The sequence below is a fragment of the Saccostrea cucullata genome, unplaced genomic scaffold (genome assembly GCF_032062105.1).
Source record: "Saccostrea cucullata isolate Sc308-1 unplaced genomic scaffold, CSIRO_AGI_Scuc_v1 ctg2235, whole genome shotgun sequence".
Taxonomy (NCBI): Eukaryota; Metazoa; Mollusca; class Bivalvia; order Ostreida; family Ostreidae; genus Saccostrea; species Saccostrea cuccullata.
The window spans coordinates 106063-175863 of NW_026920819.1; the positions used below are offsets into that span (position 1 = coordinate 106063).

The 69801-nt window shown below is 33.1% G+C and overlaps 1 protein-coding gene across 1 annotated transcript; it reads right to left on the bottom strand.

Moving 5' to 3' along the window:
* Positions 1-22065: 22065 nt before the first annotated feature.
* On the bottom strand, positions 22066-60361 carry LOC134258333 (uncharacterized). The gene is made up of 6 exons (XM_062740856.1): positions 60345-60361; positions 53549-53634; positions 52894-53098; positions 32527-32634; positions 22762-22834; positions 22066-22457 (listed from the first exon to the last, which is right to left on the bottom strand). The coding sequence occupies exons 2-6, from the start codon at positions 53615-53617 to the stop codon at positions 22217-22219; spliced, it is 696 nt and encodes a 231-aa protein (XP_062596840.1). The 5' UTR covers positions 53618-53634; positions 60345-60361; the 3' UTR covers positions 22066-22216.
* Between the last annotated feature and the right edge of the window lie 9440 nt (positions 60362-69801).

Genomic DNA, 69801 nt, shown 5'->3' on the forward strand with positions numbered 1-69801 from the left:
GGTTTTCAACCAAACGGGATGGGATTTAGAACATAGATATATATAATGAACTTATACAAGAAGGTATGATCACCATGCTCATGTATGCACGTGCGTGCACGTGAAATGGGTAAAATCAAAAATACACTTGAATGAGCGAATTTTTTAATACTCTTGGATTAAATATTTAAATATTTAGTATATTAAAATATATAGATTGTGTAGACAAGATGATATGGTCATTACGTACATGCATTCACATGCAATGCTAAAATTTGAATGAGCATGGTAAATTTCTGGGTAAACATTGTTAAAATCTCAAATGCATAGAGTTTGTGTTATTAAATGAAGCTTACAGGGAATATGGCACCAAAAGGGAGTTGGGGAGCGTTTGGGGAACATCTGTAACGGTCCCCGTTACAATTAGCACTAGTTATTCTTATTATTTTTCTTCTTCCTGGGAAAATTTTGTCCACGAGTGATCTTGTAAACTACACATCTGACTTAGGTGAAACCTCTTTAGGGTCAGTAGGCATGTTATGTAGAGTTGCCGAACGATGGTCATTTTGCGCGCACGTGCTTGCAAGAGCGCGCACGTGCAACACGTGAAATGACCAATATAATGGATATTGCCGTAACTTTTCTATTTTCTGATGAAATTTTTTGAAACTCATAATATAAGGATACATTAGTAGTATAGACAAGATAGCATGGTCAAAATAGCAAGATCTCACGCGCATGCACGTGCGCTTCTCTCTGATTGGCTGAAACTAATGTCTCAATATCTTTCTTGTTTCTTGTTATAATCTTTTGAAATTTTGAACATAGTCCTAAATTATGAAGATCTACCGCATGATATATAAGAATTTTCATGAAAGCATGCGCATGTGCGCGTGCTGCAAGCTGATTGGCTGAAACTTTAAATGGCAATATCTCCTTTGTTTTTTGACGAAATTCTTTGAAATTTAAAATATAGTCATGCATTAGGATATCCTACAAAATGATATAGAAAAAAAATCGTGAAATCACGAGCATGCACGTGTGCTGCAATCTGATTGGCTGAAACCTTAAATGGCTATTTCTCCTTTGTTTTTTGACGAAATTCTTTGAAATTTAAAATATAGTCATGCATTAGGATATCCTACAAAATGATATTAAAAAAATCATGAAATCACGCGCATGCACGTGTGCTGCAATCTGATTGGCTGAAACTTTAAATGGCTATAACTCCCTTGTTTTTCAACCAAACAGGATGGGATTTGGAACATAGATAGATGTAAGGGACTCCTACAAAAAGGTATGATCATCATGCACGTGCACGCACGTGCGTGCATTTGAAACGAGAATATTTAAAAATACACTTGAATGAGTTATTTTTATTACTTTTGGACTGAATGCTTTAATATATAGTATATTAAAATATATAAATAGTGTAGACAAGATGGTATGGTCATAACGCACATGCATTCAGATGCGCTTGGGTGCAATGCTTAAAATTGAATATAATTCGTATTCTTCTGGAAAAACCTTGTTAAAGTCAAAAATGCACAGAGTTTGTCTTATTTAATGAAGCTTACAGGGAATATGGCACCGAAAGGGAGTTGGGGAGCGTTTGGGGAACATCTGTAACGGTTCCCGTTACAATTAGCACTAGTATTGTAGTGAAAACTGAAACGCAACATAACTTATTTTGTTTACGATGTCTCTACGTACTAGTCACTTCACAGCTACATTCCGTGAATAATTTTCCCTATCTCGCCGTAGTCTCGCAAACTCTCGCCAGAGCCACCGCTAGAGCTACTCTTAGTTCATCAGGTTTTATAATTTGCAGAACACCGAAAAATAAAAGGTCCGAACACATTTGAAGGTTGTGAAAAATGTATTGTGGACATTAAATAGTAGGTAGAGGTAGGAGGGGCCCTTGCATTAATTTTATGAGTTTGTTATTTCCAAATGTAATAATTGTTATTCTTTTAACTTCTCATTGTGCAATATGTTAGTGTATTGTCTCTGAAATTCTAATCTTTGTGTCTAGGTTATTTATCCGTGGATATGATAAAACATGGCATTATTGTATGCAAATTATATAGTCCTAAATGAAATCCAATGTAGTACAGTTAATGATACGTGTATCCGAAATCAAAGTGATCAAATTCCATATTTGGAATATTTACAATTAAAATTCTTCGCAGCTAAATACTTCCAAGAATACCTTTATCGAGTAACACATAGTGAGTTATTCTTGTCCTCCGAGAAAGTGTGCTATACTTAAATTTGTTCCACGTAACTGACAACTGCATGTACATTGAATTGTCACGATTTGATTTCTCTTAAGTGTCTCTTGTATCAAGAATGAACATGCATAAAGGATAGATAATTGAAGGAAAATGCACGTCTATAAAAAGAAAATAGTCTCTGAAAAAAAGAAAATTTAAAAGTGTGGTACAATTAAGGTGGACCCGAGCCCCAAACTTTAAAAAGAAAGTTTCCACAATGTAAAATTCTGCGCATATATCAACTGAGCTAGTCTGACTATAAATATAGATATAATTTTGAAGCAGGTTATCAAAATCAGGTTCCGCATTTCCCTATTTTTTAATTTTTTTTTGGTGACTTCGACCTAGGACAGGGGTGCCAAACAAATCCTCTCATAAATTATTCCTTACATCCCAATCTATCAGTCTGGGGATCTGTTGGTCATCAAATAATAAGGTATGGTTTGACACCTTTACAATTCAACCCAATAAAGGAAATAAAAAACCTTAGATAATCACAGCAATAACAATACAGTTTCTGAATACTTTAAATGTGCATGGACACATATTTGAATAGCATTAATAATGTGAAATGGTATTAAAATATACAAGTCGTAATATTATATAGAAAATATTTACTTTAAATCTGTGTCCATGCACCTTTAATTCTAACGCAATGGACTTTCAAGAAGATTCGCTCATAAAGAATTATGTACATATAATGATTTATAATATTGAAGGACTTCTCCACATATTTACCGTGAACAAACTACATTTTAATCTCAATAAAGATAACAGAATTTAGTAATCATACATGTACAAATGTAACAATGTAACAAAATGAATCTTTTGCGGAGGAATCGTGAAATTATTATCATGTATAGCGACAGCACGAAAAAGTCCCCTCTTTGGTTAATATTTTTTAGGACTAGTTGTCATTGATAACGTGAACTTGTCATGCCTATTGATCTTCAGCAAAGATGTGTTCAGCGTAAAGATTAGTTTTAAAATATCATGGGTTTTACAAGTGCGGGCTTAACCCTTATACCATGTAATATATCGATGTACAATTTGAACGAGAATAAGGAAATGAGCAAGATTGGGGAAAAGGTAAGAAAAATGGGTGCTTTTGATCATCACAACTCGCGGTTCATTCCAAAAACTTGATTAATTCGTAATTCAATTTCAGGTGTTACAGATTTTCCCCTTACCCAAAACAACACACGAGATTGGATCACCCAATTTGTGCCCTGAATATAAAATGTATATGTCGTCATTTTATTTGTAGATATCATGGGAATATCACCAATCATCATATGTTATTATTGTATGCTTTATAATTCATCGTATATGTTTATTAGACGAATAGTGTTTGGTTGTATAGTACAAACCCGAATTTCCTCCATTGATTAATCCTATCGTAATAACAAATGGCCGTCTGGTATTGTTATTCGACTCATGTAACTCAAAATATGCTTGGCATCATCTCAAAAGTAATTCCCAACCAATAAATCATCCTTTTTCAGCGTTTGTAATACTTTTTAGAGCCTTGTTTACTTGGTGCAAAGTTGTTGACAAATGTTGCACGAATAATGGCGGCACTGCACGTAATTCGCGCGTAGAGTATTTCGCACCTACCAACCAAAAGGTACATAATAAACGCTCCAAGAGAAAATCGCCCGTAGTGCTTACACAGCTCAACTAGGCATGGTGCTTTCAGTGCCCATCAGACTATTAGTTTGGGAAGGCCTGATGCCTTTACAAACCCAGTGTTTTTGGGTCCCAATGCTGTTCCTGGGTAAACTCACCATTTTACGGGTAAAACACCCATTTTATGGGTAAAATACCCATTTTGTGAGTAAAACACCCATTTTCCCCAGTTTTTGCTACTTTTTGTTAATTTTGGCCATATTTTAGTAAATTCCAGACTTTTTAGCTGTTTTTAGCTGATTTTCTTTATTTTTTAATAAATGTATAGAAAATTGACCATCTTTTCTTATTATTTGGTAAATTTCATAATTTCTGTAACGGGGTAAACCATAGACTGGTAAAAGGATACAAAGAATTAAAAAAACACCACTACACCCACAAACATTACACAGGAAACAATATTTTCATATCCCAGCTAGTACCAAATACCCATTAAAACTGAGTTATTTCTTTCATATATTTTTTACCCAAGTTAACCATTTGGGATTGCTGTCTTATCGTGACAGATATTAATACCATTAAAAATTTATTCTGAGCCTTTCAAGTCGTGTTTGTTCAGGGTAGAATTGAAAGTTGTTTTATTTCTAAATACTGTCAGCAGGGATCGACCATACTAACCTTAAAACCATTCTTGCCAGCAGGGCTAGCAATTTCTTATTTCTGCTAGCCCTGTTCATGTATTAGTTGTCACTAAGCGACGCAACTAGGGGGTTAGGTTCAGAAGGGGATTCCCTCTCCTATTGGTCGGGTACATGTATGTGGGGACTTTTCCCAGACAATTTTGAAATAGAGATCACAAATCCTGCATTTTGGTTGTATTTTGGGTAATATTATTTGTCTATCACTTTACCTAGGAATTTTTTTCTATTTGAAAAATTCAACAGTTACAGTCATTTAGGAAATTTCGAATCACTTTTTTACATTATGACTAACAACATATATTAATTATGATGACAAAACGAATGAAAATCGATCATCAATAAATTTAATTTGGGGCCGCTCAAGGAAAACCAAGGCAAGCTTTGGGGAATAGTCCCTGTCACATGTTTGAAAAAAGAATAACCCCACTCACAACCGGTGGATAAGTGTATACTATTAAGTATTAATTATTATACCATTGAATTACCACATTTTACAAATCATACCGTGTAAATAAGAAAAATCATAAGACAGATATGAAGTCAGATGGAATAGAGACATGCTCTATTCCGTCTGGCAAGTCAGATCGTTTTATCCAATCATTGACAAGGTCAGAGAGGTTAATATATATAAATCTAAGTACTCAGAAGTACAGAGAGCCGGGGTCATTTACAGAGTAGAATGGATTTCTTACATGAATCACGTTTATATAATGATGAAAAAATTATTTTAAAACTATCAATATAAATGATAAGACACTGACAGTGAGTTTTTCAATCCTAATACCACGGTCCGATTTTGTCAGAATCAGAATTAATCTGGTACCGCAGATGAATGTAAACAAACAGGTCAGTCTGGTTTCCTTTCCTGCTTTACCTCGTATGTGTAGAGAACTACGGTAACACTGATTATCAAAAATCCTTACGCTAATGTTCTATGTCCTTTGACTTATGAAGTTTTCAAAGTCATTACTACTAATGTTTATTTTATATAGAGAAAACTTCGTTTTATTGTTGTTGCTTTATTTAGCTTTTGTATTATTTCAAAAGCGGTTGAAAGTAAGAACTATATTTTTGCACGTAACTTTGAAATGGCGACTATGGGGTTAACATCCTGCCTTGAACAGGATCACATAAGCCGGCAATTGCTCTTTGAGCAAAAAGCCCGGCTAAAAAGAACTAATATGTGAATTTTTATCCGCACTTCTTCTCCAGAGATAATTCAATATACATTAATCTTATTTATTGCAATTAAAATGTGAGGAAAATCCTGGGAGGAAATTTTCTATTGGCTGGACAGAAAAGAGAACTGAAATTAAGTACAGAACAGATTGAAAGATTAGTAGAACTTTAACAAGCAGAAGTAGATTTATTAAAACACAAAAGCTATAAAAATATCATCATCCTCCATTGTGAAATGTAAAACAAAAGAATTTGGCGGGAAATATTAGTAAACTTCATGTCTGACAAATCATACTGTGTAAATGAAACACTGAAATCAGATGTGAAATCACATCTTACCAGTCAAGGTTGATTGTCAGACGTATGGATGTGTCGTGTGAGGTAAAGCAGTAAGGTAAATTACTGGGAAATGCTGGCTGACCCTAAACGACTTGAACCAAATCGGAAGTTGTGAGTGAGTGTTTCGTAAAAAAAATATATAGTAGCCCTGCAGGGTAAGCTTCAAGACATGTTTAGTAGCCCAACCTCAATTTCAACTGCTCTAAAAATATCTTATGAAAAAATAGCTTAAAACAACTTAACGAATTTCAGTTATTTCTCATGGATTATCTAAATGTCCATATCTGATTGGTCAGAAGCATGGACACTTTGTTTATTCTGAGTATTTATATTAGGAAATTACGGTCATAGTTCTTGACTTCCATATTTTGAAATCGAACAGACCTGTAAGTCTCTTTTATAACATATCGATAAAGTATAATCTATCTTTATCACTGTATAATTCGGCATTGGACAAGAAATACATCAAAACATTAACATAAATATTCTCTCACCCTTGAGAGATGCTCACCTGATATATCTGTCCTCCATTTGTCGTAATCACCTATTTCATTGTTGAAAAATTCTACAAAAGAGAAAAAAAAATAGCAAAATGATTAAAAATGTACAAGATGTACATTCCAGTTGTCTCATTTACCAGTAGAGCTTCAGTAAAGAATTAACGCAATATTAAGGTGTCTGTCGTCAGTGTATTCGTAAGTCAAACAAAAGTAATATTTGAAAAGGATGAAATTCACAACTCTAGAAGAGGCAGATTTTCTTGTCACTTTTTTGCTCACTTAATTTATCGGCTTATTTCCCAGAAGAAGAAAAGACTTCGAAGGAAAAATGCATTTTTCCTCTAAGAAAATACACCAGAGCCCGTAGCTGATCCGTATTAAAAAAAAATCATAATTTTAGAGGAAGCTCTCTTGCTTATCATAACCTTGCGTATAGTTTTTTCCTGTACCCTCAACTACCAGGGTTTTTTTTTTTTTTTTGTTTGAAGAAATACAATTTCATATAGCAATATAACCTTAGGGTTGTCTATTCGACGTCGAGGAAAAAATATATATTTTCCAAAAACCTTTGAAAGAAGAAAAAAGTACTTATACATGTACTGATGAATATAGGATAACACCAGAAGAAACTGTGTAGTATTGACATCTTACTTTAATTTTGCAATGCAGTATTGAATAAAATGACCAGTCAGGACAGTGGTCCATCCTAAACAAAGTGCCCATAACAGAATCAGTTAGATTAATTACAGGAGGATACTACAGAGGAATTAGTCTAAGTTTCGTTATAGAAAATCAACGAGATGATGTTCAATCCCACTTAGTCTGAAATTAAAACAATAACGAGCTTTGGTCGGACAAAACAAGAAGCAAATCTTAACTGTTCGAAGAATCATTAAAGTTGTGAAAGAGAAACAGGCTCTAGTCCTTATCACCGACATTGAATTTGGAAATATGTCATTTACCGATTTTTAAACATCAATGAAAAATAAGTAAACGGCAAATGTATTCGACTAGGTATGCGTGAATATTCAAGCTATACACCTAGGTAGATTTAAATATTAATACTTATTAAATAAATAAAGTATTCAACGTTCAATACTTAATAGTTCAATAAACTATTGAAAGTGATATCTAGTACTTGAAGAAAATTGCTTGAATCGTGTTGTTAAAATGAATCAATGAAAAGAAAATCGTTGCTAGTTTATCAACAAGAGTCCCAGGGAATACATTGCTCACCTGAGCAACTAGCTATAAAAAAGCAAAAATCAGTTCAGTATTTAAAGTTAGAAAATAAAAGTGAGTTTGGAGGGGGGTTATAATTATCAATCATGGCTTCGCTGTTCTTCAAAAGAAGTTTAATGATTTATCCTGTGCATTCCTACATAAGACCTTGATACCCAATTGTGGCCCCAATCTACCCCCCGGGGATCATGATTTGAACAAATTTGATTTCTTTTCTACGTTTTCCTTCTGAAAACTTTGATCGCCCATTTCAGCCCATCCTTGACCCAAGAATTATGATTTGAACAACTTGAATTTACACTACCTGAGGATGGTGTCATATTACTATGGCTTTTCTGTTCTTGAGACGAATGTTCTTTAAAAAATTCATTGATTGCTATGTCAAACCTTGATACAACATTTTGGCTCCGCCCTACCCCTAGGGGTCATGATATGAACAAACTTGAATTTACACTACCAGCAGATGCTTTCATATAACTATGGCCGATCATGGCTTTGCTGTTCTTAAAAACAGATTTTGAAAGATTGACAATATCTATGTTGTTTTTGGAGACCAGGTCTACCAGCAATTTATTGGAATTCCCATGGGTACAAAATGTGCCTCGTTATTAGCAGACCTACTTTTTGTATTCATATGATGCATAATTTGTGCAACATCTTATGCGTTTAAAGAAGAAACTAATTGCTGTGGAGTTCAATCCGACATTTAGATATATCGACAACGTATTATTATCAATTAACAATGACAATTTCAATGTTTATGTCGATGGTATTAATCCTAATGAGCTTGAGATAAAAGATACCATAGAGTCTTTCACATCTGTTTCATACTTGGATATTGTACTAAAAAGAGAAGTTAATGGTAATTTTACAACCAAGCTCTATGATAAATGTGATGACTTAAACTTTTCTATCGTCAACTTCGCTTACTTATGCTGCAATATACCTTCATCACCATGACACGGTATCTGGGTCTCATCCGGCGGACCTGCAACTTTCACTTCAAGTGCCGAGTGCACTGCGACAACGCACTTTGAAAAAATTACGCACTTTGAAAAACTTTTTCAAAGTGCGTTCAAATTATGACAAAATGAACACACTTTGAAAAAAAATTTCAAAGTTCGTTAAGACTTGACATCAATATATTTTACATTGGATACACTGAAGTGACCTTTGTAGCAACGCACTTTGAAAAAATTACGCACTTTGAAAATTTTTTTCAAAGTGCGTTAAAATTGGGGACAAAATCAACGCACTTTGAAAATTTTTTTCAAAGTGCGTTAAATTTTGGACCAACTCAACGCACTTTGAAAAAAATTTTCAAAGTGCGTTAAGAGTCAACATCAATATATTTTACCATGGAGACACTTAACGCACTTTTAAAAAAATATATTTTAGTAATGGAAAGATTTTATTTGTTTTTTATCTTTCAACAAACTAACCCTAACCCTAACCTAAAAAAGAACTGATTTATTCCCGTCGGAAAGAGGAGAAGAAGGGTATAAGATCCCTAGCCTCAGTCCAAATCTTTCTCTTTCCAATACATAGGTATCGGTAACAAACGGGTGAGGCGACCAATAAACCCAAAAGGGGTAAGCTGCATTTTCAATGCTTATACGATGTACATATCTTTCCAAAATAAGTAGGGGGCTTAGCCTCCCCCCTCTCCCCTGGCCCTTCGCCCGGTCTCGATGTCTATGCTATACTCAAAACATATAAATAATCATGCATTTACCTAACTGGTATGACGTTGAAAACGTTCAATATTAAAAAAATTTCAAAGTGCGTAATTTTTCAAAGTGCGTTGTAACAGACCTTATCACCAAAAAGTTATCCAACCAGGGTCAATTATTTATTATACCGATTATTTGTAAATACATTGATCAAGCTCTACATTTTTTTTTCAAAGTGTGTTAATATAGTCGATATTAACGCACTTTGAAAAGAAATTTAATTTTCTCAAAGTGCGTTAGCATGGTCCCAAATTTAACGCACTTTGAAATTTTTTTTCAAAGTGCGTAATTTTTCAAAGTACGTTATGACAGTGCACGGCGAAGGATCAGTTGCTACCCATTTTTGATCGACATAGGTTAGTTGCGGCTGAGATACGACCTCCTGATCACCGAACGAGCGCTCTACCGACTGACCTACTGTGACGGATTAAAAATATGTATTTAATTCATCAATACATTATTCACCTCCTGCTATAAGACTACGTATATTGTACAACATTTGTAATGCATTTATAGACAAAATGACATAATAATGGTTCCAGAGAGTCTGACAAAAATTTGTTTTATATTTGAATATTGTACTTGAAAAAGACGTTAATTTTAATCTAACAACCACGCCTTATGATAAACGTGATGCGTTTAACTTTTCTATCGTCAAATTTCCTTGCCTACGCAGAAATATATCTCATCGCCAGCATACGGAGTTTATGTACATCAGATGATTCGATACCCAAGAGAAAGAACTACGTTTGAACAATTTGTAGAAACATGTAAATTATTGACAATCAAGTCAAGAATTTTAGGTGTCTCGTTTAAAATTATCATTTCGTAAGTTCTATGGTCGACACGATGACCTTGTCAGCAAATACAATTTATCATTGAGTCAACTGCTGACTGGCGTTTTGCATACTTATTGTTAGTTTATCATATGTAAATGACGACAGATTTTCTCGTTATCCCCGATCATGACAAGAAGCACACTGCGGGTGTGACTGGTCGACAGGGAATGCTTATTCCTCCATGGAACCTCATCACCCTCCAATGTTTTAGAAGTCTGTGTTTGCTCTGCTCCTATTTTGTATTGTTTTATGTACTTTTGATCTTGAATACTGTTTGTAATCTCCATATGTTCATCCTAGGATAAGGATATATAAAAATATAATTATATGAAGTAAGATTTGTTCCTACCAAGATCTTCATCACTACTACTGGATTCTACACTGCTACATGTATGACCGTCATCCTTGTCTGTCGATATCTTGGCTACAAGGTATAAAAGGTTACAAGTACATATATATATAGCCAATAGCACTTTACATATATATTATACATACATATCAGATCTGCAAAACAAGTGATCTTGGACGGACATTCATACCTTACAAATAGAAATTTTAAAGATGAATCGATATTGGCATTTCAAACGAGAGTATTAAGATAGAAAAAAAAATAGAATATCGCTGCTTTTGAGGTTACCTTTTTCTCTCTCTATGTGTTTAAATAATTTCTTGCTGAGATGAAATATTTATTTCTAAGGACAAATCGCTACATTTGAGTCTTGATAAAAATTCCGCTGATACATTATTTTCTATGCATTTTTTTTTTCGTATGATAATTAATTTCAGCGCCTTGTTTATATGTTTAAACTGGTAAAACCATTACCCTCTCCACAGTTTTTATATTTTTACTAACTTTAATATGAATTATATTCTTTTTTCAAATATGAGACATATGTACAGCTCGATTTGAGTTTGATCATTTCACAAACAAGTGAAAATACTTTGCCTATATTTTACCTATACCGGTGATGTAGGATTTTAGATTTTAAAATATATTAATATATATATCTAATCTGTTAATAACACATGAAAAAATTATTGCATGTTAAATATTTTCTACATTTATATTTCGAATAAAAATATAGATTTAATGTACAAATATGAAATGTGAGTCTTCTTACCTGCATCTTCAGTAGTATAAGTTGACGGCAATGGAGTACTGCTTGTACATTCATTTACAGAAATGGCAAGTCTTTTATGCGAGTCACATTCAGAACTGCTTTCCCTTTTTCCCACAAAATAGATCGTCTCTAAAATAGATATTTTAGAAATATATTAGAATAATATCATTATTACAATGCCTTAAAGGTATCCTACCTGGAAGTAATTTAAATGTCTAAATAAACACAACAAATATAATTTAATACATTTTTTAATTCCTTTTTGTAATAAGACCATAATAAAGTCAACCATCCATATACATATATGTGCGTTTGTTTTCTTAAATCCTTTAAAAAAATTACAAAAAAACCCAAAATAGTCCAATAATGTTCATATTCATTTATTTTTCAAAATCAAATATGTTTTGTTCTTAAAAACAATATTAAGATAATCAAATACCTTTCTTTCAAACTATATGACAACTCATTGTATTTGTGAATAGGTGGAAAAAAGTGAGAGAAACATAAAACATTAAACAGAATCATATAACTTAACAAATCATTTATATTTTGTAATAATTATAAGTTTTGTCCAATATCAACATTAAATGATATAAAAATTGATAACTCCTAGCCCTCCCACCGGCTGATATCAAGCAACGTAGAAAAAAATTATGTTCACCTGCAAGTGACCTTGTAGGTAAACAAGGAAAAATTGCACTGGTTCAAAACCAAAATTTCAAGAATATAAATTTGACCTTGTAGGTGAAGCTCATTTGTGGGGTGCAAAAATTTACACAATGTCAACCATTGAATTGTATAATAAAATCAGTAGAACTCGGTGAATATTGTTTTTGGAGGTGATTAAATCAATGAATTAACCTAAAATATACAACTTTAATTGCTATTTTTGGGGGGAGCCACCTGTGGAGTACAATATTCACCGAGCCCAAAGGGCGAGGTAAATATTGTACTTCGAAGATGACTTAATTATTATATAGACCAAAATCAGCAATATTTGTTTTATTATATGATTGATTCGCTGATAAAATGATACAGCTAATCACATGTTTGCATTTAAATAAGTCCTAGTCAAATACAAGAGAAAAGCAGAGTTAAAATGTAAATAAACCTTTCCAGTCGTATCAATTTGAAAAGTTTTTTATCTATTTTAGTTGCCATGAAAAAAGATATAATGTCAGTCTTTTTATAGGATAGATTAAAAAAAAAAAAAAAAGGAGTACTATCAGGAAAAACTGAAAGCCGAAAAATAGTAAAAAGTGTAGTTCAGTAAAAGGGTTGAAGGGGAGTCCCTGCATCCCCTCTAACCTTCCTCACCCGAAAGTATATAATCATTTGTTGGTTTTGTTCACATGAGAAAAGGTCATACATGTAGTGGTTTAAATAGCTTTCCAAAACAATTTGTATCAATTTGGAATTTACAAATCTATTTCAAGATCAATGTTCCTTGTGACAAGACATTTTTTGGGTACCACCAAATTTGACCCTTGGACTTTGGTCTTGGAGTTTGACCCACTTTTACACAAAAGATTCAAACTTTTCTTCGGCCATTTCTTCGGTCAATAGATACCAGGACATTTATACTTCAAATATGTATTTTTTGTTAAAAGAACTTTCATTGGATATCAACAACTTTGATCTTTTGACTTTGACCTTGGAGATCAGTGTTTCACAAAAACATATTGTTCTGCTTGGATATTGAACGTGTATAGAGATAAACAAATTCTGCTTTGATATTAAAACCAGTTTTAGGTTACATGTTAGACAAGGATTGTAGGTCTTTACTGGGACCTCAGAGAGAAAATATACATATTGTTGTTGGTCTGGTTCTAATTGGACACTGCAAATCTAACTGTGATTGTTTTTGTTAATCTCGCATAAGAAAAATTTGCAACGGTGTTCTGCTGTAGGTTTTTGACATTGTCATTTTGCAAGCCCTTGAAATAGGTATCAAAAATGAATGTAAAGAACAAGATCTTTTCAAACTATTTTCAAAGAACTATATCCTAATTATTCTTGTTTTAGATGAAGTATGATTTCTTTTGAGATACTAAAATCTCTCTCCGGCATCGATTTAAAGGATGATATTCTGTCGTGCATTTTTAGAAGATAAGATTTTTTTTATTGAATTGAATTTTCAAGAGGTTTTTTACAGTGAAATAAAAGAATAAGCCATTCCAATTTTAGAGTAAGAATAAAAATGTGAAATCACAGGCAATTGACGTAACTTTTTTATTATATAAAAAGATGTGTTTGCGAAAACAAAGTTTGAAAAAGCTACTCAACCATATAGGTCACAGTGAAGTTCACACAGTCATTGGTCTTGGTGTTATTTGACAGAACTTTTAAATTAGTGCAGCATGCATATAAAATATGAAATCTCTGTCGCTATGTTTGAAAACTTATGGCAAAAGATCGAAAAAGAAAATCTTAGCATAAACGTAACACGTCAAGGTCACAAGGTCGTTGACCTTGGTGTCAGTTAAAAAGAGTGTGATTAGTGGAGTAAGCATACGAAATATGAATTCTATAACTCTCACGATTAAAACGTTATGGCAAAGGTTAAATTTGACAAAAGATAAAAAAAAGCGGACAGACAAACAAACAGATAGATAGGACAAAAACAACATACGCCCCCGATCTATCGATCTGAGCGCACCAAAATAACCCCATATTGAATAATACAAGGTACGCACAGGACACCATTTATGTTTTTCTAGGTCGTAAATTAACTTTTACTTTCGTCTAAAAATCCGTGAAATAAGTTGTAACCATATTGTAGGCCATTCAAGTGTCGCTAGGGTTCGCTTTTATGAACGTTAACTCACTGCTGAAACTTGTTTAAAGCAGGCCCGAGTTATCTAACAGTTTACATGCAAGTCAGTTTTTAGCATTTCCTAAGTGTTTCTTTGCTGTCAGTAGAATCCATTGGTTTTAAAATTTAGCTCTAATGTTAAAGTTATTTACTGTGTATTTGTGAACACCGTTTAACAACATATAATTAAAATTTTAAATTAAAATAAAAAGTGAAATCTACCCTCTTTCTTAGTTCTTACCTGATTAAATTTTTATACTCGGTCGTTCCCCTTTGTGCTTAGAAAAACAAATAAGATAATCAATTGTTGCATTTACTTGTAAAAAAATATGTTTTTATATAGGAAGCGAAAAAGCTCGAAAACAAAAAAACATTTCTACCAGTAAGTTATGTCTACCAGTAAGTTAAGTCCGTCAATACGTTGACTATTATGCCACCAGGTGTGCGCATGTTTAAAAAATTATTAAAAGAAAAAAAATGTAACAATTGTGACAGTCTATTTACAAGTGAATTTAAAAAAAAATAATTATTTGGCTGGTGTCCTATCCACGGAGGCGAGCCTTGAAGCAGTCAAGGCTCGGTGCCATCACGATAGAGGTGGGTAGGGCATTCCACTCCTGCATGGTACGTGGGTAGAATGACTCCTTCCTCACTGACGTTCGACATGATAGTAGCTGAAATGACAGTATATTGTTATTTCTAGTTGTTCTGTCTTGAGTTCTTAGTCTCTGGCTTGTGTCAATCTGGACTTCGTTGTTGACAAGTTTATACATGGCTCTGAGACAGGCTATCCTTCGTCTCTCTTCTAATGATGGCCATTCCAGCTGGTTTAGCATCTCGGTTACAGACGAGGTATTGTGGTATCTATTGTGGACATACCGAGCTGCTCTGCGCTGAATCATTTCGATATTGTTGATATCTGACTTTAAATAAGGATTCCAGGCGGCACTGGCATACCACACTGGGTCTTTAGGGATTTGTGTGCTTTCTCCTTAAGTTTGATGTTATTGTTTCTTATATTGATGTTTCTTTTGAGGAATCCAATGGTTCTGTTCGCTTTACTGTGATGTTGTTTATGTGTTCAGTCCACTTCAGATCTGAGGAGATGGTAACGCCTAGATATTTTACACAGGGTATATGCTCCAGTTGGTGTCCATGTAAGGTATAGTTCTTCTTGATGACACTACGATTCCTGGTGATGCTTCGCACGTTACATTTTTTTGGGTTGAACTTCATGAGCCACTTATTTTCCGACACTGCTATTTGGTTTAGGTCTTCCTGCAGCTTCTTTGCATCTGCATCTGATGTTATGGTCATGTGTGCTACGGTATCATCAGCGAAGAGTCGTACCGTTGATAGAAGGCCCTCTGGCATATCGTTGATGTAAAATGGAAAGAGACTGGGTCCAAAGACCGAACCTTGGGGAACACACGAGTCTACGGAAACCTCTTCAGATGATTCGCCCTCCACGACCACTGTTTGCCTGCCGTTGGTAAGGCAGCTTTGAATCCACTGATTTTTTTTCCTATAATGGTTGAGTTTGTGGAATAGGAGATCATGGCTCACTTTATCGAATGCTTTGGAAAAGTCTTTAATAAGGCAGTCTGTCTGTTTTCCTTTGTCGATATTGATAGTGATGTCATCAATGAACTCAATATGTTGGGTTTTATATGAAAGGTCACGTCCGAATCCAAGCTGGAGTGGGTATATGCTCTTGTTGAAATCGGCGTGGTCCATAATGTGGCTAGTGACGATGTGCTCCATGATCTTGCTGGAAATGCATGTTAATGACACTGACCTATAGTTCACTGTCTCATATTTCCTTCCTTTTTTGTATATAGGACAGATGATGGCTGATTTCCATACATCTGGTATCTCTCGAGTTTGATAACAATGGTTAAAAATCAAAGTAAGGATTGGGGCCACATCATCTGCCAGTTCTTTGGAATCCTTTCTGTTATTTTGTCTGGTCCAAGAGCTTTCAGCCCCTTAAGTTACTTATGGACTCCATTTACTGTTATGTTTAGGTCTTCAATCTCAGGATATCCACCCTTCATGTTGCATCGCTTAGAAAACTCGTCAGGTGTGATATCCACTTTTACCGAGAAAGCTTCTTTGAACTGTTCATTTAGTATATGTGCTTTGTCTACTGAATCCTGGTGAAGAAGGCCGCCCTTTTTTAAAGGTGGTATGCTATTCCCATCTGATTTCCTATGTTTGACGAATGTCCAGAAACGTTTATTGCTGTCTTGATTTGCATCATCTGGTCCTAATGTTAAAATGTTTTCTACATACTTCCAGTATGAGCGTCTGATCTCCTGCTGTGTTTTCCGTTTTAATTCCTTATAGCTGTTCGCAGCCTTTGTATTTCCCGATTTTTTTCCTTTTCTTTATCAATCTGTGGACATCTCGTGTAATCCAAGGCTTACTATCCTTAGTTCTGGCTAGCTCTGATGGAATATGTGCTTTGATACTTTCTTCGAGGGCGTGTTGGAAATGATTTCATAGTCTATTGGTCAAAACTGCCTTGTCCCTCATGGATTTGATGACAGTTAGTGCTTCTTTCATGTCTTTCCTGATCTCATCCCAGTTTGCCTTTCTGTACAATGATATTTAACGAGGTCGTTGTTTTATTCTAGTTGATATGACGTCTGCTTCTACAAACACTACATCATGATCTGAAATACCAGGCATGGTCTCTACCCTGTTGACAATAGATGGATAGTTGGTTACCACTAAGTCAAGTGTGTTTGCCCCTCTTGTTGGATTAACGACCAACTGCGATAGTCCTAGGTCATCAAGAGTCTTTAAGAATTTATTGTGTATCCTCGTGTACTGTGTTCCACTTTTGGTGATTTTCGTTTCCCAATTTATGCCAGGAAGATTGAAGTCCCCTGCTGATATAATTATAGCATTATTTACCTTGCAAGCTTTTTCCATACTTTTGTAATAACTTAGAAAGCCTTCTTCATTACTTGTTTTTGGATTGTATAAACAGGATACATGTAAGTAGATTGTACGATGACCGACCAAATTTAGTTTGCACCACACGATTTCACACTCTGTCTCGAATTCAGGCACTGACGAGATGAGAAGATCATTTTTCACTGCTATGATTACCCCTCCTCCACCAAGATTTCTGTCGTTGCGATAGGTAGTGAAGCCTGTCAGAAGAAACTGTGAATCCTTAACAGAGTGGTCAATCCATGTTTCTGTTCCGAAGATTACGTCGGGATTAGTGCTTTCAATGAGATTAAGTAATTCACCTTGTTTTGTTTTAACTGACTGAAAATTGACATTCAAGAGTCTTAGATTTTTCTTATACTTTCCTTTTCTATGATTATTACTGTTTCGTTCTGGGATAGAGGTGTGTGGTAGGCGCATGGGTGAATCGCTGCCCGGGCTGTCTGGTAACTCTTCAAGAATACTGAAGTTGTTGCTAGTACTAAAGTCCATCGAAAAACAAAAAGTTAAGAAATTTGGACATCCACACCTGATGCAATCCCAGGCTAAGGCTGAGTCATTCAGTGATGTCATTGACTGGTATGCGCTGTGGTACCATTGGTTGCATGTGTCACAGATTATACCATGCTGGCTCCAGTCAACTGTTCGGTCGCATGTTCCACATGCATGATGATGGGTGCCCTCACTGACATTATAAGTACCTGTGGGACCTGCATTTAGTGCAATATCATTTGAAAGTAGTAATAAAATAAGCAAAATGTGATGCATACTTAGATCTTTTACCGTTTGCTGAACGTTTTTCTTTGGCTTCGATGCTTTGAGGAAGAACGTGAACCATTCCTGATGCCATTGTTGTCTTATAACCTCTGATGAACGTCTATTTAGGTTAGCAGATTTGTCTGACATCAGGATAAAAAACGCCACCAAGGAAACAATCTTTACTATCCTACTTGCGAAGTTGGTCATTATTGTTTACAGTTCGAATTTCCTCTGCAATTGATATGGTTAGCGTCTATGTCCAGATAATCGCAAAGATTTTTTAGAAATCACATAAGTACACAAAATACTTAATTCATGCACCATTACCACCAAACCATATTTACAAGTAGTTGAAATTTGCAGAAAAATAAGGATATTTGTACAAAATTCTCTGCTGCAGTGAATTTTCCCTCTAAATTTTTGCGAATGTGCACAGCCTATGACATTATATTTTCTACTTCACAACAGTCGTCAAAGAGAGTTAAAAATATTGAATATAGTCTGTTCTCCATTCATTCGACCCTGTTATTTCAGGTAGAGTGAAGGCATTGTACTTCTTTAGGTCAACACTTTTGTGTACAAAACAATGTAAGGAACCCTTTTGTGTGCATAACAATAACAATGCTGAAGCAGCCCATATGTCATTCCTATAAACGATAACTCATAAATCGGCATTAAGTTGGTCATTTTTCACACCTGAGTTACCTGTCCTTAAAACACAACATCATAAAAGTCAATTATAAAATATTAGATTTTTTAATGATTTAATCAAAAGTGTGCATAAGTTATTATCTTTTTTGATATTTTCACGTACCTATAAACCTATCTATGCAATGTTTTTATCATATGTGCAACTTGAAAAATTAGTTGAAAGGCCTACATATTGATTCTGTGGTGAGTCCTTACAGGCCTAAACTTACGGACAGTGACACTAAATGAACGCATCTTACTTGCAAATAGTAAAAAGTCGATCAACTGCTTCAACAATCCTAACAGGAGGCCCATGGGCCACATCGCTCCCCTGAGCACTGTGGCTAGGAAAAAGTAGAAATTGGTTTATTATTAAATAGTTTAAATCCAAAAGTGGTCCCAAGACCAATCATGGCTTTGCTATACTTGATAAAATGATTTTTAAAGAATTTTCCTATATTTGTCTATGTAAATATTTGATTGGCCATTGTGGCCCCGCCCTACCACGGGGGTCATAATTTGAACAAACTTGAATCCTTACTACCTGAGGATGCTTTCATACAAATCTGATGGCTTTGTTCTTCTTGACAAGAAGATTTTTTAAAGAATTTTCAAACTTGAATAATAATAATAATAATAATAAAACTTTATTTAAAGAAGGTAACCTGGTTAGTGCATGCACTATTCTTCCCCAGGGCCCTCTATACATCAATTACAAAAGATACAAGATACACTTATTCATTATATTAAGGGACTACAATCACAAATTATGAATACAGTGTCCATGGGTCATGATTTGTACAAACTTGAATCTACACCACCTGAGGATGCTTCTAAATAAATATGATCAGTTATGGCTTTATTATTCTTGACAAGAAGATTTTCAAAAAAAATTTCCTATATATTTCTATGTAAAAGTTTGGTAAAATATAAGCATTGGTTTCCTGGTATGAAGAGGGAGAAATTTTTTAATTGTAAATAACTTATAATTTAAAGGCCCCAATATGACCCTTATCCAATATGTACACCAAGAAGGTTTCAACCATTTCAATTGTTTTGTCTGAGGCATAAAGTTGTAAATTTGGATTTTCTAGTTTTGATTTCCCATTAACACATTTCGTTTTATCTACATTTAATACCATTTGATTTTGAGCACACAATTTCTCAATTTCACAAAGATCTGAATTTAATCTGCACTACCATGTAAAGGAAGGTCGTTTATGTACAATAAAAATAAAAGTGGACCTAAAATTGAGGATGTTTTCCAAATTTAACACAGTTTGATCTTTCCTGGCACAGTGGTTCTTGAGAAGAAGATTTTTAAAACATATCCCCAAATTTTCATTAATTCCCAATTATCTCACCTTGAACGAGGGCGTGGCCCTTCATTTAAACAAACTTGAATCCCCTTCACCCAAGGCTGCTTTGTGCCAAGTTTAGTTGAAATTGGCCCAGCGGTTCTTGAGAAGAAGTCGAAAATGTGAAAAGTTTACAACGACGACGTCAACGACGACGACAGACAACGGACAAATTGTGATCAGAAAAGCTCACTTGAGCCTTTGGCTCAGGTGAGCTAAAAATCAATTAAAAGGGGTTTGAGGGATTTTATGTTTACAGCAATATGCAAAAAGAAATTCCCAATTTGTCATTTCTTTGCTTGTTCTGAGGTGGCTTGTTGTAATTTATTTAAACTTTTAAAAAGTATTTCGATATCAAAATGAAAGATATGCGTCATTTTTTTTTTTTTTGGGGGGGGGGGGGTAAATATACCTCATAAACATAACAAGCAACATGTTTTTAGCCTGGCATTCTATCTTTTATTTGAAAAGCACAGGGATTTTTTTTTTAAAAAGACAAGTCATTAAGAATATAAGTTAGGACTATTTTTTAACATTAACAACAAGTCATTTCACTACATTGGCCTATAATATAGCCGACTTCTTACGCTGAGGGTGGGATTGTGTTGAGGTCTTTGATATTAAACTTTAAGAATTTTCAAATATTATATGTAAAATTATATTTCAACAATAAAGATAAACATTTTGTCAATACTAACATCGATGTTGTTGTACTTAAATTAGAAATATTAACAATCACTCAAAAATTAGTGTGACCCCCCCACACACACACACACACACACACACACACACCAACACTCGCATACTAAAACTGATTTGAAATATACAAATCAACATTTTCCAGACTTTTAACAATTACAGAATTACTAATTATGTTCAGTGTCAGTTTGGTCTTAAAACTGTATTCTTTTCGATTCCATATTTTGTCTCACAATGAAATGTTTATCGGGCCTATATTCGACATTCCATTTTTTAACAAAGTATGATCACTTTGAACAGTTATATCATGAGACTTTTCTCGGGGGAAAATAAAAATAAAGTTGCTGTATAACGGTAAATTAGTCTTTACTGTCTCAAAGTTTTATTTCAGATATGTATAAACTTAAGCTGCTTGTTTATTTAGAAATAAATCTTACAAATACATAGACCAATCAAAAAACAGATTTCCCTAAGAATTTCAAATTGAATGTAAACTTTCTGCCCCCTATAGCGATTTATCGGACTGTTGAAGCAGGAAACCGGGTGTGACGAAAGTTTTCTTTTTTTCAGATGCGCCCTTTAGGTTGGACTGTCCATTGAGAACTGGAAGAAATAAGATTGTGGGGGTTTATTTCATAGAGTCTCAGACAAAATGCTAGATGCTGTCATGAGACAGTAATACCCGCACTAAGGTGTTTGCCACTAAATACACACACCTTCATATTTGACTTTCCATGGAAAATGTCAGAATAGTTCTATGATTTACCCAGTACATGAATTCGTAAAATTGAGTACGACATAAAATTCTCAGGTGATCAATGAGTTTCTTATATGACGATGTATTTTTCATATACTTAATTCATCACTAGTCTGAAATAACATAATTTAATTTAATGATAGAACTTAGATTTTGATATTAGTTTTTAACTCATAAATATTGACACTTTTTAAATTGACTTTCTCAGCAACAAATAATATGAATTTATCAAATTGTGAAAACTTTCTTTAACATTTGGTCAGGCAAAAAAAAAACCTTGAAAATCCAACCCAATCAATTTTGTCAACACCCCCTTCCCCCCAAACAGACACACCACACACCCTCACGCATTTTTTAAAATATGCCTATAGGTGGCAAAGTTATGGTAAAATATCATTTGTTATGATAATTTAACATTTGTTCATGTACTCTAAATGCATGTAAACACATTTTTGCAATTGCAACATCACATTGGGTAACCATTATCATTTTTAGATGGCACCACTCGGCACACCTCGAAAAATGAAAATACCGAAACCTTACTGCACATCAATATGACAAGACCAACCATATCCTAAAAGATGGACATGAGTAACAACAATATACCCGAACTTTCTTTAGAAAAAGAAAATTAAATTATATACTTTCAGTAAGTAGACTGTCTTTGCATTCCTCTTCATCGCGATGTCTTTCCTTTTTTTCCTGACAAGGAAGGGTCCCTCTTTTCCGACATGCATAAATCGAAATCCCTGCTGCAATTGGTAAAAGAAGTAAAAGCCACAAGAAGTGCTCTATTGAATTTTTTGAATTCTTCTTCTGAACTGACTTTGTAGTAGTGTTGAAAGATGGTATCTCAACTTTTCTAGTGACATCGTTTCTAAAATAGAAAAAGTTAAGTTACCTTAAACCATATTTTCAATTATAGTGAACGTGAAAAAATTATTATCAACTGTTTTTTAATGAAAATTTTAGCAAAGACAAAAAAACAACAATGTCCTTTGTATAGAGAAAGTCTATATATGAAACTTAATCTGACGCAAAAACCCTTTTATATTTCATTTTATAATTCAGGAAAAAATCGAAGATACCTGAAAATAATGAGCGGATGTGAAACAAAAACATAATTGCCTAAGTTAATTTACAACATATTTATTTTCAATCCAAAAACTAAAGAACGGTACCTGCTTATGTTAGGGCAAAATGGTTCTGCTAAAAAACACTTCTCAAAAGCATTGATATGCAGACAACTTGGATCTACCCAGAAAAAAAAAAATAATGAAAAAAAATTATTATGATGATGATGAAGATGATTTAGATGATGAAATGATGGGGAAAGTTAATGACGCTAAGTTGAAGACAAATAGCACATATTTGTACGGATAGCTTTAATAATATACTATTATAGCCTTTTGATGAGACCAATCCCTCGATATATAGACCTTAGAGAAAGCATATCGACCGACCTCGAAGTGCGACGTCGATATGCTTTCTCTAAGGTCTATATATCGCGGATTGCACCGAATCAAAAGGCTACAATTGTTTTATTATTTTTTATCAGTTAATAAGAAATGTCTTCAAATCCTTCTTTCTAATACTCAGTACCTTCTCATACAAGGCATTTTTATGTCATTGCATTATGACGTTACAGCAGCGAAAACCAGCTGTAGTACCTGTTTTTAGAAAAGTTTATAAAGACTATTGTGACATTAGCACCATTGTTGCTTCTCAGAAGAACGTTTCCAATTTTAGAAACAGCAGGTTAACAAATTTTTAAAATAGAAACATCCAGCCTGTAACACTTTTTATACTTGATCATGTGGTCCAGTTTGAACCAATCAGATAGTTGGAAAAATAAAGAAAAATAATAAATCGTAATATTTGTACTGATATCGTTAGTAATTTGCACTGTAAATACCACTTGCCACTTTTTATTAACTTTTAATATTATGCTTATATCCAGTGAACTAAACGTTTTTAATTATTTTCATAACTTAAGAAATTTAATGACTGATTAATTGTATATTGTTTAACTTTCCTCTCGAGAATTTTTCGTTCATATGGAGACGCCACCACTTGCCGGTGGAGACCTGCAAATTTTGATAAAAAGGCTTTTAAGGTTAACTATCCCTCTGCTCTGTTCCCCATTTTGTTTTTTAAAAACTCCAAACATTGATTTTCGTCAACAATGACTGCATTGAATTCAAATGGAAAATAGTTTGGGTTACTTTTTCCAGACACCAATAATACAGTAAAACTCGGTTATAACGAAGTCACTTGGACCTGTGAAATTATTTGAGGAATGACTCTAATTCTTGGCCAAATTATTCGATATAACCTGGTTTGAGTCTATTTACGTTTTATAACCTGGAATTTTATAATGAATGAGAAAACAAATGTGTATGAAAAAATGTATTGCTTTTTATGAGTTCAAATTTGCCGCTTAATGATACAACCGTAGTAACGAAAATGACAGGAAGCGAGGGGAGGTAATAACTGATACATAGACCTAGCAGCCATGATGTTTGTTTACATGAGGTAAAAGGACTGAAAATGAGGGGATTACACGGATATAGATGATTCAGCTGGTTGTCAAGGAGGTGTATCCACACCAAACCAGATTCTACAGAATTATTTGCGTTCCTTTTTGAAATCAACCAATGAGAGGCTAGAATACAAACAAAATTAAATTATTTCGCTATTTCCGTAATTCGTTATATTGGTATACGCAGTTCTGTTAAGTTACCATTAAGAAATCAATGGAATTTAGACGTGTAAAAACGGGATTTTTTAATAACCTAATTTATTTTAAGAAAGTCATTTTATTATAACATAAAATGAATACTTATTGAAATTATTATAATTATTTTAGTATTTTACTTTGTTATCAATTAAGTTTGGTCCCATCAAAAGTAAATGCAAAGAATGAGTACTGAATGGAGGTCATAAACAAATTTCAAAATTGCAAGGGCATACCCTATTTGATTGGTTAATTGATTGACTGTATAATGTTAAACGTCCCTCTCCAGAATATTTCACTGATTTGGAGACGCCACCATTGCCGCTGAAGGGCTGCTAATTTATGCCTATGCTCGGCAGTTACGGCCTTTGAGCAGGGAGGGATCTTTATCGTGCAACACCTGCTGTGACACGGGACCTCGGTTTTACGGTTATAACACAATTAGCTAATGTGTTTGAATTAAAGAGACTTTTGTAAGTTTATAGTTTTATTAAAAAGTCACAGCAAAGGTAACAAACAATGATACTTGAAGAGTTCAATTATAAAGATCTCGGAGCCAAGATGGTGAAAGCTCACATAGTCATTGCATCACATAGGTCTCAGAGCTAAGTTCGTAAAAGCTCTCGTAGTTCGTCCCGGAGCTAAGATGTTAAAAGCTATTGATACTCAGTGCGCGCATCTTTTGTACAAGAAGCTGCATCATAGGGTTTACATATTTGGTAATAGCAATTAGTGAGTTAGAGTGTCACTTCATTAATATTAATATTGTCCGACCCTCACTGAAGCTCTGTCTCCCATCTTTCAGTAAATCTTTGGCTGCAGCTCTGCACAAAGTCTGATTGGAAGTGTCAATACTGAAAAACAACACATCGTAAAAACTAATTGTCCGTCAAAAAAAGACGCCCTGTTATTGTATTCTAGCTCTGCAATGGTTAATAGATGTAAGTGCCGTTTGTGACGTCAAATGACGTTAAATGACGTTGCAAAGTTAAATAACGCAAACAAACATTGCGAGGAAAAAAGTGACAAATTAAATCTTAACTCACATTACTTTAATTTTTACGTTAATTTTTCAGGGTTATAGTTTTTCATTTAATTGAAATAAATCATTACATTTAGATGTCTCTAGGTATTGAAAATGCTTATAGTTCCTACTGTGTATTCTAACGCGCGGTGACAAGGTTTCGCGTATGTTATAGAAAATTGAACGTCGTGGATTTCTAATGGATTTCATAAGGAAAATTACACTGAATGTAGATATTGTACTTTTGGAATTAGTGTTAGGGGTATTTATAGCCTATCTAAAATATGTAAATAATATTCTGTTTAATAATAAAATACATTTTACACTGTAAAAAATATACTTGATCTGTTTTCACAGCACATAAAATTCGTCAATTTTACCAAAATGACGTCGTGTCGATAAGTTTGCTGTGTTCAATGATGTGTTTATAAACTGTTGTCTGGGATATAACAAGCAGCTATTTTGAATGCATTGATACGTTTTCATGTTGTTTATTATACATATATATTATACTTTTTTTAAAAGGAAATTTATTTTAAGTATTAAAATTACAAATTATTGTGCTCCGACAAAAAAATTCATTTTGAAGAATAGTGTATTTCGTCACTTCTCATATTCCTATATGTGCATATATGTCTTGTCGATTTTTAATTTTTAATTGCATAAAACATTGGTTAATTTTTCTGTTCGTTTGGATTTATACAAATGACACATAGGCCTAACATAGAGATCGAACTACTTTTTCATATTCATACGCACCATGCTACTTTGCTTTGTAAACAAAAACACGCAAAATCGGCAGCACAACAGTGACTTCAAAAGAAATTGACGGGACTGTGGAGGCTTACTAGGAAATTTTTAGAAGGTACGTAACTGTAATTACATGTACATTTAAGTATAGTTGCACGTGTTGCTCTGAAATATAAACTTAGCCAGTAGTTTATCGATAGGACTTTGTATCGTACTGACCGAGTAAACATTAGTGCCACCTTGTTTTTGCGGCTTTAGGGGCCTGATTCTATATAAATTTTTCTTTGTGTTTTTTCCGCAAAAGTAGCTTCCATTGTAGTAATGAGGCAACTGCCTCACTAGAAATATTATTTTCAAGTCTTTGAAAACACACAAAACAGCAGTCGTGCGACAGGACATGCCATTGAAATTTCGACTAGATTTCCACTTTCTTGAGAGAATCGGTCATGTTTTAGTTAAAATCGAATGAATATTTTTCTGCATGCAATGATACGAAACGAAATTATCCAAGATAATATTTCTATTTGTTGTATCACACGAAAAATACGATGAGAACGAAGCATCTGTTGGAACGACGCCATTTTTTTTTAGCCAGGAGCGGATCAAAATCCACCACACGCACCTGTTTATAATAAATCTGGAATAAGTTATTTTAATTGATTTATGTTTACTCATATCGCTTCAGAAAAATATAGACCACTTTTTTAGTGTAACATAACAGGGTCAAAAGTGTCTTATTTATTTATTTCCATTATAAAATAAAAAAAATATTCATAAATGGGAATGGGAATACAATGTATGTGAAAAAAAAAATACACATGTTCTGGATGACATGCGAGTACAAAGGCATCATGTGTCATTACCGTCTTCCTTGGAAGACGGTATTGTATAGGTGAAGTTTTTTACAGTCTTCGGACTATGTACTTCCTCTCTTTTGTGATTGGTAGAAATTGCATGATGAGAAAATTTTCAATTATTTCATTTGTTGAAATGTTGTTCAAGGCAAAGGAAATAACTTTCTGATGATCTATTTTTCGTACGACTTAACAATTTTGCAAGATTTCCAATCTTAAAAAAATGACAAAATGAACAACAAAATCAGCAGTAATTATTTCTTAATAACATGATATTTTTTATAGCAATAAATAAAAAGGTCTCTTTAATTTCATTATAAATAAAATTTGATAGTTATTGCTTGCAGGCTTTACAGTTTGTTATTATTCTTTTCCCATTTCTTGTTTTAAGAGTGAATGGGAATCAGCCGAGGCAATCGCAACTTCTCGGGCCTTTACGACTAGCGGAAAAACGACCTCGAATGTATATGGTAGACGCCATGACAACCCTCCCTTTTCACGATCTTTGAAATAAATGCATGGAGACCTTTTATCTGTGGAATATGGAGTTTAACTTTATTCAATGTAATGAAATTACCTGGAATATACTATAGAAGGGACTTCTTTCCAAAGGTACAAATTTTTAACATCCGGTGATGTTAATACATTCGAGGTTGTTTTTCCGACCTCTGACGGAAAGACCCGAGATGATGCGATTGTCAGCCGAGGTTTGTCAAAGTTTACGGAGATGACCGAGCGACAACCGTGGTAGGGATAATGCCCGTATAAAGATAATTTAGAAATACAAAATCCAGAAATTCAAATGAATTATACGGCATGTTAAGTGTAGATCTGTTTACTGTTTAAAATTGTTGCTATAGACGGTAAGCTTTTTTGAAAAGCTCTACTTGTACAACTATGGAATTAACAATTTGAGATGTAAAAAAAAAATAAAGATCAGATTGAGATCTTGATGATCTTAAAGATGCATTATGTTGATGATGTCAAGGGCTCAAAAAAGAAAAAGACAAAATTTTCTGGAAAATATCAGGTTCAAAGAAAAATTGTTTGAGCTATTACTTGCATTGCAGCAGATATGCATAAAGCATCAAACAATTTCTCAGAAGATAGTAGAGGTAGACAGTGTACGTGTTGCTAATGCACTTGTAAGCATTTTGTATAAAGAAGTGGTTTGAATTCCTACATTGGAATTCAAATGAAAAATTTATTGCTTTGGAAAGATAATGATTTACATTTAAGATGTCTAATAAATAAAATCTTCAAATCTTTTTTCATATGTTGTTTTAATTTAGAATTTAAAATTTGTTATTTTTCCATGTATAAACCATAAGGGCCAGAGCATAATGATTCCTGGAAGGATTTTTTACGAAACCTTTTTCACTGGAGGTTTGTTGGTTTAAAATTGAAATTTAACTCCATCACTACCATGTTGGGGGTTTTGCCAGATGACATCTCCAGGAAAGCAAAGAGGTACTTTTTAAATGTCATAATAAATAAAATACCCTTCAGATCTTCAATTTTACTTGTTATTTATATGTCATTTTAATGATAATGTAAAATATTTTATTTTTCTAGAGGTATACACCACAAATGGCAGAGCATAAAGGATAGCTGGGAGATTTGATAAACTTACTGTTGTAGTAGAACAATTTCAAGCATTGATATATATATATATTAGAAAATTGTGCTGTCAGTCTTTTGTATGGTGGAGGACAAGCTTCCCCTTGAAAACTGGAACAAATGTGAAATGAAGAATGTGTATCTTTATATTGAGAACTTTTCCTTGTAAAATCACCTCTGGGAAAAAGTTTATTTCATATCAATTTATTGTGTTCATTATCTGGTCTAATTTTATATTTGTAATTGTTTTAAAATTGCATGGCGAAACACATTTTTGCTCACCTGAGTCAAAAGCTTAATTGAGTTTTTTGATCCGATTTCTTTGTTGTCTGTTGTGTTGTAAACTTGTTACAACTTAAGTTCAAAATGCCCCTTCCCCCCATTGAGACCATTTATAAAGTTAAACTTTCAAAATGGAACTGATATCTTCTTTTTTTCCAAGCCGAGATACTCAGGTGATGTACAAAGTATGTACTTTGTAGTGACATCAATTAGAAGCAATATCATTAAACCGCAGTTTGATAGCATAAATTTTATTTTCAAGAAAATGTTGGAGGCATATGTTTATATATATCATATTAATTTCATGTTTGAATTTCAAAACCGATTTCAGCTACTACAATTTACATTGGAAAAAAAATGCTGTTGTCCAACTTGTGTCTATTGTGTGTCATGAAGGTAAAATCTTACAGCTTATTGTGATATGCAACAAATATTTTACCGTGACCATGTGTTTTTGCAACAGTTGTAAAGTGTATATGCTCAAGAACATAATTATTAGTTTTCTCCTGTAGCCCAAATATAAAAGTAATTACTGAAGCATTTATTTGTAAATCAGGGTCCTGTGTAAAACTTCTGTAAGATTACACACATTTTGCATTCTTAATGCTCGTTACAGAGAAAATTATGAACAAAATTGTGACAGGACTTTCTCTTTTCTATAAAAAATCATTTTCTTGTATTTTACTGTATATTGTGCTTTTACACATTCAAACTGGAAGACTGCAATGTTAAAAAAATCTTATATGATAAGTTTGCCAATAGTAATTGTCAAATTGATAATGAAAAGTATTTTAGGTCACCTGAAAAAATGAGCTTTTCTGATCACATTTTGTTCGTCCGTCAGTGTTTGTAAACTTTTCAGAAATTTTCGAATAATTGTAAGAATCAATGGACCAATTTTAACCAAACTTGGCAAAAAGCATCCTTGGGTGATGGGAAGTTTAAATTGTTAACATTGTCCCCTTTATCAAGAAAAGACAAAAATATGTGGGGTCAATAAAAAATCTTCTTATCAAGAACCTCTGGGCCAGGAAAGCTGAAACTTATGTGGAATTTTAGATATTTTATTTTTACAATAGGGAATCCAAGTTTTACATAGAAATATATAGAACAAAGCTTGAAAAATCTTCTTCTGAAGAACCACAGGGCCAAGACAGCTGAAACTTATGTGGAAGCATTCTTGGGTAGTGTAGATATTAAATTGTTAAAATCATGACCCCCGGGAGTAGGGCGGGGCCACAATAGGGAATCCATGTTTTACATAGAAATATATAGAACAAAATTAAAAATCTTCTTCTCAAGAACCACTGAGCCTGGAAAGCTGAAACTTATGTGGAAGCATCCTTGGGTTGTTTAGATTCTAAAGTTTTAAAATCATAAAAGGGAAGGGGGTACATCATAGGTAAAGAAAGAGAGGGAATCTGGTAAAGAACTGCATCACCCAAGTTACTCTGGTGAGCGATGTGGCCCATGGGCATCTTGTTTTAAAGAGATATTACTTTTGCTGTATCCACATTAAGGGCATTCAGATATTGTTGTACCATGATACACTGTAGGTATAAAAGAGCGTTTCAATTCATTTGTTAAAATAGAGCACTATTACACAATAAATGTTTAAATATAATGTAAAAAGAATTGCTTTCCTTATTATTTCACATGACATTATTTCTTTATGGGATTTAATAATACAGTGCACATGAAATTGACATCAGAAATCAAATGGAAGTCTAAATTTCTGCAATTTTTAAAAGGCAATTTCATTTCCTTATCAGTAAAGTAGTGTTCAATTTATAAGCTTGAACAACCATCAACTCGTATCAGTACTTTCAGTACTTTGATTGAATGCATTGATACGTTTTCATGTTGTTTATTATACTTATACAGATTAAAATTACAAATTATTTGCTATTCTGGTATTATGAGAAATACATAATTTACCTATTTTTTGTCTCCCGCTTAAAAAGTTGGGGACATTAATTTGGGTTTGTCCGTCTGTCCGTCCGTTCGTCAGTCTTTCTGTCTGTCTGTAACGCTTTCGTTTCCACGCAATATCTCGAGAACCCTTTGAGCTTCTGCAATGAAATTTAGCATAACAACTGCCTATTGACTAAAGAAGACCCCTATTGATTTTGAGATCAAAAGGTCAAAGGTCAAGGTCATAAATAAGCAAATTCTGTCTGTTATAACACTTTCGTTTCCAAACGATATCTCGAGAACCCTTTGAGCTTTTGCAATGATATTTTACAGAACAACTTCCTGTGGTCTAAGGACGCCCCCTTTCGATTTAAAGGTCAAAAGATCAACGTTCAAGGTCGTAAATTTATACATTCTGCTTGTATGAAACACTATCATTTTCGGGCGATATTTCAAGAAGATTTTGAGCTTTTGCTATGTAATATTATACCAAAACTCCCTAGGACCTCTCTCACTCCTCTCAAAGTGCCCCGCCCCGTTTGTTTTATTAGTATTTATTGTATTACATGTCACTGTTTTTAGCACAGGGACATGAGGAGAATTATTACGTATAAAACAGGTTCTCGGTGGATTATATTCTTATTACAAATATTAGACCTATTTTATAAAGGTTAAATTAGACACCATACATTTTGACAATATCGAACGTGAATATATACATGTATGTCACTTCATGTTTATATACTATTGTCGCCACGTTACAGCGGCTCCGTGGTCTAGCGGTTAATGTATGTCTCTCGCTTCAAATGTAAGAGGGCCCGGGATCGCATCTCGGACAATCCATTTTTTTTCTCGAAATACTTTTCTTTTTTTACTTAACGATAGTATTCAGCATGTGAAAGGAAAAATTTATGAGGTCTGCCTTGTACAAACTCATACTATCATCATTACAGTGTGATAAATATTCCATATAAAAAAGAATCTTCTACACACATAAAAATGAATAATCCATCAAACCTTTATTTCCATATTAGCATATTTTATTTGCTTACATTGTATGTATACATTTGTATACATTTAATAATTCTACAAATTCAGTGAAGGGGATCCGAACCCCCGACCCCCCCCCCCCCCCTTCCCGACAGCCGAACTGCGCATGGTTTACTTTTCTCTGAATTAGCTTGTTTGTGGTGTCACAGTAAACATTTCCAGTATAATTCGGCCCGCCCCCTTTTTCTAGCCTAAGCAAGGCTGCATAAGGAATTCATGAAATTCATATAGTTTGGGATACAAGATAACTTCTCTATATCCGTGAATTTGCAATATCCGTGTTCGTACTAAACGAGCTTCACAGTATGTCAAATCATGATCAGAAGAAAATTTGATATAGTAAATAGAGAAATTAAATATCTTTTATCTCCCAATGAAATTAGAAATATGAGGTATATATAATAATAGTAATTAATTTCAGGCCTGTCTATTTCTCATTAGAAAATATTGCATTTGCATTTTATTTTATGTAATTTTTCAAAATATTAAGATGATTACATACAGTAGCTAGGCGTGGCACACGAAAAGCAGTAAGAACAACAGAATTGGGACGGTGTCTAAAGCATATAGAACAATTTAAAAAAAAAAAACAAAGATAATGTTGACTAAAAACATTTTACGTATTTTTATATGTAGCAAAGAAATAGTAAAGATCAAATTCATTAATGTCTATAAAAATACCATTTCTAGATAATCAATGAATTAAAATTCTCACATTTATATATAACATCTGTAGAGTATGGTCCTCCTGGACATCCATGTAAAAATTTTTGGCAAGAATAGCCGTCAAGCATCCCAGAAGAGTCCAAAATCATACAATACCCTAGAAATAAAACAATGCATGATCATCAGGCTTCTTTGAAAATATTTTCTTAAAATAAAACCCCTTACGTATTTCCTTCTATAACAAAAAATTCAAAACTTTCAAGCGATCACTTAATTGAATATTTTGAGTTAGGGAAATAAAAAAAAAATGATAAAGCTTCCGATTTTATAAGAAAATTGCGCTTAAATCGTATTATGAATTTTTAAGTTATTGTCAATTTAAAAAATTAATACTTTAATAAAACTGTGGAATCTTTTAAAGTAGACTGGTCAAACATACACCAACTCCCTCAAAACTCTCTCTCTCTCTTTAACACAGAAGCACGCTCTTGGGGAATGCTAGAAAGGTCAACCTACGATGGCTGTTTAATAAATAAAGTCCTCCTTGCTCGGAAAGAAACAAAAAATAAAAACGCTTTTCAATGATAAAGACTAACGGATATTACTTAAATATTATCTTTTGATTAAGACAGTCATGTCTGTAACATATTTTGTTCGATTTCTGATTCTTTCCAGAACACATTTTAGTATGGCACTTCGTATACTGGAATAAGGCATATCCTATGATTCCCTTGACTTGTTCCTTCTTTCTGAATGGTGTTTTCTCAAGTTTGGAATATGAAACAAGTCAAAGGGTAAAAGATCTGGCGAAAATTGATGGTGTGACAAAACGTTAGCATTCTGTTTATCCCCAAAACTACTAGTTGTACATATCACCTCTCGTATACCTGTTGTATGGTTTAACAGAAATATATTGGCATAATCGCTAAGTTTTAGTTTCTATAAGGAGTGTGTAGTTGGTTTCTGATCTAGTTGTATACTGTGCCTCTACGGATATCGTGGGGGTATACATTTCTGCGAACAATTTATGCATTTTATGATGATTTTTTCATCCAGCAATTGTAGCAGCAATTTTTCAAAATCATGACCCTGGTTGTGGTTACCTCCGGATAGGGCGGGGCCACAATGGGCGATTCAAGTTTAACAGAAATATAGTAAAAATCTTTAATTTGTTTTTTCTCAAAAACAACTGGGCCAATATGAAAAAAGATGTACATTTTAAAAATCTTAAATTTTTGTTGAAGTAAAAATCATTTTTTTTCCAAAAACAACTGGGTAGATGTAGATTCAAGTAGTGTTGATTCTTGTTTGTTCAAATCATGATCCACGGGGTAGGGCGGAGCCACAATTGATGATCAAAGATCAAGTTTTACATAGGAATAAATAGGAAAAATCTTTAAAAATCTTCATCTCAAGAACAACTGGGGCAGTAAAAATGGAAGTTATATGGAAGCATTTTCAGGTAGTGTAGATTCAATTTTGTACAAATCATGACTTCCAGGTGAAGGGGGGCTACAACCGATGATCAAAGATTTACTTAGGAATATATTGGAAAAAGGCATTTGTTGTATGGAAAAATCATCAGGTAGTTTGTAGGTTAAAATTAGAGACCCCTAATCTATGTAAACTTTATAATACTAGAGTAATTTCTGCTTTTATTTCCTCTCCAATGTGCTCATTTTAAAATTGTTATGTGCTCAATTGAGCGATGTGGCCCATGGGCCTCTTTTTGTATTTTGCAATTCTTTGCTATTTTCAGACTTTGGGTATTCTTGCCCAGTGCTTCTTATTGTAAATTTGTTTTGAAGATTTAAAACATTGGATTCAAGTTTCACTACTTGTATTAATTTGACTTTCAGACAAATGTAGATAATTTCAATATTGAAGTTTTTATAATGATTTGTTAAATATTCTTAAACACTGTCGTTTTCACTCTTTTTTTTTTAATCATGGAATGACTATTGAGTACTTTGCTTTTCTTTAGTGTAAACTACCTCCAAAATGATGCCTGTCAATTTTTTTTATGTGTCTTAATGTCAATCAAATCTCATAAGTAACAATCAGTTGATTTTTTTTCAAACAGTACATTGGTTGTTGTAAGTTTTTGTCGCTAAGAATGTTACCCATTTTTAAAGCCTATGATATCAAATTTCATCTTTGAAATCCACCTGCTCTTGTTTCTATAAAACAGACTTTGGTTGCTGTAAATTAAAACTTTTTAGAGAATGTTTCTTTGGGATTCTTAACAAGTTTTAAAGCAGCTTTCAAGAAGAGTTTAATTTCACTCTAGTTAACTGATTCTTTACCATCCATTCTACATGTCAATGCAGTGTTTTGAATAGCCCTTATCTTCTCGATTCTCATTATGAAACTATTTGATGAAAAGGGGTCACATAAACCGTTATCAATTCATTAAAGATTCAATCATGAGAGAAAGTCAAGCTTAATGTCATATGATTTCAATATTGAATGGAATAGAGCTCATGAAATTTAAGCATTGAATTCATATTTTGCGATATCTTCGGTCCTACAACACACCTGGCCGTGCCGACTAATTGAATACTTTTAGCGTGGTATGATAATTTGTCGGCACAGCCTGGTGTGTTATAGGACCGAAGACATCCCAAAATATGAATTCAATGCTTATATTTACTTTCTCTAATTTTTCCTGTTCATAATTGTTTATTTCGGTAATCTTTAATGTGTATTTAGCGCCTTTTATACATGGTGTGACTTATAGACGTTAGAGCCGTGTTTGACGTTTGTGACGTTGAAAAGTTAAATATATATAACAGAAACGAACATTGCGAGAAAAAGTGACAAATTAATTTTAAACGCAACTTTGTTGTATTTTTACGTTTATTTAACGGGATTATTTTTTGTATTAAATTGTGTCAAAACAATGTACATTTTGGTGTTCCTAGAGTATTGGCTTTAGACAATGATTTTATACCTACAGCTGTAATATGTATAGTGTTCCGGGTAGCTAAAATTCTGCGCCGCTGTCATTTTCCAGTAGCTATTCATATTCTAAATGAAGGAATCGGGGGTGGGGATTAAGCGAGTCATATTCCTATGCAAGGGGAGGTAAAATATCAAATTTAAAAATAAAAAAAATACCATTTTTTGTTAAATTTGATAGTTATTTATAATCCTCTTATTATTATTTGATAGTTATTTATAATCCTCTTATTATTATTTGATAGTTATTTATAATCCTCTTATTATTATTTGATAGTTATTTATAATCCTCTTATTATTATTTGACAGTTATTTATAATCCTCTTATTATTATTTGATAGTTATTTATAATCCTCTTATTATTGTTTGATAGTTATTTATAATCCTCTTATTATTGTTTGATAGTTATTTATAATCATATTATTATCATTTTATATTTATTTATAATCCTCTTATTATTATTTGATAGTTATTTATAATCCTCTTATTATTATTTGATGGTTATTTATAATCCTCTTTTTTATTATTTGATAGTTATTTATAATCCTCTTATTATTATTTGATAGTTATTTATAATCCTCTTATTATTGTTTGATAGTTATTTATAATCCTCTTATTATTATTTGATAGTTATTTATAATCCTCTTATTATTATTTGATAGTTATTTATAATCCTCTTATTATTGTTTGATAGTTATTTATAATCCTCTTATTATTATTTGATAGTTTTTTATAATCCTCTTATTATTATTTGATAGTTATTCATAATCCTCTAGTTATTATTTGACAGTTATTTATAATCCTCTTATTATTATTTGATAGTTATTTATAATCCTCTTATTATTGTTTGATAGTTATTTATAATCCTCTTATTATTATTTGATAAATTTAAATATAAATTAATATTATTTATAATCCTCTTATTATTGTTTGATAGTTATTTATAATCCTCTTATTATTATTTGCTAGTTTTTTTATAATCCTCTTATTATTATTTGATAGTTATTCATAATCCTCTAGTTATTATTTGACAGTTATTTATAATCCTCTTATTATTATTTGATAGTTATTTATAATCCTCTTATTATTGTTTGATAGTTATTTATAATCCTCTTATTATTATTTGATAGTTATTTATAATCCTCTTATTATTGTTTGATAGTTATTTATAATCCTCTTATTATTATTTGATTGTTATTTATAATCATCTTATTATCATTTGATAGTTATTTATAATCCTCTTATTATTATTTGATAGTTATTTATAATCCTCTTATTATTATTTGATGGTTATTTATAATCCTCTTTTTTATTATTTTATAGTTATTTATAATCCTCTTTTTATTATTTGATAGTTATTTATAATCCTCTATTTGTTATTTGATTGTTATTTATAATCCTCTGCATACAGTAAAGATACGCTTTAGTAACCGTAAAAATGATAGAAATTGAATGTTAAAACTGTGTTCTTGATATAGAGTGGGTCTTCGTATTTTTTTTTGTAAACGAATATAAAAAAGGCATGGAAGGATGTATCTCTTACCATTTTTAAAGAAATGGTACTGATGAGTAGTAATTTTAGACTCAAAAGTAATGAAGTGATTTATGATTAAATGTCCAGAGTTACAGGCATTTGGATGCATTGCCCAGAGTAGTCAAGCTGTGTTAGGGTAATGAAGAGTAGAGCAGTGTCTAGTGTGGTCAAGAATAACGAGTCTTTAATGAGTGGAGCAATGGGAGCTATTGTTCGTAGAATCGGGAGCTGTGTATTGAGTTAAAGTCAAGCTAGGTTATGACAGTTTGATAAGGATTTGATAAAGATATATGTAGAGTTGGAGTTAGTTAATTAATAGGATGGAGCTAATGTTTTAGATAATCATCTACTGGAGCTAAGATTCGTATATGATAAGTGTGACATGTTTAGAAGGGGGAGTGCTTTGCTAGGACTTAGACAGTACATATGCTAGCATAAATGTAACATCTTTCGTTTGTATTGTGCATCCTCATTGTATATATGTAAATAAATAAGTGTACTGTTTACTGACTTTTTATTGGATTTAGCATTACAAGGATTTATCAACCAAGGATATCTTAATAACAATTGGATATATACAAAGTGGAATTAAAAAGTTAAAATTGTTCGGTCACCTCAGTGACTGTACGAAGAACCACTCTTTATAAAAAAGTTAGTTTTCCTATTTAGATTTCGGATCATATTCTCAAAAACTCCAAAAGTCCAGCTGTGTGCTTGCTATACGTGGTCATAGCGGCGGTGTTGAAGCACCCATTTATTTGTCGCAAGTGTTCGAATCACGATTTTTTTTAAGTTCAGGTTGAAATTTATACATAAACATACTTTTTTTAAATTAAAAACAAAGTGAAAAAATAAGATAATATTTTAGAGTCAATTAATATATTTCCTATAATAAACAAGTTTTCAAAATATTTAACATTTTCAATGCATTCAGTTCAAGACTACAGTGCACAACTGAAATGTAAACAATCATGGGTAGACCAGCACAGTATGACTATCTCTAAAATTCTATGTTGTGGATGAGAACCGGATATTTTAACTTATTTTTTTTCGAAAAACAAATTCATTTTGTTAGTACATGACAATACTCGAACAAAAAGTGTGGATAAGGGAGGGGCTGTGAACAATTACAGCAGTATAAAGTTAAAAGGGCTGGTACTCAAATTTGTAGATCTTTTTTTAAATTGTCTAACTAATATCATGATTTATATGCTGCTAAAACATTTCACGTTGCATGAAGTATACTTAAATAATATTAAAAAATCTCTTTTATCTGTAAATTATCACAAATACAAAGATTGGGACACGTTTTAATGACATATATCCAAGCACTTTCACAAAGCAAACTTAACCGATAAAAGAGATAACTATCAATGACAAAAGTGTCCATTAACACTTTATAAGTTTGTCATGTTGAAGAGTTTTTTTAATCGAAATTTGCCCTGTAAGCAATGCTATAATTGTTTGAATTTCAGTGCGCATTTCCATTTCCTTTGAATAATCATAAGGGTAGTATTTTTTATGTAAAAAAAGTTTATGTCCCACTAAGCAGTATATTTGTAAAATTTGTAAAAAAAAAAAAAAAAAAAAAAAAAAAAAAAAAAATTACAAGAATTAGTGCTGTTAAATCTTAGCCTTCCGTTTGACCTTAAATAACTCTTTCCAAAGATTTCCCATTCCTTTAAGTGATAGGGGCATCGAACCACTTGCATTATGATGGGGGGAATGAACTAAACATACATTCAAAAATTTACTACTCAAAATCAATTTTTAACAGCACTGACTGATTAAGAAGGTGTCCAGCTGACCTTTTTTTTGTCCAAAATATACATAAGAATTTACAATTAAGGATGTATTCTTCTGATACCCGGAAAAAAACGTGCATTAAACTTTCCACATGCTTATATTTTTCTGAAAGTGTAATATCCAAGGAATAATTTAAAGACAAAAAAAGTGTATGTTAGTGTTCATCTATAGAGCTGAAACGAATACCATAAATCAACATTCGAATATTCGTGACTGTTATTTGATTCATATTCGAACATTCGGTGATTAATTAAGAGTTATTATGCCTTTTCATATACTTGCAAATCCTATTGTTTAATACTATATATCAATGTATAAAATAGGTGTAAGAAATAAACGTCTGTTCCAAGCCGTTTGGCATCTAAATGTGCATTAGGACTCGCGTTTATTTTCAAGAAAAAAATACTAGAAAAAGAATCTTTATTAACAATCATAAGCCTCTTCACTTCTTTAAATTAGGTGACTGTATTGCATTTCGATTACGTATAAAGCCCCATCAGCAATCCAGCAGGTGCTCGCCATGTTTTATTGTTATGAAAATAAAATAAACCCCCCCAAAAAGGTTCGTTTCCGGAAACGTCCTGTGAATTTTTTAATCAATATTTAAAGCTAAAATAAAACATTCTCAAAAAATATACCGGTAATATAATGTATATTTTTCAAATATGATTTCTGCAACTATTTATAAATTATAAATCCGAACAATCGATTCCGTTTGTTGATCCGGGATATTTCTCTCCGCACAGTATAAATTTTTTATTACTTTCTAAAATCATGGCGGTCAATTTCACCGTATCTAAAGTAATTTGGAGATACATGAGGTTGCTGAATATTTGGCTTGAAGATGATTAAATAAATCTGACTTTGTGTATTTATCAGGCCAGTAGTACCATGTGAACAATGTTTACAACCTGCCTTTTACATGTATTTGCTTTCGTTTGCTTCTTTTTCCACCCTGATCAAAAACAAGTGGATAAGCGTACACCATTTATTGCATGAAATACGTTGTATTGAACATGTGACCGAATATTCGAATACAAATTTTCCACTCGAATATTCGTGAAAAACTATTCGTTTGCGAATGTTCGAGCATTCCTTTCAGCTCTATTCATCTAAGAGAGATTCAACCCCTCAAACATAGACCAAAATAGAGCATGGGAAATTTCATTAAAATAGCTATAAGACCATAAAAATACCTCATAAACTTATAAATACAATTGATTTAAACCTGATTTGGCTTAAATTTACTTGAAAGTATTGAAAGTTAATGTTTTGGACAAAATATGAGCAAATAAACACCAATTAAATAACTTGTACCCAAAAATGTTGTACACCAGTGTCAAAATTAAGCAAATTTTTTTCCATAAAATTGCTCAAAAAAGCAGAGAAAAACATATTTCTACAATTAAACTTTTTGAAAAAAATTGTTGTACAGTTTCTTTAGGTATTATTGTTCCTTTTCATAGTATGAAAAGTAGGGATTAGTGTACATATAAGAAAGTTTTGATATTTTTTAAATCCCCACCCCTATTTCTTTTTCAACATTTAATAAAAATAAATCAAGGCATTTAGGCTTCAAAGTATGCATTTTATTCACCAAATATTCCAAATTTGTGTGATAATTTCAGGTAATAATTACAATTTTGTTTAGAAAAGCTTTAATGAACAAAAAGTAATTATTTAACACATAAAACTTCATATTTAAAGTTGTTAGATGTCCTCTCTTTCTCTTGCCCTGTGGGTTCTGGATTGGGTTCTGGTTTGTGGTGTTGGATGGTGGCTTTCCTGGGATTAGTCAAATCCAGTCCCACTTTCTCAATCTGATTTGCATACTTTTCTCCATCCAATTTTAGTGGTTCTAAAAACCTGCTCTCTTCTAAAGTTCTTCATTTGTGATTCTTGTGACAACAAGACTTACCTGAAAAAATTTATTTAAAAAAAAAATATATAATTACTGGTAATTTCATTGTTGAAAAAATGCAAAATCATTATTTTGTCTATCTGACTTTGTTTTTATGAACCCAAGCCTGCAGTTTGGAATCAAATAATTCCTATATGTTCTTTGATGTTTCAGAAATATTCTATTTTTTTACGCCGAATAGGCCGCCGTAGAAGGAAGCGACCTAGTTTCTTATCGAATGTAAACAGCTAAAAATTAGAGATGTTATCTTATTGTTTTCGTATGGTATGTCTATAAATTTGGGATATATATTCTGTTTTTACAATATCAAATGAAATTTATCATAATCTACGAGCTAAAGTTGCAATTAAAAGGATAATACGAATGTTGTCGTCTGCACAAATCTGAAAACGTTCCGTACAAATATGTGACATGTTTATGCAATATTTCAGTTTGCGATGTGACAGTATACTAGGTATTTTAAAACTTTGGTATCTATAATGCATAAACATTGCTATTTTGAATAAGTTTGAGAGCATTGGAAACCTACGTTTTCGCTTTTCCACTGCTACTGCATGGAAGGTCGTTAACACACTTCGGCGCTCTAGGCTGGCATGTTTGGGGCGCCGCTTCGAGAATGACTATGTACATGGCCTGATTGGGATATCGGCGATTTTTAAAGATGTTTTCAAATTTCTGTCGACTCTTTTATCGAGAATACTTTTTACGGAGTGTCATTCGGCATTCCTGTCGCTTTGAAAGGGGCGATCCTGTCTTCTTCCTCTCTCGATCATGTCGATTTCACTTCTTAGGCCTATGTCGTAAATATCGTAATTTTGCACACGTCTTGGTCATCAATACAACATAGAAAGATTTTTTATTTAAAAATAAATGTAGTTAAACATGTAAATCATAAAAACTTAAAAAAATTGTTTGTAAATTGTTATCAGTTTGAATTTTACGACATGTGTAAGTACGAAGACCCACTTGGGGTAAAATCATCACAACAATTCATCCTTAAAAAATTTTTTGTGTGTGGCATTTAGTCCCTACCCAACGCCCACATGCTTTTAAGCATAAGTAATTTATAACATTTAAATGCTATCAGCTAAAAATAGCATTTACAAATTACCTGAAATAAGTCCCAATTCACAAACCCCGAACTTACGGCTGTTTTCGGAATATACAGTATTGTGCCATTAGTGTCCGTCCATTCACGTGCAGTGCATTTATTTTTGTGTTTTAGTTAACTTTATTTGCATACTAAACATAATAACAATTCTGTATTATAATTTTGGCTTCATTTTAATAATATAGGAGGTGTGAATTGATGATTTTTTGCCATTAATTCAATTAAAACTGCATAAAAAAAAAGATTGTAAGTTCATTAATTATAACCATGATGAATCCTTAAAAAGAATAGATAGACATAAAAGAAAATACTGATTCTTTGCGATCTCCCTTCCAATGTCTGTAGTTTTTTTTATAGACATTAATATATATCCACTTATAACTTGTGCTTTTAATTTTTGAAATTTCTTTACTCTTAATACATTCGTTGAATAAGACTTGTATTATTTTTATGGAATGTCAAAGGAACCAAAAAAATAAAAGTTTTCACCATCATTTCCTATCAGTTAGTAATGCGATTACTTATATGTAAATGTTTTAAATTTGATGTTTTTTTCTGTGAATTCTTAGATCCACGCCTCGGCTGCAGAGGATCTGACCTAGTAAGAATATTCTATCGAATTCTGGCCATCATTTAGGTAAAAGCCAAGAAGACTATACATAAGAACATACAGTGTATATTTTGAAGAACCCCCATCATCCATGCGAATGTGTGTGTCAGACTCTCTAAGATTTCCTTGCAGTTTGTTTTCTTTATCATTAATAAGGCAGATCGCTCAATGTTTACAACGTCTTTATATTTAGAAAATCGCATCATCGCGTCAAACTGACCAGTCGTTGCTCCTCGGTTGGCCTCGCACGTTTTGTATGTATTGTAGTGGAGTCAGTCGAGGATTGCCGATTGATAAATGACAGCCTACACTGGGACTGGGATTCAGATTTCCCTAGCTTTGTAATTATTGTAAATTTAATTAAAAGTCTACTTTCATTGTAAGTGGAAACTTATTGAGAGAGGCCTTAAACAACATACAATCAAACAAACAAACAGGAAACTTTTTATTTTCGGTTAAAAGCCTCTAAATTGCAAAAATGAGAGAACGGTTGTGGTTCTGGTTTGTGGATATAAGTTACTGGAATTTTTTTTTATATGAAACTCACACGAAGAAAGTATTTTTTTTTTTTTTCATAAGACATCAAAAATTAATTATTCAATCAAATCTTGATATAAGTGATATTAAGGACACAAACGGGGTATATAATTATTGATTAAAACACGATCTACTACGGCTGGTCGGAAATTACTGTAAACTTATTTTTTTTTCGCGTGCGAGAAATATTCACAAGTCTCGCGATCTACTTTATTAGTAGCAAATATTAATCGCCGCGAACCATGTATTTTGTCTTGTTTCTCTAGAAGATGTTTTTTAATCGTGAAAATCAATAGTCAAGCATTGATTTCAAAATGACAAATTGCGAGTAAAAGATGAATTATAATAATTGGTTTACGGTATTGAAACAATGTGTATATTTTCTCTCTAATTAACGTCTTCCGGTAAAAAATGCGCACATACATTAGACAATCATTAAGAATTTATAAAAAAGAGAAGTATTTGAAATGTTTAATTTCGTCTTTTCAGTGGTACATTAATGTGTAAATGGTTGGGGTGCCCGGCAAAGTCACGAATTCAAATTAGATATTGAAAATATATAAAGCCAACATTTAATCCTTATGTGGACCCATAATTTGAGCAGAGTTAATTCACTTTATGTATATAATTTTCAAATTAATTTGACTTTATGTTGTGCAAGTTTGTTTGATTTCTGATCAGAGATCATTAAAGAAATTTAGAGCAGTAATGAAATCTTATAATAACGACAAAAATGGATTTTGACGTCAGTCCTTCCGGTCTTTACCAGATGGAAATTTAAAAAGTCTAATTTTCAAACTTCTTTGTTTTTCAATATTTTTATTTATTTTTTGTAAAATTAATTGAAACCTTTCTTATATAGCTTACAATATAATTTGTTTGAAAATTGATAAACCCAAACTCTAAATACATGTTATAACATTTAAAAATCTGAAGCGGGTCCAAAATGGCGGTTGTCTCCGTAGACTACAGGTGTCCGACATTTAGCAAGATCACAGATGCAAGCAGCGTTTGATTGAATGAAACTAACATAAGGATCAATGGGAAGGAAAACTTTGATTGTCACCTCGTACGTACGTTGCAATTCTGTGTCAAACTTAAGTTTTAATACAAGGCTTCCCCAAACGTCTTATATAATTGGTTTTGTCTGGCTATCTGCAGAGTAGGAAAAGACAATACTACGTGTACAAATGAAAATTGGATAACAACAACCTGTTGTTTTGCACCACGGAGACACGATCTAAAATCATGGTGTTAGATAATAGTTTTTTCACTCAGCAATATATTTAGTAAGTATAAAAAGGCATGTTTATTCTCATGCACAATTGTCTCATATTTAATTAAAAGAAAAGACAAAAATAAGAAAAACACTTTTTAGGTCATCTGAGTAAACTCAGGTGACCTTTTGCTATCTGTTTTCGTCCGTCGTCGTGCGTCGTCCATCGTCCGACGTCCGTCGTGCGTTAACATTTGAACATTTTCAGCTTCTTCTCTGCAACCACTCAACCAATTTCACCCAAATTTGACACAAAGCATTTATGGGTGAAGAAAAACAAAAATTGTGAATTTCATGATCCCTTCCCCCCTGGTGCCTGAGGGGTAGGGCCAAAATTACTAAAACTAATGTCATCTTTTAAAATCTACTTCTTTACACCTGGGCATCAGGTAGTCAAACTGTTTGCATGATTGTAGTCAGCATTGAGTTATGTCCCAAAATTGTGAAATTCATGGCCCTGGGGTCAGAGGTTCTAGTGCTAGGGCAGGGCTAAATAAGTGTGTAGTGAAAAATGCATTATTTCTTTGAAAATCTTCTTCTTTGCTCCTGATTATCAAATTAACCAACTTAGTACATATTTATGATGAGCAAGAGTGTCTTTACCAAAATTGTGAATTTTATGGCCCCAGGGTAAGGGGTTCTGATGTTAGGGCTGGGCTTTATTGATTATATAGTGGAAATACATGAATTCTTTGAAAATTTTATTCTCTGCTTCTGGATATTAAATAAACAAACTAAGTGCATAGTTATGATGAGCAAGAGTGCCTCTACCAAAATTATGAATTTAATGGCCCCAGGGTCAGGGGTTCTCAGGTGTTAGGACAGGGCTCTTTTTGATTATATAGTGAAAATACATGAATTCTTTGAAAATCTTTTTCTCTGCTCCTAGGTACGAGGGGTGATCAAAAAGTTCGCGACATATCTCTATATCTACAAAACCACAATTCAGATTAGAATGAAATTCGGTACTCAAATAGCCATACACAAGGTCTATAAAAAGCATATGCTGAATAAAATTTTTCTCCTTGTTTGTGACGTTGCAATGTGAAAATGACGTCACTATGTAGGTCACTTGTGACGAAAAATGGTTGTCTCAGTCGAACTCATTCAACAAACGACTGTACAATTTGTTGTAAATCTTCGAAATCCCTCTACAGTTTCATATAATAATTTGTACAGAGTTTATTAAGATTAATGAGTTCCTTTAAATTCAATTAAGGATTGGATTGATCGTTTTAGTGAAGGAAGGCAGATGTTTAAAAATTACATTTGTTATGTTGCCCAGTGAAAGCAAGTTTGAAAAGATATGTGTTTTTAATTTAGCAATTTGCTTTCAAAGACCTCCAATTTACACTTTGAAAAATAGTTGAATATTTGAACAATAATATAATTATTAAATACCTAAGACATCGTTTACTTTAGATTTTTAACATATTAGATATGATGAAAAGGAGGCACCCATTCTCTATCCACCTTGAATAAAGGTCTCTCCAGAGACAGAAGATCTGTGTTTTATTGGTCGCCCTGCTTTTTTTTGGAAAGGAGAGTCTTATCCACCCAATTCTTTTGCCGAGATTTGACCATTTCTGACAAATGAACTGTTCTCGCCAGACAAATTAACTCTCATTGAAAGAAATATAAAACTAAGAAAAATCTTTCCACTTTTGAGACAGAACTCTACAGAGGGGGTTAAGTGACCGCCAATATCACGTGTTACGCGCATGCGCAGAACGGTAGTTGATATGCATTAAAATCAGAGAGGATTATTTTAAAATATAATCAACATTGAAACCAAATAATGTTTCGTTTATGTGAGTTATTCAATTAGATCGCGAACTTTTTGATCACCGCTCGTATCAAATAAACTAACTTAGTACATAGTTATGATAAGCATTGTAATGTAATCACATTTAATTTTGTGTATTTTCAATGATATAAGCACTGCAAGTTTTGTATATGTTGTAAGCGGCCTTGATCTATCTTTAGATAAAGTATTGAACGCCATATTGGTTGGTTATAACTTTACATGGTGTCAGAAGCTAAAACCGTACAACGCAAGGATTAATAGCTACTTTCTTGCACGTGGCCGGCATCGAAGCAGGCCGTGTTTATAATTCTTTCGGTCTCGAAGGCGAGGATACAGAAAAGATAGATATATTGAAAACTAAGTTTAAAGAATACTGTGAGCCTCGTAAGAACTTGACATACATTAGACATGTGTTTTTCACACAAAATCAGGGCCAGGACGAGCCCATTGACAATTATGTGACAGATTTGAAAAATAAAGCGCAGCCTTGTGAATTCGAACATTTAACGAACGGATTAATCAGAGACAGAATAGTGTGTGGTATTCAGGATGAAGCATGTCGTGCACGTTTATTAAGAGAAACTGATTTGACACTGAGCAAAGCAATCGATGTGTGCCGAGCTCAAGAAATGAGTACAAAACAGTTAAAATCTCTGAAAGGATCTGAGGAACAGTCCATAGCAGCCATACGTAAGTCAAATAGTGGTCGGAAACTCAGCTCACAAAAGAATAGAACTGAAAATCAAAGGCCTGACAGTACTGGAGGTAAGCCATGTCGCAATTGTGGAAGAAAACATATGACTGGTGACTGTCCTGCATACGGAAAAATTTGTCATCGTTGTCAGAAGAAGAATCATTTTGCGAAATATTGTTTATCAAAACAATCGACAAGTGCAAAGAAGATTCACACTGTAGGAGTACCAAATGACAGTGACTCAGATGTGGATACAGAACTTTTCATTGGAACCTTACAGATTAACACAGTGGATCAAGAAAAGAGTGATTGGATTGAGACATTGACAATTAATGACCACAAAGTAAACTTCAAACTGGACACTGGTGCTCAAGCGAACATTCTTCCAAAACATGTTTTTGATCACTTAGACCTTAATGATCAGCAGCTCACACACACGAAGGTCAGATTAGTCACATATGGTGGAGCTGAGATAACACCAAAGGGAACAAAGATTCTGGAATGTTCTGTGCGTGGCCGAAAATATGACTTACCATTTTTTATCGTCAATACAAAGGCACAGGCAATACTTGGCAAAAATGCTTGTTCAGAGATTGGATCTATTGTGCGAGTACATTCTGTTAAAAAACAGTTGACAAAGGAGGATGTACTGAGGATGTTTTCAAAGGACTAGGTGAGCTTCCTGGGAAACACCACATCAACATTGATGAAACCATTACTCCAGTCATACATCCACCACGAAAAGTTCCTGCAGCAATACGTGACAAAGTAAAAACAGAACTTGAGAGAATGGAAACACTAGGGGTTATCACGAAGCAAGATGAACCAACTGACTGGGTACATAGTCTGGTTACTGTGCGCAAACCAAACAAGATAAGACTTTGCATTGATCCAAAAGATTTGAACCGTGCGATCAAGAGAGAGCACTACCACTTACAAACAGTTGAAGAAGTGATCGAAAAGCTGCCACGAGTTAAAGTGTTTTCGAAGTTCGATGCCACCCATGGATTCTGGCATATCAAACTTGATGAGCCAAGTTCTAAGTTACTGACATTCAATACCCCGTTTGGCCGGTATAGGTACTTACGTTTGCCTTTTGGAATAAGCTCCGCGCCGGAAGTGTTCTCGAAACGGGTACAGGAGATGTTTTCTGACTTGAAGGGCGTGGAATGCATTGTCGACGACATCTTAGTGTTGAGACCATTGACATGATTCCCGTGTACAACAGATGTTACAATGAAATGAACTTTAAGTTAAATTACATTTGTGAGGTATGACACTTGATTACGGACAGTGGTATCAAAGTAGTGAAAAGCGATAGTGGATATGCCTTCACCAACAGATGTATCAGGAGTGAAACGGGTGTTAGGTGTTGTTGTATTTTTAACTTGTTAGTGATAGCTCCACTTTGTTATGTAGAATGGCACTGGGATTCGCCTCAGCAGGAGAGCTTTGAAACAGTTAGTTTCCAGCTCACCGGTACTAAGTAATACGACGTACGCAAGGCAGTAACCATTTTAGGCGACGCAAGCTCGAAAGGTCTAATATAGGATGGGCATCCTGTAGCATATGGATCGCGTGCGCTAACAGAGACACAGAAGCGATATGCTCAGATTGATCGTGAGATGTTAGCGATAGTATATGGATGCGAGAAGTTTCATCACTACATTTATGGGCGAAGTGTGACGGTGGAAACAGACCATAAACCCCTCGTCGCAATCTACAACAAGCCACTTTACCGAGCGACTCCGAGACTTCAGCGAATGCTTATGAACCTACAGCGCTACGATCTCAAGCTAGTGTATGTACCAGGTAAAGAGATGCATATCTGAGATGCTCGGTCTTACCTGAAAGAGACTCCCGAGGTTCTCGTTGATGATGAGATAATGTAAATTTTGCACAACTTCCTGTGTTGAAAAACTGCAACATCAAAGAGGTCGCACTGCGAGATGAAATTTATTTTTGGAAAGGAAAACTTTATTGGACTACAGGAATTCTAATTGTAAGGAACCATTGATTCCTCAGGAGATTCCCTCGCGTCCAAGCAGCTGATATTTTATCCGAGATGAAATAACAGCCATTCTGTTGCCAGGATATTGAAAACTTTTTGACCAGTGTGTCTACAGGAACAAATGAACTGTTCTATGTTTCATCAAAGGTTCAAACCTTTTGTGTGTCGATTACTATTCCAAATATCCGGAAATAGTCCGAATGCCTACAACATCCAGTTCACAAACAATCACTGCATTTAAATATAAAACTATTCACGGAAAAATCTTTACGCATTCAAGAAGTTCGCTACTGATTGGGATTTCATTCATACCACCTCAAGTCCCAGATACCCACAATCAAATGGACAGGCGGAGAGGTGTGTTCAGACTGTAAAGAATCTGCTCAGAAAAGCTGATGAATCTGGATCTGACATCTATACAAGTCTGATGAACTACGGAGCATCACCGATTGATGGAGTAGGACTTTCGCCATCCCAGCTACTCATGAATAGACAGTTGCGTACTAGGATACCAATAACATCTGACATGATGAATCCTAAAGTTGTTGAATCCTGCAAGCCGAAACATGTCGCACGCCAAGAGAAACAAAAACACTATTATATGCATTAAAATCAACAGAGGTGAAATAATACGTGAGGATTCAAAACATTTTAGGAAATATATGTAGTGCGCACAGGAGATAACAAGCTTTATGAAACCAAATAATGTTGCCATCGGTTGTTGACACATGTGATGTTGGATTCAATTAGATTCGTTGACCGCTCCGCGTCAAGAACCGAGACCACAGCGTACAGTGAGACGACCTAAATATCTTGAGGACTTTATTTGTTCATAAACTGTTAATTACTTGATTCAATGTTCTAGTGAATTGACTTTAATTCATGCTTCAGTTCTTATGATTTTCAGAAAGAAAAAAAAATCTTTAAAAAGGGGAGATGTAATGTTATCACATTTAATTTTGTGCATTTTCAATGATATAAGCACTGCAAGTTTTGTATATGTTGTAAGCGGCCTTGATCTTTCTTTAGATAAAGTATTGAACGCCATATTGGTTGGTTATAACTTTACAAGCATAAATGCCTCTTTCAAAATTTTGAATTTTATGGCCCCAGGGTCAGGGGTTCTGGTGTTAGAGCGGGGCTCTATTGATTATGTAGTAAAAAAACATTAACATTTTCATCTCTGCTCCTAGGTATTAAGCAGATGAACTACCTATATAGTTATGAGCAAGGGCCCTAATCTTCCAGAATTGTGAATTTTAAGTCCCCAGGGTCAGGGGTATTATTGAGGGGGAGGGCTGTACTTATATTCTGAATATGAATGATTTTTTTGAAATCTGCTCATTGGTATTAATCAAATATTTTTGAAAAGTAAGGGTGCTTAATCAAAAATTGTGCAATGTGTTGATCTAGGCCTAAGAATCAGGGATTCATGTGTGGTGGGGCACTACTGATTATTGCTGAATATTACTGATCAGTTGAAATGCATTTTTTGTTCCCCTACCCTGCCTATGGGTATTAAGAAACCAAACTAAGCAACTCATCTCATATTCGGTAATAATTGTATCAAATAATTAGAAATAAAAGTGTAGGGTATTCAAACGTAATTTATTCCTAACTTTAATTAGATTATCCTTAATATTTCTGATTAAATCAAAATACCACTGTATTCGTTGTTCAATATTTACTGTATATATCATTGTGCGGGACAGTATTTTCATTGTACGAGTCGTTGGTAAATTATGTGCTTTCTTAATTTAAAAGTTCTAGTATAAATTAATCTTATTTATTTATTATTTTATTCTCATTTACATGTCTCCGAAATATCATTGTCGCTTGTGTTAAGACTGTTTTCTCTTGTGGAAATGGGAGAAAAATATCGACGTTTTGCGACCATTTTTTATTTAGAAGCTCTTACAAAATTGAATATAAAAATCAATGACATAATTTAACTTCTTATTTACAGAGGCAGAGACAAAAGTAAATATCATTTTTTAATTTCTTTCTGATAAAAGAGTGAAAAAATCGCTAAGAAAACATTAAACGTTACAAGAACTTATCCTCCGATAAAATTTAGGTAAAAACGTAAATTCATAAATTATAGTTTTCAATTTATCATTACCTTTACATGTATTTAAGGATACCATTCTTTTACTATATGGTTGTTATGCGTTTATCAATCCTTTTCTTTCAACTGTCAACAGATTCATGATTTACAAGCCTTTCTTTTTAATGTTTTACAATTATGGACTGGTGTTGAATACGGTTTGTTATTTACCAGAAAAATATTCATATTGACCGAGGCGAAGCCGAAGTCAATATGGATATTTTTTCTGGTGAACAGCAAACCATATTCAACACCAGAAGAGTCCATAATTGTTTTATTATATTATATTATAAGAATGTATGACGACACAATTTTCACTTGCGATCTTCCATTGTTGAAAATAAAAAAATATCTCCAGATTACTGTTTGTAACCTCCGTGTTTTCCTTTCCGAGTTTCGCTATGTGTAAGACGTCCAGATGTTAAAAAGAAATCCTGAAATAGGTTTGAATAATTGTTTTTCTGCTCAGATATGTACATATACACTACATAACACTACATATTCACCGGATTTTAGGCCGTATTCATCGGAGGATCAATGTGCGTGCAACAACATTGTGACGTCACAATCAAAACATCAAACAACGTTGTAAACAGTGGTTGCAATAGCCGCAGCGAGCTACGTATCTGAGCAGAGAAACAATTATTCAAACCTATTTCAGGATTATTTTTTAAACATTTGGACGTCTTCCATATAGCGAAACTGGGAAAGTAAAATGCGGCTCATTCCGAGGTTAAAAACAGTAATCTGGAGACTTTTTTATTCTAACAATTGAAGATCGCAAATGAAAATGGTGTCGTCATATACAGCTTTCAATGTCTTATTAATTCAAATCCCGACTATAATAATAAAACAATTATGGACTCTTTTGGTGTTGAATATGGTTTGTTATTCACCAGAAAAATATTCATATTGACCTCGGCTTCGCCTCGGTCAATATGAATATTTTTCTGGTGAATAACAAACCATATTCAACACCAAAAGAGTCCGTAATTGTATAGTATGTCATACTTTAAGGAAAAAAAATTAAGGTAATAATATTTTTAGAAAATAACTCCCCCCACCCGAAATGCTAATAAAAATTATTAAAATTCTTAGGCTCCCTCCCTCCTTAGTCTTTTTACATGTTTGATAACAGAGAATATCTAGGTTATTCTTAGATTGATATCTTTTCACAGATGAATTGATTATGCTACATCGACAATTGTATCATTAAGTTCATGTCTATCGTTTATTATCTTATAATTTCCTCTTAGAGAAAAAAAAAAATATTTATTCTGCGTGTATTTTATTAATGGCGGAATTTTCAATCCATGAGCAGATTTCTGCACTTGGGTAGATTGTGTAAACTGTAGGGAATGCAACTATAAAACTGTGTAACAAAACCAGACCTGGCCGGAGAATTCTAAACTAAAACCAAGTTCATGTTGAAGCTCAGCATATTATCAAGTATAGAATATGAATTATATAAGTAAGTTACGTGACGAATACATTCGTATATTTCAGTAATTTTCCAAAAAAAGAAATAAATAAATAAATAAATAAAATGGTTTTCAGTTCCGAACTTCCCGACCCGACCCCGATTTTCATTACTACCCATATCTTTAAAACACACTTTGTTGCGGATGCATATGTTAGAACAAAATGTATTTCCACATGGACAAGATTGCCAATTTTCCTAAGTATTAAGAATAAAATTAAAATTTGTGAAAGTGCAAGGATTTGTCAATCAAACCCAACAAAAAAATTTAGGTTTTAATAACTTTTAAATGAAGTACGATTTTTAATTAATTTTAGTAACATTAATTAATGCTACTAAAATATATAAGTCGTAATATTATAGATAAAAGATTAACTTCAAATCTTTGTCCAAGTACCTTTAAGCTCAAAGTTCTTCGATAGAATAAAATATTTTCAGAAAAATGTAATACTACAGGCAGCTATAAAGTTTATTGTTCCACAAATTTACTACAAATGGATCTTTAAGTTTCTAGTGCAGATATAATTGTAAATCTTCAAGAAAAAACAAACATATACACACCTCCTTCCACAAATCCTCGAACTCGGTCATAACAAAATTCTACAAGCCGAGAAAGATTTCTGTTGGGCAGGCAATGGTATAAGTTTTCGAATGCGCCATCTCCTTGACTGCAGTTCAGTCTGAACGCAGCTTTTTCCACAGCTGTGACGTTGAGCGGACAGGATTCAACTTCATATACGGGGAGGGGATACTCCGGTAAAACCATCTGAATAATTATAGATTATGCGATATCATATAAATAAAATTCTTAATTTATATAGCTTATTAAGAAAGTTTTACTATGGATTTTAGATTGTTATGTTTTATGTTCTCCATTGATGCATATACATGTTTGACATTTATGGATCTACTTCTTGTACATTCACATGTTATTTCCAAATATTGCATCCTTTTACTGCAAATTCAAGCAATTTAAAACTTTTAAATCTCAACAAAATGCTTTTGGAGGAGAGTTTCATAGTAAACTATACGTTTGAAACAGTTTCTTACGAGATTTTATGTGTATATAGTATAGCCAGGGAAATTTATTCTGGCACTGATATATCCTCAAGTTATGTTTCGTTGGTTCTGTGATTTACATTTTAATATCAGTGTGGTTAGAGAAGTTGTCACTTTCTGTGTTACTTATATTTGCTTTTTTAAATCTGTATCTTACACATTTCAAATTGGTGAAGTATGTGGACAGGAAACACCAGACATATATCATCCAGTAAGCAAACATCATCTTCGATCGGAAATTATCTGTTTCCAAAAATATATAGAATAGATATAAGTGAAGTATCTTGATTTCAAATTATAGTAAATGTAGGGTATAACTATCTTCTAATTTGGTATTACTGAGAGCCCATTTATGCTGATTTAAAGGGGCTGGGTGGTTGTGGCCATTTTTAGACTATTTTGATCTCCTTTAGAAAAAAGAGCTTCATATAAATATATAACAAAATGATCAAATTAAAAACTAAAATTTTATGAAATCTTTCTTTGCCAAATGATAGTTGACAACTTAAGGTATCACATCCCAAATGTAAGTCATATTTGGAGGTTAATAAAAATAATAATTTGTTGACCCCGAGCCTCCTTAACGCTCGTAAACTGAGTTTTACCGATGATGCGTCGTAAATACCAAATTTGAAGATAGTTATTTCCTAAATCCAATGCAATTGTTTAGGAAAACACATTTTGATTGGCAAGTTTACTAAGTTTGAGGCAGTAAAGAGAGTGAAAGAATCTTATTGTGACGTCACAATAGAGCGACGCAAAAACACAAGGCTCCACGGCGTATTCTATGCAATAAAACTCAACAAAATTAGGGAATATATATCTTCTAATCTGGTATTTGCGACCGGTAATGCTGATTTCACAGTCGCATATTGAGTTTACCCGGCCACGCGTTTTTACTGCTTCAATCATCAGTGCATTAGCCAATCAGAACATATTTTACAAAACAGTTGCATTAGAATAAGACTTAAGAATTGAATGTAATATTTTTTCTCGCCCTGATTTAATGGATATATTGCATATAAATAGTATAAATTAAAGATTCTTTATTGAAGTCAAGAATGTCTAGGCTTTGGTTTGGTAATGCATTTTAAATGCGACATCAACTGACCTCAGAGTCTTGTTGCACAAATGTCATGTGCATTTTGACGATCGATCCCAATCTTAATTAAAACTGAATATGTATTTGCGTTTGCCATATATGACGGTTGCACCGTCAACACATACCTCATTATAATTATTTAACGCATTATCTAATTGGTTTAAGATGATCAGGCAACGGGACTATAAAACTTCATATCTCCCTTCCGTCATATTTCACCTCCGAATGCATTTCCTCGCAAACGTTTTCGTTCGTTAAACGAAAACTTTTGAGATGAATCTATATATGTCACAATAGCCTGATTTACCTCACAAAATTGCTGATTGTTTCGTCAGATTGCGATGCGTCAAAGGGTTCTAGTAACTTTTCGTTAAAAATGAAGGTGAGTTTCAGAGCGGCGTAGTTATATTTTAGCTTGTTTCGGTATGTATAAAATGCATAGTTACCAACTTAAAATATAAGCGATATTTGGGCGTGGGTAAGAAAACGTGATAGAGGGGGAGTCTTGCTCAGCCCTTTCACGTTTTCGACTGCGGCCCAAATATCGCTAAAAAGTCTTTTAACGTGTTAAATGCGTTATTTTTCAAACCTAAGGGCATGTATATAATCCACTGAACGCGCGTCGACCCTTCATTACGTCACTGCAAAATTACGTCGAATGTCTATCCATACGCACATCTACGAGGATTGTCCCGAAAAATCATGGACAAGTTGTCTCGCATGAATAATAATCGTTACTGCGTTCTGAAATTTTCACTACTTCTTAGTACATATTTTCTTAATAAATATAGAAAATTTCAAATGGATATATGCATAAATAAACGAATTATGAGATTTTATATTATGTATTGTATCGTCTTACGGCGCACGGATGATAACGTCAAAGTGCCTAAAACAGCGTCAGATACTTCAAGTTTCCTCTTTGCGCTCAAAAAATAAAGTTGGATAAGTCCCTTTTAAATTTCGAAATTTCATTGAAGCACATGCTTAAGTCTCCATAAACAATTGAGGAACAAATCTGGCACAAATGTACGATCTTCTGATGATTTATTAGTTAGATACGGACAGTATTCCAACATCATTCAACTATATTGTCAACATTGGTCAACGGTCAACATTGACAGCGTCTTTAGCTATTACAATTTTAGTGTGTCTGTATGTCTTGTACTACCTCGGGACTCGATCAAGAAAAACTTTATTCAGAAAACCCCCCTTTCATTTATATACTAAAGATCTGGAAATTTTGGGGGATTTTTTTTCCTATGTATTCATTAAAAGTTCTATACGGCGTTATTACACCATCTAAATTATAGCGAACTAATCTCCGGTGCGCCGTAACGTCACCGAACGTCACCATTTTTCGTGTGTTGTGTTTACCACTTTCCCATTTCAAATTCTCAGGAAACTGTCAAAAATTGACCAAATGCATTGAAAATTTTAAGAAGAAAACAGAATAAATTGTGGAATTGAATAAGGATAATTTTTATCCTAATCTTATCTATTTAAATCTTTTGTTTCAAATCAATATTCCTGTATTCTCTCATAAAACCTTCGTTTTTTGACCGTGCGCCGTAGGGCCTTACCCTGTGCACATTCAAGCATTATAAAATCTATATTTTTGTGTATATTTTATCCAAAACATTATAATTAACTTAAATATGATAAATAAACATTCACTGAAAATTTCAGCTTAATACGCCCGTTATTTTTCGAGAAAAACGCTTTGTCCACGATTTTACGGGACAACCCTCGTATATGTATGATCTCTTGACCTTATACCAGTATTATACTGTTATATATACACATTGATTTAGGTACTGTTATATAAAGGAAAACATTTGCAAATGTACATATTAAAAGCATAACGATATAGGGCAGCGAGAAATGTAAATATTGAGTATATTTGTGGTGTATCCAATCATGCTAGCCTGCTTCATGAAATATGCCTACGTGACAAAGCTGTGTGATTCACCAATAACTCGTGAACACAAAACTAAAGAAAACATTTCTTAAATAAATGTTTCAATTCAATGGGATTTAAGTACAGGTCTCTGTAAGAATCAGACAAAAGGTGAATCATGAGGGTTCTCAGAATTCGATGATTTTTTACACATAGGTTTCTCTTGCACTATTTACCACGTATGTAAAATGAAAATCTTTTTGGGTTCTGGTTACTATGGTACATGGCCCAAGAAATTTTCCCTAGCAATCAGTCAATTTTCCATGTGGATGGACAGAATTTAATATATCACTAGATTTAGAGGCTTGAAATTGCATGTGAATACTTCCAGAGGGCCTCATAAAGGTAAACATTTCAAGTGATAAAACCATGTAAAACATAGAATTTTTATTTTAAGATATTCCTTTTACGGGTGATGTAAGATTGCATGTTTTGCTTTTTTTCTGTTTCATCAGTTTTGTTAATTTGCGCAATTTTCAAGGCCATATATCTCAAACTTCTGGCATGATACAAGAGTATGGTATATTTTACATAAAGGCAGAGGAATATCCTTTTTGGAATTTAAATTCAAAAAACGTATGTTTTTTAATATTTACAATCGGTTGCATAGCAACAAAAATGGATGTTTTGATTAAGAGAAAGAGAAAAATTGTCAAATGTAAGAGTTATTTATGGAGCTTAATCTTATCGGTGGATACCAAAATCAAATTTTAAAGTATTTTTTTTTTATTTTTCTGTGAAATATAAGTTGGAATTCATGTCTATGAAGTTAATATACATGTGATGCGTTTGAGGTAAGGCATAAAGTTAAAGAGACCTGTGACGTTTCATAATAATTTACCGTTCATATTGACTTTGTTATATTATAGAATATTATCGGATTTTACTGAACTAATGACACATGATTTACATCGGTTATAGGTAGAGAAACTACACTCTACATTTTTGCTTTAAGCTTAGTGAGCGAAGAACGACATTAAAGTAGTAAATTCTGTTTCTCGTCTCTTAGATTAAAAAGCATGCCTATAATAAAAAAAAAATAGTTCAGTTCTGAACTATTAAGAACGAAATTCATATTTTGAGATGTCTTCGGTCGTATTAAACATCTAGCAGTACCAACCAAAAATCAAAATATCAATTCTATTTAATATCAGATTACATTTGCGATCACTGCAAACTAACAAAACAAAAATATACAAGTATCATATTTACATCTATAATTTACATGAAAGAAAAAAACAACAACTCCCTCACAAGGTTTACCTACTTTTAACGTTGTGCGTAAATGGGAGTTAATGAGCTCTGGTTGTACCATCACTGGAAAAAGGACATCCCCGCTTCACAGATTTCTTAGTGGTAGAATTAGGATGTGACCTCGTACACATTCGTCTACATCCAAAACTATATGTTCATCCTCGAATATGTCGAGCATGTAGCATAAGAGCTGAGATCAGCAGCACATGTAGGACAGTAAGGGACATGCAGACTTTTACGTGCCCGAGGGCCTTCGAAGCAGATCTGAAATGTTATGGCAAAAAGGAGAGTTTCTCTGCGTATATTTACTTATTAGAGTTGGAAAAACAAACCCGCTTCACAGATTTCTTAGAAAAATCAAATCCTTGTTGGGTAGAATTAGGATGTGACCTCGTACACATACGTCTACATCAAAAACTATATGTTCATCCTCGAATATGTCGAGCATGTAGCATAAGAGCTGAGATCAGCAGCACAAGTAGGACAGTAAGGGACATGCAGACTTTTACGTGCCCGAGGGCCTTCGAAGCAGATCTGAAATGTTATGATGCATAAACTTATAAGTTTTTTTTATCAGAATAACGTTGCTTTAGAGTTTCTCTGCGTATATTTACTTATTAGAGTTGGAAAAACAAACTTTTGTGGGACTGTAATCTATTGAAATGAAAGTTGATGTAGCTGTTGTTGAAGTGTTCATTGATAGTCTAATCAGTTGGATTCTTTAAACTTAGAAAAATCAAATCCTTGTTGGTTGTTTTAGTAAGAGTGTACTGAGTAGTAAGTGAACTTTTATTCCTTTATATTAGATTTTAATTTCCAAAGAAAAACGAGATCTTTTTATATACTAGACAAAATATTCAGGCAATCTACAATTTTGAAAGTTCACAGTTGAAGTAGATAAAAAGCATGTTCAACACATAACTTATTTAAAGGAATATAATACTAAGTTTGAAGAGGTTGTGTAGACAGAATGTACTTCTGCAATTTAACGAAAGATATAAAGAGCGACATTGATTAATATTAATAACATGCAAACAACCAAACCAGAGGAGAAACATGTAATAATGTGTTTTCGAAAATACCAAAACAGCACTTCCGATCTTGCATAGAAATGTGACATTTAATTTTTTATCTTTATAGTTTATAAACGGTTATTTAAACAAGAAATGGAACTATTTTTTGATGGCTTAATATTTTACATTGTACACTGTGCAAACATATATATTTTTTATGTGTGTGCTGTAAATCTACGGAAAAAATCAGTTCCACATTTTATCAACTGAATAATTGTGTTATTATTACAGTAAAGCAATATGAGCTGCATTTTTGAGAATTTTATTTTTCAGGTAAAATTTGTTATTATGATTAATATGTATGTAATCTAAAGCCTTATGATCAATCAAAATAAAGTTTAAAAATGTTTCAGAAGAAATATTTCTGTGCAACCGAATATACAGTATCATATAAAAAATCATTATAGATTTTATGCTAAATCATTATTAGGACGACAATAATTCAATTTTGCTTCAATCAACGCGTATAAAAAGTTCTTTCATAGCTAATATGAACAATTTTTTTTATATATGTTCTATTTTTTCTGTCATTGAAATAGTAAATTAAAAATTTGCAACATTTCTTTCTGAGGCCAAACATGCAGCTCATATTGCTTTAATTCATTTTTCCATTTCAAAAGTTCAATTATTAAATTTTATATGGAAGTATTGGTATCGTAATTATTGTTCATGCATCCTTTACATAACGTTTTAACAAGTGTTGTCTTTTTATTTTATAGTAATATTGATTACCGGACACTAAGACATTTATTTCATTTCTTTTGGATATATTTATACCATATACATAAAAAAATTATCCCAAGTTCTTTCACAGTTGAAAATAAAGATTTGAAACAAAACTGATGCTGATCAATATTTTTATGCGTCCATTATAAGGTAATAAGATGAGGCTTTAAAAATTAAATGTAGTTCCATTCTATTCTGAACATTAAATACTTGATTATTTGACCGTTATCCCCCGATTTTAAACGAGAGTTATTATGAGCATTGAAATCATATGTTTCATGGTCTCTTCCTCTCCCAGTTCAATATACTGAGAGTTTTTTTTTCATTTCTATTTGCAAAATGTGAAATGTAACAAAACGTGAAAGTGTGATCATAAATTCCAATCAGGTGTAAGGGAGGAGCTCCGGGCAATGAGCAGACTTCCCTTCATTATGAAGATATCAGTTTATTGAATTGTAATTATAAACCCCAAAAGTATGTCTGATCAGAACATGGGATATGCTGTTGACATAAAACAATACAATGAGAATATGAAGGTTTTTTATTTGTGTTCAGTGATGTGCATTGTTTAAGGAATGATGGATTAGAAAACGATACCTTCCATGACATTGTCCCCTATGAGAGCATAAAAACATTCTATAGTAGGGGACAAGGAGGTACTTCACATTTTGTATGTTTTGACGAACTGTTGTGTGCTTTTTGCCTAACTACTTTTTTAAACCCGAATGATCCTGTAAATATAAATTCATGAAAATTTACAGTATATTTTTTTGCAAGGGACAAATGCAAATCCATTTCTTGAGAAAGAAAAAAATTAGAAAAAAAAACAGAAGCTTACGCTTTCAGTTTTTTTTTTTATCGAAATTCATGTGCGCAGTGATAAGATAATCACAGTCTACAAGCACTATTGGAAAATCACATACAAATTATACACGAAGAATTGTCTTTCCATTGAAAATCTTCTTTGTTAAACAAGATAAAAACAGGAAAAGTTAAATTTCACAATATTGTATTCCTTTCACCTACTTGACATAACATCACATGATCAACTACTTGACCTTCATGCAAGGATACAGCTGTATAAAGTTTCGTCAAAAGAAGGAGGAGTATGTAAAAAAAAAATGTACGAAATAGCTGATGTTTTCCTCACCCGACTACAGAAAGTAAGGTGAAAAAATGATATGTAGAATTTTCAACTTCATTCATCAATTTTACATTAGATCAAATAATATTTCAAGCATTTAATGGTCTTATATTTTTTCATTCTTTTTACTAAAACAAGTACATGTATGTAAATTACCTGTAAAGTGTATATTTCTGCATTGTTTATTTTAAATTTACAAAAACAGATGATTATTTGAAATGTTAAATTAAAAATTACTAATCCCTTTGCTTTTGGTGTATTATTTAACCAGTATCCAGTGAAAAATGGCTATATATCCGATTTCTATGAAACATGTCTTTTTTTTTTAAGTAAACTAAATAACAATCTACAGTAATCCTCATTTCTTCATCTTTTATGTGTTTTAATTACTCCTAAGACCCCGTGGGGATCCGTGTTAGAATAGGTCCTCATTAGCCCTTGCTTGTCGTAAAAGGTGACTAAATGGGGCGGTCCTTCGGATGAGACCGTATAAACCGAGACCCCGTGTCACAGCAGGTGTGGCACGATAAAGATCCCTCCCTGCTCAAAGGCCATAAGTGCCGAGCATAGGCCTAAATTTGCAGCCCTTCACCGGCAATGGTGACGTCTCCATATCAGTGAAATATTCTGGAGAGGGACGTTAAACAGTACACAATCAATCAATCAATCAATCAATTACTCCTAAGAATATATTTTTATTACTTATTTGTCCCTGGCTTTCAGTAATTTACGTCTGTCCATCCTTCAGTTTGTCTTTTTGTCTGTCTGTACTGTACCCGCATCGTTATTTTTTACAGGATACACGATACGATAGGATATATGCATGATACGATAGGATACACGCACGATACGAAAAACGTACAATAATATAAACGCAAAACACGATACACGCAAAACACAATAAAAGCAAAACACGATAAAACTGATAAACGATCTTCACAATAGGATAAACACAAAACCATAATGTTTCAAAATGCCGTACATACTTTGACACGACGAAAATATTATTTTGTTTACTTTCTGTAATACCTTAATTTAAATAATTGCAAATTATCAAATCTAAATTATGTGTGTGGTGATTCTATAAAAATGTTGTTCATTAATTTATTTTTAGACAATAATTAAATGAGTTATTATAAAATTCATACTGTAATGGTTGTACAAAAATCCGTTACATATATGTGCTGTTTCTCACGGGTACTACTATAAATTTATGAAAATCTATTAATAAAATTATTATTAATGAATAAAAATATGCATTTGTACCTAATAAATTTATTTACAAGTTATTTCACGAAGAAATTCAGGCAAACAAATTAAATATTTGTATCTGATGTATAAAGCTTACAATCTGTGGTGTATCCAAAAATCGCAATTAAATAATAAATAATCAGGAAAAATTAATTTTCTGGGAAGAAACCTAAATGATTTTTAATATAATAGCGCTCTGCATTGTAATTCGTGTAAACCATGTCAACAGAAGATGAATCTTCTACAACTGCACATGTACGTTTACGCTGCATAAGCTCTTTCTTATGTACATGTAAACATTTATGTATCAGACACTTAAAACATCGTATTAATTAACAAACATTGAATGAATAAATCTTTTTTTCTTTACAATCATACAAAACACAAAAATTAATAAACAAATATTAAAAGAGTGAAATGCGACTTTTTCAACTAAATGGTTACAAATCATTGCTATTGGAATTTGTTGTGTACTGTTTCTAACAATAATCTAAAATAGGTTTAAGTCAGCAAATGAATTAATAAAACCTGAAAATAATTATAGACTTAATCTCATATGAGGCATTTTTGAATGGCGGGATGTTTAAGGTCCGTAACTACTTTAGATTAGATAAACTAGACCTAACCAAATACATGTAGCCAAAGATAATATTGACTTCTTAAAATATTGTTAGTATTTTGATTCTGTATATTTACTCGTCTTGTATGGTCACGGTGGAATCAGACAACTTCTTTTGTTTTATTATAATAGTAAAATGCCGTTAAAAAATAATGCGAGCTTCATTTTCATAGTTAATTTCATAGTTAATTCAAAGTTCAATTTTTTCTACGATCACTGAAAGTTTTTCCTAAGATTAATTCTGTCAGTCATACGCAGAAAACCCGATGATCCGAAAGTTCATGTACGATAAGTGCAGTATCTTTTAAAGTTTATTGAAGGACTTATTTACATTAACATAATATTTATGGAAACACTGTACAAATGTAATAAGAAAGAGGATTGAGTTTAGGGACTTCATTTTATTGAATTGATTTATTCGAATTTTTATTTAAAATTTTTCAAGTGTATTAATTGTGCAATTATTTGCATTTACTGCTATGTGCGGTAAATGCCAGTTATCAAAGAAGAATAGTCTAAGCGCGATAACTCCCTCTGCCCTCAAACAAATTTCCAAAATAACACATAAGTCATGTAATGCGCTTGCACGCACATCCTTTCCGCTTTACCGATTTCGATCTATTGAGACGCAAGAAATTTTGGTCAAAATTTCAACCAAATTAGAGGATTATTGTATTTTACAGGTATCGTTCCATAGGTCATGGGTTTGTATTAAACACCTAACGAAGCATGGGAAGCGAACTGGGCGTTTCCCATGCCTCAGCACTTCAGATGATAGCTGATTTTACTGCATCGATAATCAACATCACCATCACTGAATGGCGGAATTTTAAAAGCCTAAACTCTTATTACGTACACTTTGTTTATTCACATTCAGTTAACTGTTTAATCATTCACAGTCTGAAGCAACTCATTTAAAAAAAATAATTAAAAGAAAGGAAAAAAAATAATTAAAAATTAAGATAAATAATTAAAATAATAAAAAATTAATTGATTAATTAAAAATAAAAAAATGACTAGGTTAATCACAAGTTACACAGTTGTTTGTTTTGTAGAAATATGCTCCGCGCAAAAAGGGCTTCAAAATCGCCATACGCCAGGCCAGGCCGTGCACAAGCTGCCGCCAGGAAGGCCAAACCCTCGACTGGCTCCAGGCCTACAAGCACTGTGACTCAGCCGGTCCAGGTCACTCCTGCTGCAAGCACCATGCCTCAAGCGGTCAAGGTAGCTCCTGTGGTCATCCCTCCAGCCTTATCGAACCAGCCTACAACTTCATCAGTAATAGACATTCCTGGCCCCCCAGAATCAGAGGCATTACCAACAGTGTTTTCTGCAGGTACACTATGTACTAATACAATGTCTCGTAATTCAAATGCGTCAACACCAAATTCATTAAATAGCATTTCAGACGCATTGGGTGTGCATGCATCAGATAACCTGAGACAAATATTTTTGATAATGTATTCATCCACCTTCACAAACTATTACCACTCAAACCAAGCGATGAGCCCCAGCAACAGCTCGCATTTGCTGCTGGCGAGCTAGTGTTAAAGGCTAAGCATAAGGAAATCAAAATTACTTCAATCGAAACATGGACAAATTTGTCATATTCAGTAGCATCTACTTAACAAAGTACCCTGAACACATTCAGCCAATTCTGAAATACATTAACATCATCCGTACTTCTGCACAGCGATCATCAAACCTAAACTGGCTCAATTACGGCATACAGTTCAGACTTAAGCGCCCTAGAAACCATACTCTTGACAGGGGGTCTGTCGACACAGAATTGTGGCTTCTGTATGTGAAACATGGCAAAAGCCCTCTTTTGCAGCAAGCACCAAATTATACATCTAAATCTCAAAAATGCTTCGACTTCAATTACAAAGGCACATGCGGCACTTATCAACACAACTGCATTAAATGCTCCAATAATCACCCACTCATAAACTGCCACTGGCAAAACAATCAGGAATTTCGCTCGGAGTACTTACGTTCTTCCCAAACCGAACAACCCCGCCAGCCCCCAAGCAGATTTCAGGGTAGAGGGCTCCCTCCAAACCACCCAAGGCTTCTAGGACTTGGCCCCAACCCAGTTAACGTTAACATTCTATAATCAATGCTAAAAGACTACCCCTTGCGACACATTCCTCAGGAATTAATCGATAGTTTTCAATATGGTTTCAACATTTGCTATTCGGGTATACAGGAATTCCAAAAATCTAAAATCATGAAATCGGCACAAACAAATTCACAGCAGCTGCAAGAAATAATTGATCAAGAGGTAAAATTGGGTAGAATAGCTGGGCCATTCAAGAATATCCTTATGTCAAATATCAAGTGCAGCCCAATAGGCATTGTTCCAGAAAAGCAAGGGGGTGGCGTATGATTTTTCGCGAAATTTAGAAAAAAAAAATTAACTTAACAGGACTGTGGCCCCCTCCCGTAGACCAAATAATAAACTATATCGCTTACCTATCGTCAAAGGGAACATCATACTCTACAGCCAAAACCTACCTAACAGGCTTAAGCTTCAACATAAAACTTGGTAATTTCCCAGACCCATGCCAATTTTTCATAATCAAAAAAAAAATGCTCAATGGCTTTAAACAACTTAAACATAGGAAAGATTCAAGAAGTCCAAAAACATTTCCCCTATTAGTCAAGATAATAGACTTCTTGCAACATGTTTGCCGCAATTATTATGAAAAATTACTCTTCTCTTCTGCATATGGCCTTGCATTCTTTGCTTTACTTCGAGTCGGTGAGATAACTACCACTAGGGCAAACACCTGCAATTCCCCATTGTCAATAGAAAATGTATAAATATCTCAGTCATGCATTCGGATCACATTAGGGAAAACAAAAACAGATCAGCATGGCAAGGGCACAACAATGCAAATTAATAGCACAAAACAAAATCAGGTCCTATTCCACAACATACTAGAATTCATGACCTATAGACCATCACAAGCTCAAACATCACAGTTCTTATGCCACATGGATGGATCACCCTTGACCTACTATCAATTCAATCAATAATAAAGAAAGCTCTATCATTCCTCAAGCTTGATACATCAACATTCAAATCCCATTCATTTCGCATAGGGGCTGCAACTTCATTATACAATGTATATGAAAGGTATTCCAGAGCAAGAAATTTAAACCAGCGGTAGATGGAAATCCAACGCTTTCACAGTTATGTTCGCCCAATTAATTAGTCTTTAGATAGTCAGTCTTTTGATTTTTTTTAAGTATGGATTGTTAGATCTTCCATTATCAGAAGAAGATTTTGCACACGTTCAACAATTGGCCAAAACTTGTCTCTGGAACATAAAATAGATGTAACCTGGTTTGGATAGGGGGACTAAAATGGGAGCAACTTGATCAACACATCAATAGTTTGTTAAATCGTCATAATGAAATCATGCCTCAAGTACTATTACTACCTTCACCATTAAATTACATTTTTATTCTTTATCAAATTTGCAGAGTTTTTCAGCAATCATCCCTAAAACCTGGTTACATAAATATACATATATATAGTCTTTCTATCTTAGGCATGCTAGGGCATAAATCTTGTGCATTCAAGTTTTGTTTTCTTCTGTGTTTCTTTGTTATCATTTCTGATTCCAGTGCAACATCGTCCTTCGTCATTGCTTTAGAGACCCTACCAGGCTGTAATCCATGCTGACGCACTACAGCATTTTGCAACAAGCCATCGCTGGCAACTTCTGTTTACCCTCCAGGGTTGTTTGTACGTTTCTGCAAACCGTATGCGCCAAATTTAGGATCGGCGCTACTCATTGACACTTGCAATAATAATACTGTCCACTGTTTTCATAGCATTGTTTCATTATGTAACCCTATATTAAACAAAATAAAGCCATGACAGATACTGCCATTATGAATTGCTTATTCTTTCGAGATAATTGATTTATTTAGAATGAAACCTTTAGTTTTGTTCAAACAAGTTATGTTCCAGAAAATAAATAGATGCGTTTTTTAGAACCATTTAGCATTCCTAATTTGAGAGAGCAGTAAAGGTACTAGTATGTTGACGGTACACACAGCGATGTGTCATTTTTTGACCGCACAGGAAGGCAGTGTGCTGATTAGAGAGGTACAGATATGTGTCAGTTTTCTGGTAAGGAAAACTGTTCGATTTGACACTCAGATGGATTATATTTTCAGTTTATTTCCAAGCCGAAAAGGTAGGCTGTTTAAAGTCATCGTTTTTCTGTAAATTATTTTCAGATTATCTAATGCCAGATAAAATTAATGATTTTTTTTTCCTTTATAATAACTTCCATGGTGTAACAAAAAAATATTTTCCTGCATTATATTTCATAATTTTGATTTTTTTTAAATTTAGACATATCAAGGATTTTGCTAATCAAATAGTGATAAAATAATGAGAGTATACGGAAAATCGGTGTTAAAGTCGTCTGGATCAATGTATTATGCTTTATTATGTTCCCCAAAGGGAGTATGGGAACATATTGCTTTTACTCTGTTTTTTTATTATTATTATGTCGGCCTGAACGAAGTCGGGGGCGACATATTGCGCTTGTACTAAGGTTTTTGTACTCGACATTTTAGGTTTAAATGAAAATAAATACATGTTTTAAAACACAGAAGGATGGATATACATGTATCTTTTGATCAATTTACATGACAAGAACAAGCAAGATATTTTTATTTTGAGGTGAGGGACACATAGACCTCCCAATATCTTTCCAAAAAACGAAATGTAAAATAAAATTAAATGAATAAAAAAAAACATTCAGCTTTGTCTAAAAGTCACAGTGTATTCATAATTCAAATATCCACTGCACAAAGAGCGGAAATAAACAGATGTACTTGAAGGTTATAAAACCTAGTAAATGTTATAGCTATATTAACCGATCTTTATCAAACATGTTTCTGATAAGGTTGCACACATATTTGTAAGAATATACTGAGTGAGTGTGATTTTTTAAATTGAGCTGTAATTAAGAATAAAATGACAAAAAATACAACACTTGCTTGTAGCATATCTTGTTTAACTTATTGCTCTTAAAGTAGGACTATCTTATAAACTCTCATTATAACCATAACAATGGAACCTTTGTTTATAAAAAGCTCAACCTTACACACAGCGATCACATTATGCATTATGTATGTTTTGTAACATTCTAAATGCATCAATCAGGAAGATATTTCACTAAATTCACGATACATGTTAAATAATCATATTCGAAAAGTTAACGAAAGAAATTTAGTCATTGACAAATGCATTGCATGCAGTTTTACATGAACGTGCTTTATTTCATTTTAGGAATTAATATTGGGTCTTTGTGAAGACTAGTCAGATTGCTTAAATAAACAGTATGTTTCATGTATTTTCATAACATATATATTTATAAAAAATTGTTTTAAATTTTCATGTGAAACATAAGTTGATATTTATTTCGATGAAGTTAATATACATGATGCGTTAGAGGTAAGGCATTAAGTTAAAGAGACCTGTGATGTTTCATAATGATATGCCATTCCTATTGACTTTGTTAGATTATAGAATATTTCGCATTTTACTGAACATGCTTTACATATACATATTTGCTTTAAGTTTAGTTTATGCTTCTTTTCGATTTAATGAAGTATTGTTTTAATTTTTTCTGTGAAACATAAGTTGGTATTTGTTTCGATGAAGTTAATATACATGTGATGCTTTAGAGGTAAGGCATTAAGTTAAAGAGACCTGTGATGTTTCATAATGATACAAATAATGATTTTTCTGCCTACTTATAACTGATTGCCATGTTCAAAATATTGAATAACTTTGTTAGATGTATAGAATATTATCGCGATTTTACTGAACTAATTGACACATATTTTACATCGATGATAGGCAGTTGAGCCCCCCCCCCCCCACACACACACACACCTAAAAGTCGTTGCTACACACCTTTATCAAACGATATTTACATGTTTGCTTTAAATTATTTTGTGAGTGCACAAAAAAACAATTTTTTAAAGTAGTAAATTTGTTTCATTCAGATTGTTAAGTTACATGTATCTATATAAGTTAATTAAAATGCATGCATAGAATCTATAATGTTTAGTTTGTATAAAAAGTATATATAGTTCAGCGATATCTGAAGGCGCTATTCGAATAGATGCGAATTAGTTTTTTTTTTACGAAATTCATATTTTGAGATGTGTAGCCTGTCGTTTTTGGTCGCTTATATATTTAAACATCTAGCAGTATTAAATTTATATTTAAAAATCAAAATATCAATTCTATTTAATATCAGATTACATTTGCGATCACTGCAAACTAACAAAACAAAAATATACAAGTATCATATTTACATCTATAATTAACATGAAAGAAAAAAAAAACAACTCCCTCACAAGGTTTACCAACTTTTAACGTTGTGCGTATAAAAGGAGTTTTTAAATCTATAAGGTTGGATTAGTTAATGTCTTATTTAATGTCATGTGATGGGAGATAATGAGCTCTGGTTGTACCTGTACTGGGAAAAGGACATCCCCGCTTCACAGATTCCTTAGTGGTAGAATTAGAATGTGACTTCGTAGACATACGTCTACATCCAAAGATATATGTTCATCCTCGAATATGTCGAGCATGTAGCATAAGAGCTGAGATCAGCAGTGTAGGACTGTAAGGGACATGCAGACTTAAGTCTTTTACGTGCCCGAGGGCTTTAGAAGCAGATCGAAATGTCATGATGCATAAACTTATACGTTTTTTTTTTTTCTTGCTTTAGAATTTCTCTGCGTATATTTACTTATTAGAGTTGGAAAAAGTAATTTTGTGGGACTGTAATCTGTTGGAATGAAAGTTGAGGTAGCTGTTGATGAAGTGAAGTGTTCATGATGTCTAATCAGTTGGATTTTTAGAACTAAGTGAAATCAAATCCTTGGTTGATTTAGTAAGAGTGTACTGAGAAGTAAGTAAGTTTTTATTCCTTTATATTGGATTTTAATTTCCAAAAAAAGCAGAGATCCTTTTTATATACTAATAACTAATTTCAATTTTATTCAAGAACAAGAAAAGACAAACAAAACTTTCGTAAAAGAGACAACATTTCATGGAATTACATTGAATTTTGTAAGAGGAATGTCGACATCCTTAAAATTCATTACCTAAGATACTGAAAACTAAATATATACATTGTGGTATCTTTCCATTACGTAAACATACAGAGAGAAAATATCTTCAATTCTGTATGAAGTTTGTCAGAGGTCAGAGGTCAAAGGTCATTACATGGC

Excerpts from the sequence above, each read along its gene's own strand:
- LOC134258333 (XM_062740856.1), bottom strand. The coding sequence starts at position 53,617 with ATGATGTTTGCTTACTGGATGATATATGTCTGGTGTTTCCTGTCCACA. Across the intron at positions 53,099-53,548 it reads ACTTCACCAATTTGAAATGT|ATGGTTTTACCGGAGTATCC; the intron begins GTAAGATACAGA and ends ATAATTATTCAG. Across the intron at positions 22,458-22,761 it reads TTTTGCCCTAACATAAGCAG|AAACGATGTCACTAGAAAAG; the intron begins GTACCGTTCTTT and ends TTTCTATTTTAG.